This window comes from Hylobates moloch, unplaced genomic scaffold (genome assembly GCF_009828535.3).
Source record: "Hylobates moloch isolate HMO894 unplaced genomic scaffold, HMol_V3 SCAFFOLD_21, whole genome shotgun sequence".
NCBI lineage: Eukaryota > Metazoa > Chordata > Mammalia > Primates > Hylobatidae > Hylobates > Hylobates moloch.
In genome coordinates this window covers 49,372,097-49,444,185 of record NW_026652296.1, presented here as the reverse complement: position 1 = coordinate 49,444,185, position 72,089 = coordinate 49,372,097, and the positions used below count along the sequence as shown (strand labels likewise).

Here is a 72,089-nt window from a genome sequence, read left to right as displayed (position 1 = left end):
AATTTCACTCCCCTTGTCCAGGAAACAGCTCTGAAAAGCCACCCTCAGTTTCTCAAAGCAAAGTAAATCACACCCTCTTCTCTGACAGCTTTGTACTTCCACAGCTCTATGTCAACATGCATCATATTGGATTGTCATGTATCTATTTACGGAGCTCTCTTACCCACAGGTCCATGATTTCTTGCAGATAAGAATTACGTCTTGACAACTTCTCAGTGCTCTTCTGGAGATGTTTGTCGAATCAATAAACATCAATCATCTCTGCTGCATGTGGCACCTCACCTTCAACAGGCTACCCTGGGCATAGTGACTGAGCAGGTCTCAAGACCACCTGAAGGCTATGCTTAGATTAGTTCACCATCATTTCTGTTGGCCAACACAAATCACAAGGCCAGACAAAACTCAGTAGTATCCATCAGCAAGCTACAGGATTTGTGTTGATATTTAGACAACCTTTTGAGGTTCAAATTGGAGTACAAGATTAAATACTACTCACCCTTAAAATTTATACAAAACAGATACACAGTAAATGGTGGCCATTTTACATGTATGACACCTTTATTAGTCAGTTTTTGTGCAATTAAAGAAAACACTCCTAAACTTAGTGATTAGCCCAGCATTCTATGGATTGACAATTTTGGCCGGGCTCAGCAGGGTGGTGGTTCTTCTGGTCTCACCCTGCTCACTCATGCATCTCTAATCAGCTGTGGGTGGGTCGGGGCTGGCTAGTCTGGGGTAGCCCACCTCTGCTCCATGTGGCACCTCACCTTCAACAGGCTAGCCTGGGCATAGTGACTGGACAGGTGTCAAGACCACCTGAAGGCTATGCTTAGACTAGTTCACCATCATTTCTGTTGCAATCTTTTGGCCAACACAAATCACAAGGCCAGACCAAACTCAAGAGGTGGGGAAATAGATTATATCTTTCGATTGGAGGAGATTCAGTCCTGATGATGGTGTGCCAGTTTCAAGCCTTAGCTTCAAGATGTACACACATCTTCTTGCTCGCCCTTGAAACTTTGCTGCCACCGTAACTGAAAGTCTGGGCTAACCTGTGAGGAGATGAGTGACCACATGGAAGAGAGTCCAGTTGTCACAGCTGAGATCATCCCAGACTAGTCTACAGCCTGCCAACCCTTATACATGAAGGAGAATTCAGCAAAGACCAGCAGAGCTGCTGCCCCACCCATGGCTAGCCCCAGACGCATCAGTGAGCTGAGCCAAGAACAGAAGAGTAATAACAAATTCACTGAGTCTGGAGATGGTTTGTTATGTGTCAATAACTAACTGATAGAATGAGTTCATTATCATCCTGCTATAATACTAATCTCTATCTTGACCCAAAGGAATTTTTGAGAGTTTTTTTTTTTTCATTTATTGTTGAAGATGTTTCCTTGAGAGACCTCTCATTGGTACATGTTTTCTTTCTTTTCTTCTTCTTCTTTTTTTTTTTTTTTTTTTTGAGACACGGTCTCACTCTGTTGCCCAGGCTGGAGTGCAGTGGTGTAATCTTGGCTCACTGCAACTTCCGTCTCCCAGGTTCAAGCAATTCTTCTGCCTCAGCCTCCCAAGTAGCTGGGATTATAGGCACCCACCACCACGCCTGGCCAGTTTTTGTGTTTTAGTAGAGGTAGGTTTTTGCCATGTTGGCCAGGCTGGTCTTGAACTCCTGACTTCAAGTGATCTGCCCTCCTCGGCCTCTCAAAGTGCTGGGATTACAGGCGTGAGCCACGGTGCCCAGCCAGTTTCTTTCTTTCTTTCTTCCTCAGTCTTCCAATATCCAGTGGCAAATTTCTTCATTCGTGACTGGGACCATAAATACATATGGCCAATGGCCAGGGTCAGTTATGTTACCTGTCTTCAAGAGAGTGAGTGGATAGAGCACAGCCTCCACAATCAGACAAATCCAGGTTTAATCCTGGTTCCGACACTGAAAGCCAATATATCTCTGGGCAAACTTTTAAATCCTTCTGATTCTTGGTTTCCTTATCTGTAAGATGAAGATAATAATGCCAACCTACGGCCCCCACACAATGCTGTCCTGGTTGTGTACTGTATAATTCCAAATTCCACCAACTATTGTTCTTCAGTGTGTAACCTGCATGGCTGGTCATGGTAGTTTGGGGTTGTGGTAATGGTAGTTAGGTTGTTTGGGTAAATATGAGATGGCGTGTACACAATAGGTACTTAGTAACAGTAGTTCTTACCTCCATCTACAAACTTCCAAACAGAATGTTAAAACCTGCAACAACTGACACTCCAGGCTATAACCCAGGGGTTGGCAAATTATGGCTTATGCATCAAATCTGGCCCAGAGTCTGTTCTTGGAAGTATAGTTTTGTTGGAACACAGCCATACCCATTGTCGCTGGCTGCCACTCCTCCAGTGGCAGGGCTGAGTCATTATAAAGAGCCCATTTAGGTCCACAAAGTCCAAAATATTTATGAATATTTACAGAAAATGTTTGCAGACTCAGTTCTAATGTCCTGTGCCTTAAACTTTTATTGTACGTAAGAATCACCTGGAGAGCTTGTTTAAAATGCAGATTCTAGGGCCTCGCCTAGCAGAGATTCTGAATTAGTACATCTGGGTGAGGCCTGAGATTCTGATTTACAACAAGCACCCAAGTAAAGCTGACATTGCGGGTTTAGGGACCACACTTTAATTAGCGCTGCTTTTAACCATCTGAAGTGACTTAATTACATTAAATCCTTATTTTTTAAATGGCAAGGTATTAATCAATTAAAAACCCATACAAACACACTGCACTCATTTTGTGAAAAAGCTTAAAGTTGTGCTACAGGAATTGACTAAATAATGACTGCAGGTCATTTTAAGTACTAATGTGCCTCATAGATAATTCATGTTTATTCACAGGAGGAAAAAGTTAATCTAGGCCAAGGACAGTAACCACCAGTGAGAAATCAAAACACAAAAACAAAATAAAGACTATATATTAGACTTTAATTATTAGCCTGTGTACGAAATGAAAAATTCATCTCAAGGTTTTCTTAAATTACAAGGTTTTGCTTCTCCTAATTGTGCCATTTGTCTTATTCCCTCTAAAATATCTAATAGTGGTATACTCGGTGACAACCACATACTCCATGGCTCAGAATAATTTATATTTTCCCCACTAATAACAGATTGCAGATGCTCTCTTGACAGTCTTCAAGATTTCAGACTGATTGCTAACCAAGCTACTTACTTAAGACATACTAGGTCAGATCGGTTGCGATCCAATTAATATTTTAAAATCATCCTACAGTGAGCTTCTAGAAATTATTATAATTAAGCTGGTTGTTATGCGCTTGCCCTTCCTTGGTCCCTATTTTAATTTCCTTCGGTGATTTCTTTCTTCTACCTATCTTTCTACTTCAATGCTTGAAATAAAAAGAGCAAATCACTTCCTTCTAAAATTGTATGCATATACCCTCATTTTATCTTGATCTTTTAGATCATCTTCCTTTCATTGGTAGAAAAATTACCTGATTATTATTTTAGGTCTATTTTAAATATGGAGTAAGCCTCCGAGAGCAAGAAACTCTTAAAAGACTATGGGAGAGTTAACAGTTACATCTATGTCTGGTCCAAAGATATAAAGTTAAAAGAAAATGCTAGCTTCTGTGATATGGGACCTGAGAGGGGAGATTGTGGAAGAAAAACCTCACACACTCCATGTGTAGATTCAAAGATTTATGAGCTGTTACAAGTAAACACACACCCATACACTCTAATGGAATTGCCTTTCGATCTCATAATGTGCTCATGAAACAAATCCCTTATGTCAACTGGGGTGTTAGAATGAAGAAAAGAGAAATCTGGCTTACATCCAGGTTCTACCTTTCTCTCTTTTTCTTTTCTTATTTTCTCCCTCCTTTCTCTAAGCTCCCTGTTTTCCTTTCTTCCTTCCTCCCTTTCTTCTTTCTTCCTTCTATGAAAGTTGATCAGACGAAATTGGGTCATTCTTGTCACAGTCAACCAAAGCAGAGTCAAGAAGCCAGTGAGGAAAAGCACTCAGGGCACATAACATTGCTCTAAGACTGTAATTCTGTGTAATCTTGGCTGCTAAAACTGCCTACTGTAACCTAAAACCAGTTTTATCTAATGGCTTCTGAAACAAGGGGCTGCGATACAAAGACTAGTTTTACCCACCAGAGTCACTCACCGATCAGAGCTTCCCAGCTCCCCACAAATTTTACCAGTGCTAATGAACTTTCTGAAAGAGGCGTATGTGGTGATTCTCCTTTTTATAATATAACATTTCCAACCTCCTCTTTGTTCTGCAGACACACCAAAGACCATCAACCAGGTCTGTGTATATGACCTGAATTGCAATTCTTTCTTTCCAAATAAAACATTAAATTTAGAAATTCACTTGTATTAAATGCATATTTTATTTTGCCTTTGATCCTCCCTTCCTTCCTTCCTCCCTTCCTTCCTTCCTTCCTCCCTCCCCCTTCCTCTCTCTTTTTTCCTTCCTTCCTCCCTCCTTCCCTCTCTCCCTCCCTCCCTTTTTCCTTCCTTCCTTCTTTCCTTCCTTATTTTCTTTCTTTTGCTACAGCTAACTCATTGGATTTTTTTGAGGATTAAATCAATTAAATTTAATAAAATGTCATGGTAAAGGCTTGATAAGTATTAATTATTATTATTATTACCTTGGTGATTATAAAACAGAATGCTGTTCATTAATCCCTTTGTCCTTGGCATCTGCTATGGTCTGAATGTTTCTGCCCCCGACAAATTCATATGTTGAAATCCTAATCCCCAAGGTGATGAAATGAGGGGGTGGGGCCTTTGGGGAAGTGATTAGACCACAGGGGAAGAGTCCTCATGATATGATTTATGCCCTTATAAAAGAGGCCCAAGAGAGCTCGTTCGCCCCTCCTGCCAAGTGAGGACACAGCAAGAAGTTGGAACCTGACCATGCTGACACCTTGATCTTGGACTTCCCCAGCTTCCAGGACTGTGAGAAATAAATTTCTGCTATTTATAAGCCACTCCTCCATTTATGGTATTTTGCTATAGCAGCCTAAGGGACTAAGCATTTATCTGACCATTACGTAGAACCCAATTCTTATTGACTATAATCTCTCTGTCCTGGACATCTACATTTATATTCTCTTCATAATGCAAATAGAGTTTGGTTTGATGTATGATCCAGCTTTTTGGAATCATCTCTCAAATAAATATTTGCCTTTGAATCCTCATCCCAAGGTCTGCTTTTGGGAGCTCTCAGACTAAGATATATATTTAATATTGAGAATGTTAAATTGAAGGAAACATGGATAAACCTAAAATTCATAGCAGACCAGACTGCCTAGGAAATAGAAGAGAATCTAGTGGAATGAAACAAACATTACTTAACTCTGAGAAGCAGGGCTTGAAGGCAAGAATGGGCTTGTTCAATAGGTCTCCTTGGGCAGAGAAAGGTGGGGGTGGTGTCCATCTTGATCTTACTCATGGTTCTGAAATGTAAATTAGCCACCAGAGGTCACAGTGAGTGAAAATATCATCAGGACGTTTCTTAGAGTACTCGTGGTACTATTTTCCAGTTTAAAAGAACAAAATAACAACAACAACAAAAAGCAGTGGATGTGAATAGGAAATTCACAAAAGCAAAATGAGATGAATTAATTTATAGAAGTTATGAAAAATACATAAACTTATTATAAATTTAAATGCCTTTAAAAACAAATGCCCAGTTCTCTTACTGGGACTACTGAAAATTACAAAATCAGACTGACCCTCATGCTGAAAACAATTTAAAATGCTAGCTAAAAAAAAGCGGCTGCTTTTTTCTTATTGATCTCACTGTTTAAAGTGGCCCCCAAGATTAGTGTCTAGTGCTTCTAAGCTCAAGAAGGCTCGGCCGGGCGCGGTGGCTCACGCTTGTAATCCCAGCACTTTGGGAGGCCGAAGCAGGCGGATCACGAGGTCAGGAGATCGAGACCACGGTGAAACCCCGTCTCTACTAAAAATACAAAAAATTAGCCGGGCGTGGTGGCGGGCGCCTGTAGTCCCAGCTACTCGGAGAGGCTGAGGCAGGAGAATGGCGTGAACCCGGAAGGCGGAGCTTGCAGTGAGCCGAGATCGCGCCACTGCACTCCAGCCTGGGCGACAGAGCGAGACTCCGTCTCAAAAAAAAAAAAAAAAAAAGAAGGCTTTAATGTGCCTTATAGAGAAAATATGTGTGTAAGATAAGCTTTGTTAACGCATGAGTTATAGTGCCGTTGGCCATTCAATATTAATGAATAAATAAATATATATATATATATTAGCTAAGATGTCTTGAAGCAGGAGCATATGTAAAACACGATTGCATATTGGTTAGTTGATGAAAATATGACCAGAAGCTTGCAGGAACTTAATACAACATTTCCCCTAGGAGCAATGTTTCAGTGTTTCCTAATTGTCTTTGCACCATATTAATGGTGCATAGCTACCTTAAACAGGGAGAATCAACTGTGTAAAGCACAAATCACAATCATAGTAGGAAAATTTAACATGTCTCTGAGAATCAAAAAATCAGTTAAATAAAATTTAATTGAAATAGAGAGAGTCTGAATAATATAGACAATAAACTTGTTTTGGCTTTTGGTGTTCATCTCTGCCAGAAGGAAGTTCTACAGTTATCTCACATAGATGAACTCTCCAGCACCGCAGAGAGCTGGATCCTTACCTCTTTACCATCAATGTCTTTTCTCTAGTCCAACTTAGTCACCCACTCCACTGGTCACATCTTAGATATTGTCATCATCAGAAACTGCACTACTTCTGAAATCTTAATTTTAAACATCTTAATCTCTGTGTACCATCTTTGCTCTACCCCACTCACAAACTCATAACCCCTCACTGCTACAATTCCTTAACTCTTCAGAGACTGCCAAAATATGGACCCCATAGCTTTTTTATTCTCTCCTGTCCAACTCTCTGTCCATGACTTCTCAATAGAATCACTCCCTTGCCAGTATCCCCAGATCTCTTTTCCTCTCCCAGTCTCCCTCTAACAAATGATCTCTCTTCAAAGCTCTAATTGGCCAGCAGCTCGTAGTTGTTTAGGACTCCACCAGAGTGTCAGTTCTTCTAGACAGCCTTTCCAGACAACCCTACACAAATTGAGTGCAGCTTAGTCTCTGCATTTATTCCTTTCTTCTTTCAAAACACTTATAGAGGCTTGTAAATATTTTAGTAGACATGTGCTTTTTCCTCCTGTCTTTCAGACTACAACATAAGTTCCATGAATACAGAAATCCTGTCTTGTTCTCCCTTCATTCCCAGTACCTAATATAAAACCTTGCATACATTAGAAACTCAAAGGAATGGTTATCTAAATTTTTACCCTATAAACAAAATACATTATTTTTAAATGTCTATCAGTGGAATGGCTATGAAGTTTAATCGCATATATAGATATCAATATAACCTTAATTAATTCTATCATGTGGGAATTGTGTGACCTACATGCTTTCACCATACCATAATAAAACTAAAAATACAATAAGGGTAAAATAAGCATAGTTAAATCTAACTAACTGGAAATCCAAAAACCTTGTTTTTAATAATTCTTGGAGAGGAGACAAAAGAGAATATTAAAGAGGACAATTAAAAACATTTTATAAATTGAAGAACATTATGTATCAAAATCAACTGCATAAATCTAAAATTGTCCTCAGAAAAAAATGTATGGTCTAAAATGCTTTCTATTATTAAGCAAGAAAAATTAAAATAAATTAATTAGGTATTCATGAAAAGAAGCTGAGGGTAAAAAGCACTAAAATGAACACAAAGTTAATTAGAGTTGAACTAATCAAGATGAAAACAATATTGGAGATAAAAAGGAAAAAGAGAAAATTATTCGAACAAACTAATTCAGTAGATAATCTGTTGTCAACTGCACAAAAGGAAATAAAACATAAACAGGTATTAGAAATAAAATCTGGCATCTAAACAAAGGGAGGAAAATAAATTTAATTGCAGGAGAGTCTTTTTTTAGCTAACATTTCCTCTTTACTTTTTCTAGACATGTCTTAAGAGCCAAGCGAAGCAGGAAAGTTTCACGACAGTTCACACAATGGTTTTCCTATATAGGCAAAGATGTCAGCTTCAAAACGGCCTCAACAATGCCTGAAAAATCCTGCCAAGTTTCTCTGTCTGGTCCTCAATGACAAGGCTTCTGCATTTTCCCATTGGGCCTTCCCAACTCCCTGCCAACTTCCTCCTATCAATAGCCTGACCTTCAACTTCTCAGAGAAAAGTGCAGCGACATTACCTTTTAATGTGTAAGCCCTTTAAGATCTTATACTCTGGCTGGGCGCGGTGGCTCAGGCTTGTAATCCCAGCACTTTGGGAGGCCGACGCGGGCGGATCACGGGGTCAGGAGATCGAGATCATCCTGGCTAACACGGTGAAACCCCGTCTCTACTAAAAATACAAAAAATTAGCCAGGCGTGGTGGCGGGCGCCTGTAGTCCCAGCTACTCGGGAGGCTGAGGCAGGAGAATGGCATGAACCCGGGAGGCGGAGCTTGCAGTGAGCCAAGATCAAGCCACTGCACTCCAGCCTGGGGTCAGAACAAGATTCCATCTCAAAAAAAAAAAAAGAAAAAAGAAACATAAGCCTTATGAGGGAACAGGGTAAGTTTACCCATCGTATGAGTAATTATGATTGTCAATAGACATACTAAGTATGTGTCTACTTTAGTTATAAATTGTATTAACAAGAGAGTTTTGTATGGTGACAACTAATATGATTAAGTATACAAAATCAATAGCTATCCTATTGCAAAAATCTAATGAGAAAGGAGAGATCACCATTCACGGTATCAGTAGGAAAAATAAACTTCTTTGGTATATGGAGAACTTATATGAAAAATGCTGTAAAATATCACTAACGGGCATAAAATAGACAAGAATAAGTGGAGAAACATATCAATCAATGTTCTTCAAAAGAAAGACTAAATATTGTAATAGAGTATTTTCTCTTCAAATTAATTTAATCCAATGGACTCATTCAAATCAAAACTAATTTCACAGTGAGGAAGGTTAAAATAATGATTTAAAACTTTTTATTAACTAAATTATCCTCAAGTTATCTGAATCAAATTAGGTTTATTGATTCACATCAAAATTAATTGGATTTTATAGAAGTAAAGCAAGTACTAAATTTTTTCTTCAATGTTATTTATTTTGTATTGTACAAATAATACATATTAATTGTAGGAAATATTAAAATACAAATAGGAATGTTTTAAAAAACACAAAATACAACTATCCGGAAATGTAAGACCCAGGAACACCCACTTCCTCTTGATATTGTATTGCATGTTTTTCCAGGCTTTTCTTAGGCTTGCAGTCCTTGACATGCCTGGTTCTGATATGCAAAACTTTCTGTTACCATAGTTCAGTTATAAGTCAGTCCCCCATTAAGATGGTCGAAATTTCAGTTACTGCATTATGTTAACTGTGAGTAATTGCATGAGCTACAAACTTTACTTCTTGCTCTTCTGTCCACCAATCCCTTTGCACATGACATATGCACCTCAAAAATCAGTAACCAAAGACAACACCTCTTTCAAAGTCTGTCGGTAATTAGTCACTGCACATTTGTTATTCAGCTCAGACACAGACAGCAAAGCTTATAGCTCTGTTGCCTCTGTGTCTCCCAGTGATAAACCCATGTAACATTTTATAAAAATGGATAATTGAAAGAGAGAATTGACCAATAAAGTGAAATATCAGCAAAAAACCAAAAACTCATCATGTCAGAAGTGCAATTTGAATAGAATGTAAATGGAATTATAGAAGAAATAGCTAACTCTGGGAATATTGGTACTGTTGCCACTGGATAGGAGCTTAGTGGAGGCAAGCGTATAGACATGAATGAGGAGTGTAGTTGTGACAGGAAGGACGAAGATGTCCCAGAGACTGTGATGCCAGTAAAAATACTTGAATTAAAGAAACTCACAGAGATATTTCATGACATTGAAAGGGCAAAGGATTTCATGTTGGAAGCCCATCCAAACTTAAAGGGAATATGACCATTGGCCAAGGCATAGAAAAGATGCTTGCTTCATGTCATAAGTTATATGACCCGAAGGCAGGCACTATTTAAACTACTCTTCATAATTTTTTTTTTTTTTTTTGAGACTGTGTCTTGCTCTGTCACCCAGGCTGGAGTGCAATGGTGCAATCTCAGCTCACTGCAACCTTCACCTCCCGGGTTCAAGCGATTCTTGTGCCTCAGCCTCCGAGTAGCTGGGATTACAGGCATGCACCACCACGCCTGGCTAATTTTTGTATTTTTAGTAGAGACAGGGTTTTGCCATGTTAACCAGGCTGGTCTTGAACTCCTGCCCTCAAGTGACCTTCCCTTCTCTGCCTCCCAAAGTGCTGGGATTATGGGCATGAGCCACCACACCCGGCCTATAATTTTTATTAATAAATAAAACACTTTAATTCCTAATGCTTCTAATGTGTTATATTAGAGGGTATTAAATAGACATGGTCATTCCCTGTGTAATGACATTTTGGTCAACAATGTACCGCAATGATGGTGGTGCTATAAGATTATAGTGGAACTGAAAAATTCCTGTCACCCAGTGACATCATAGCCATCGTACCATTGCCATGTACTGCAACACACTACATTTTCTATGTTTAGATACACAAATATGTACTATTGGGTTACAACTGCTTACAGTATTCAGTACAGTAGCATGCTATACAGGTTTGTAGCACAGGAGCAATAGTCTATATCATACAGCTTAGGTGTATAGCAGGCTATACCATCTAGGTTTGTGTAAGTACACTCCATTATTTTCAAACAATGATGAAATTGCCTAAGGAGGCATTTCTCAATGTATTCTCATTGTTAAGCCGCACATGACTGTATTAGGTTTACTAGTATTTAATTTCTGTATATAACTTAGTAAGAAACAATTTATGTAGTCATTTTTACAGTGTCACACTACCATACCAAGCAAGGGCTGCCAGTATATAGGATATTCTTTCCTTCTTTCTCTTTCCCTCTCTCTTTCTCTCTTTCTCCTTCTCTCTGCTTCATCTCTTGACCATTTCATAATAGTATAAGTACTTTAACAAAAATGGGGCCATAAGAAAACCATTGTTTTAAATTCTACTTTATTTGTTTCACATATAATACATTATTTTCACATTAACAAATATAAATAAACATCATTTTACATTCAGTAAATGCAGACTATTCCACTGATTGGACTGTGCCAAAACTCATTCAACTATTCTCCCATTAATAAATATTTAAATTATTGCTTTTGTTTACTAGTATGGGCAGAACAGCAAAGAGCTTTCTAGAAGCTTAATTGCTGAATCAGACAGTATATGTATGTTTCTTTTTTGAGTTGGAGTCTGGCTCTGTCGCCCAGGCTGGAGTGCAGTGGCGCAATCTCGGCTCACTGCAAGCTCTGCCTCCTGGCTTCACGCCATTCTCCTGCCTCAGCCTCTCCGAGTAGCTGGGACTACAGGCGCCCGCCACCACGCCCGGCTAATTTTTTTGTATTTTTAGTAGAGACGGGGTTTCACAGTGGCCGGACCTCGTGATCCGCCCACCTCGGCCTCCCAAAGTGCTGGGATTACAAGCGTGAGCCACGGCGCCCAGCCTATGTATGTATTTTTAAATTTGATACATACTGTTGAACATATTACTAAACTGAATTTCCAAAAGTTACCCCAATTTACACTTCCAGGAGTGAAGAAGAACCCAACACTCAGAATCCATATCAACAGTAGTTATTTTTAGTCTTTTTAATCATTGATAATCTGATAAGTAATTTTTTGCATTTTTAAATTAAATTGTTTAACTGAATTAAATTTGTGTGGTGTCATGATACATATGTTGGTTTTCATCCACAGTTCCTGGCTCCTAACTTCTACAGTACTTTTTATACTCTTGAGGCACTTTAGGTCTCAGGAAACAGAATCTCTCACTCTGGCCTTCTCCTGACCTGCCCAAGGCAAGACTCTAATCTTATTGTGAGTCAAAAGACCCTCATTTCAGAGAGTCCTGCCCGTAGTCTAGAGAAGGGAATGCTGCATGGAGAGACCTAGAGGGATCTGAACAGACAGGTCTTTCTAGGTTTAGATCATACTGTTTTTGTCCAATCACATTTTTACACAGTTGCTCATGCTTCCATCATGGACAACTGATGAAGTCTCCGTAAAAGGCCCAAAGGACAGGATTTGAGGAGCTTCTGGATAGCTGAAGATGTGGAGCTTCCTGGAGGGTGTGTACCAATGCATCTCTTCATCTGTATCCTTTGCAGTATCCTTAATAATAAACTGGTAAACGTAAGTTCTGTGGGCCATTCCAGCAAATTAATTGAATCCAAAGAGGGGATTGTGGGAACCCCATCTTGAAGCTGGTCGGTCAGAAGTTTTGGAGGTCCAGACTTGAGACTGGGGGGAAAGGGGATGGTCTTGTGGGACTGAACCCTTAACCTGTAGGATCTGATGCTATCTCTGGGTAGATAGTGTCAGAACTACATTGAAGGACATTCATGTGGTATCCGCTGCTTGGTGTGTGGGAAAAAAAAAACCCACACCTTTGGTCACATAAGTCTTCTGTGTTGATGATTATTGTGATGTGAGAGCAGAGGACAAATTTAGTTTAGGAGAGTTTTTCCACAACACAATGTGTATTGGAGCAAAATAAGAGACCGTGGCAAATATCTGTTTTCCACTGATAAGCATAAAGTTTTAGGTCATATGGTTTAAAGTTATTCATATTCAAAGAGACTGTTCTGCAGTTCTTCAAAGACAGCTTTTATAGAATCTGATGTTATCTCAGCCTTTACAGACTAGAAAATAGGGGCTACCGGAAACAGAATACAAGTTTTAGATTCTATGAATTGTTCTTTTTACTGACCTGCTTGCCATAGAGGTCTAGGCATTCATAGTAATCCACTTGGATGTTGTTGTATGCCAAAAATGCTTCCAACATTGGAATCCCTAGAAAACAAAGCAGGGATTGACACATACTGATTTTGACATTGACTTTCTATCAAGAGTGAAAATGTAACACTAGAAGTGGGCAGAGGTAAGGAAAAAACCCAAGCTAAAATAAGAGTGAGCAATAAATCAAATTTGCTTAAATATCACAGAGTTAATTATCAACTTTATTACAACAAAAACTTCAAAGTTTAGCAATAACTTGATATTTATTCTGTGATAAAATGACACCCTTGCTATTTATGAGGTTTGGGTAGCATAGTAGATTTTTAGTAGTTGAGAAAATTTTAACACTGGGAGTGTTCAAATTTCCAAGTTTTCTTGAATCGTCAAAAGTTCTGATAAGATGACACCTCTCATTCCTACATGACAAATATAGGCAGGAGCTGAAATGTAACTGCTTCCTTTACTAAAGGGCAAATTAATAATGTCTAACTTACCTTCTTTATTCAATTATATTACCTGCCTACCTTAAGAAAATAAATCAATCTCGAACTTCCTTATAAATTTATATTACTAGGAGAAGGAAAAGAAAACTCATTATGGACCCTGATTAACATATCAATTATACTTCAAAGGGATAGCAAATAAGCTTATCATTCTCTGTAGACATTTTATTTCAGGAAATTATTTTTTTCTTCAACATTGTTCTGCTAAGTTCTTTCCAACTACCTGACCAAAGAGATGACCTAAGTTGACATACCCTGAGTTAATGTGCTGTTTCGGGGCTCATACAGGTTTCCACAGATGTTTCCACGGTCCTAATGAAAGTATTTATCCAACTTGATGTCACTGGACTCTGCTTTGCAGCTGAGAAACTTAGTCCTTTTATGTATCAGCCCCACAAATACAAGCTCACTTTTCCCTAAGAAGAGGGTATATGTAATCTGCCTAAAGTCACTCTCAATATTTTGTAGGTAAATGTCAATGTCCTCTGAGAAGGTTATGCTTTTCTGCTCCAGTTGTAAATTATTTGCTTCAGGATTGACTTGGCTCTGAGAAAATTCTTAAAATGTATGTTTTAGATAAGTAAGTAAACTTATAGCCCTTATTCCTTTCTACCCCCAAGTAACCTTCAAATTCTCAAAAGAAGGAAATAAAGAAAGACAGGGTACAAAAACATTTAACCAGCCATCAGGAGGATGATCCTCCTCTAACCTTTACCCTTGATCTTGCTGAGGTAGGACCCTTCATGCCCAGGCATAACACACACTGTTGGAACTGTGCTGAGTTTCCCAAGATTGCATTTACCCCCCAGCTTCTGCACACTCCCTCCTCCTCTTCCTCCTCCTCTTCCTCCTCTTTCTCCTTCTCCTGCAACTGCTTCTCCTTCTCTTCTTCTCCTTCTTATTTTCCTCCTCCTTCTCCTTCCTCTTCCTCTTTTTCTTCTCATCCTTCTCCTTCTCCTCCTTCTTCAACTTCTCCTTCTTCCCCTTGAAATGAGGATCACGTAAGTTTATTCCTGTACCTACTCACAAAAAAATCACCATGAATTCCAAAAAAATACAAAATTGGTGTGTTCTTTTGGTCACTTAGTTATCACAAGTTACAGTTACTATCAGTGTTGTGATTTGCCAAAAGGATGAACATTTCTTGTTAAAGCTCTGCAAATAACAAAGTACAATCTTCTTACACTACCATTCCATTTCCAGAAAAATCAGTCTATGCTAAAACCATGCAAAATGTATGATTTGTGCTGATATGTAAAATGGGGTTAGGTTCTAGGTTAAGGTAAGTGGTTTTTTTGCCTCAATGAATGTCTGGTGGAATATTTGATTGCCATGCTGCTGGGGACTTTTTCACTGTGTGGGGATGAAAACATCTACATATTTGTCTCTAGCCTATTAAATGACACTGTTACCTCCCACTCTTTTGACAACCACTAAAGCCTCTGAAACTTTTTGAGACATGCCCTAGGACTGAGCAGTATTTCTCTGTTGAGAATGATTGCCCCAGACTTTCTCATTAACAATAGCTGGAAAACCCCCTTCATCCCAATTTCAAGGGTTCTACTCTCTCAGTGGATATTACCTCTTTCTAGGCTATTTCCTACTACCTTGGTACTGGCAATTCTTTAATTCCAACAGGACCTACAATTCAGTAAACACACTGCCTCTTCACTCTCACTCAAACTCCTCATGTCCCTCCACAACCAATTTAAAATCCATTTGTTTCTTACACTTTGCACCTGGGAACTCCTTCCAAAGGCTGCCCCTGAGCTCTGCAACCACTTTCCCCATTCATAGCAAGCTAGAAGTGCCTGGGACTATGGCGTGTTCACCATAGGCAGCCCATAGCCAAAGACTGATTGGTCCCAGAGTGTAAAAGCCTCATTCCTTTGCTCCAAGGCTTGACAAGGCCTAAGGTGTAATTTATTCTCCAGAACTCCCCCACTGAATCAAGGCGAAGCAGGGAGTTCACCTGTAATTACACCATTGTGTGGCTTATTCTCCTTCCTTGCTCTGCTTCCTTCACTTCTTTGCTGGTCTCTCCTGGGGAACATCTCTTTGTTAATAATTTGAACATGACTATTCATCCCAAAGCCTGCTTCTGGAGAATCCAACCAAAGATACTGAACAGAATAACACAAAAGCTCACTTCTGAAGGTAGTTGGCAGGACTTCAAGGAATGGTCTTGCACTGCTTTGCAAAGCTGAGACAATGAGCACCTGGAATCTTAACTCATCTCTCCCTGAGTCTATCTGCCCGGAGTTAGTTATGCTACCCTAATCTTTCTTAGGTAAGGAACCCTTGGAAGATAAGCACATCCCTCAAAGCAACCATCACTGAGCAAAGACACTGTGCTGGCCCAGCCGTTTCTGTAAGAAGATTCTAGAAGAACTCTAATTTTGAGTCTTATTTATTTTACAAATATTAGAAAGAATAAAAGATAGTTATCTGGTTTCTCATTAAGGAAATAGAATTCATTATGGCAATGTACAGAGGCAAGAACAATCTAGGGTTAGAATGTTGTTTCTCAGCTCCCTAAAATGAATGCTTGTTAATTAGGTCCAATCTCTCTTTTCTCAATGATCTCGTAGCACATTGTATGTTCCTTAATAAAGTCTCTTGTTTTGATTCTGTGACATACAGCTAATTTTTACTAGTTGTCAGAGGTCTTTATCTTCATCATCTTTATAGATGCTCCACAACAACTAACTTCTTGGTCTGCCCAAAGTAAGCTCTCAGTAAATGTCAGTCTGTTGACTGACTCACATAGTGATTGGCTGAATATCCTTTTCATGCTCCTGTTGTGGGAGGGTATAACTCTCTTATTCATCAAGTCAATCACATTCTCCCATTAGCACTAGTGAGTGTCTGTCATATCCACCCTTCTCTCTCACTTCATCCCTCCTGTCATAGCCCAGGATCAGGGATAGGATATATCTCACCCAAACTCTTGAAATTCCAGCCCTATTGTCCTCCTTGTCACTGATCATTTTCAGCTCCAGTCCAACTTCCTTATTGTGGTCTGACTCTAAAATCAGAGCATGCCACTCATGTCAACCCTTTGGTGCTCCCTACACACCTCTCTAACTTCATTTCCCATCACACCTATGATCCTCATAAATTCCAGCTTTACTGAACAATGTCCAAATATGCCACCTCTCCCAGAGGCATTTCCACAGGCCATTGCCTCGAATTGGAATGTGCATCCTCTCCCTGTGAGCCTGGGAACACCCCCTCCAGTTCCTTTCAGCTCCAAAGTGCCTTCTTTGAAACCTTCCTATTTCTCCAGGAAGGCCCAGAAAAACTCACTTTCATTGGCACATGTCTTCAATGTAGTTCTCCAGATATAGTAATGAAATTTCTGTTTGGAAGTGTTTTTCACCCATAGACTGAATTCCTCCGTGGAGGAGGTTGTCTCCATTCTAATTTGCATTCCTGGAACTTAGTAATGACAGGTTAAGGGAGTTTTGTACAGAGAAGGTACTCAATTCATTCTGGTGGAATGCAGGGAAGAATAAGGGTTGACTAGCCATTTCTTGAGAACTTCATTCATTCATTCATTCTTCATTCATTCATTTGTTCATTTTGATTATTCTTTTATTGGGTGATTCCTAAAAATGGGTAGAGTATTATAATGGAAGCTCCTCAGAGGCCTAATATCATAAAACATGAGGCCACTTGTCAGAGCCAGAAACACTGAAAGCCAAGATCACTCATCTCAGGATTTTGCTTAGAGCCAACCATGTGAATATAATAAAAAGAATAATATAAATAATAATAATAATAACAAGATCTCATATGCATATATCACTTAACAGTTTTGAAGCACTTAAGTGTTTTCAATCTATTTATCACATTTTAAACCATTAGAAAAATTTGGGAGAGGCTTCTGGGTTATAATCACCCCCATAGTATTGACAGCAGAACCGATTACATGACTTGTCTAAGTTTACCTGTGTGATGGAGTGTGAAAATAGCCCAGTTTTTCACCCATTTTTTGTGCCTATGGTTCTGGCTAGATAACTTTGCAATACTCCTACTCGGAACTGTGGCTCCAGCCACATGACTTTCTTTGGTCCATGGAATGTCAGTGAGTCTTGAAGAGACCCTGTACAACTAGGTTTGCTCACGTTTGCCCTCACCATAACCATTGAAAGGACCTGACCAGGCTATCCTGCTCTTAACAGGGAAGAAAGAAAACTACCTACAGCGGAGACCAGCCACATCAGTCATCCCAATCAAGGCTAAGAGTCCAGACATATGAGTGACCCAGGCAAGATTAGAAGAGCTGCCCAGATGACGCTGGACTGAATCACCAGCCCTCAGAGTCATCAGTTAACTGTATCTTATTGTTTTAAGCCACTTAATTTTGAGCTGGTTCTTTATAAAATATTATTGTGACAATCCATCCATTTAATAAAAGCAAAGATAGGACTAGAGAAGATAATGACTAAAATCTTATTTTTATAGTAGTATCTCTTTATAGATACTGGCTGCCCTGTTGGCCATTAGTGGCCTAGGCATTGAAGATGCAACATATCCAATTTAAAGAGTTTCTATTTCCCTCCATTCCCTGGAGCATTATCCATCTTGAGTAGCTCTGTGACTTATCAGTGGGAGAGTACAGAGATACTTATTTACATAATGGACTCCTCATGATTTTCTAACTTCCAAATTATCTTTCTTATTGGAAATATAATTTCTTAATGGCCAATTATCCCTAGCTATCCTACACTGAGAAATATGTACCTAGTCCAGTTGTGAGTGGCAAACTATGGAGATGATGGCATTCACTCATGGGAGGCAAGACAGAAGTTTTATATGTAAGTTTCAGGGGCAGAAATGTGAGATACGAAGAGATGGATAGAGAGTCTGTAGAGGAGGTTTATTCCAAGTTCCCTCTTATAATCAGATATGAAGAGCCCAGAGAGAGAGAAGAAGATCACAAGGCATGAGCTGAAATGAGAGATTTGGATGGGGTTTGGCCAGCTGGATCATGGCAGGGTTTGGGAAGGAGGCAGAGGTAATGCTTTGGAGCCCAAGTAACAACCTTTTTCGTGGAACATAGAATATGGCTCTCATGAAATGAGAACAGAATGGAACACGGCATATGCTTGTCAGTAGCCTTGGACTTTAACAGCAGTTGAAGGACTGGGCAAAATCCCTCTTGGGGGCACAATACTCACTTATAGGGCTAGGCATTCACGATTCTGATGCAAGCATTTGTCACATGCCTTATGGATACCCAGTACTGATGAAATGACCAGAAGAAGATTTCTACAGATTCAGTGGATAACCCAGAATAATTGCATGACTTTAAAGTGGGCGTTAACGCCCTGCATTTATGTAGGTGGGGGCAAGGGGCAGCAAGTTTTGGTGTTAAAATAAATGTTTAACCTACAGGCTGGTGATGTCAAAATATTTGGGTTTCAATTATTAAAATTAAATTGAAACAAAATATCACCACGATGTGCTACTGCATCTAAGAGAATGACTGTGGTGAAAAAGGACAGATAATACCAAGTGTTGACAAGGATAAAATGCAACAGAAACTCTCACAGAATGTTGGTAGAAATGTAAATTTGTACAACCACTGTTGGCCACTGCCCACTAATGCAGAATCTATGCATATTCTTTGACCCAGCACTTCTGCTCCTAGATACAAACTCAATAGAAATATGTACCTATGTTCACCAAAAGATGTACAGAAAAAAAGTTCATGGCACTGCTACTTGCAATAGGCAAAACCTTAAGACAACACAAATGGCCATCAAATGATCAAATGAATAAACAAATTCTGAAATGGTCACACATGAAATAGTATAGAACAATGAGAATCAACAACTTGCAGCCACATTCAATAATCTGAATGAAGCCCACAAACTTAATATTGACCAAGAAGAGAACACAAGAGGACATGCGATATAATTCCATTTATATAAAATTCAAAAACAGGCAAAATGAAACAGTGCTGCCAGAAGTGAAGATAATTGGTTATCTTGAGAGAAATAGGCAGTGGTATCTAAAAGCGGAATGAGGGGTTTTGGAGAGGATGGCTATGCTCTGGTTCTTGATCTGGGTACTGGTTACGTGGGTGTTTTTAGGTTATGAAAATTCATACAGTTGCACGCTTTTGATTTGTACACTATCTGCATGTATATTATATTGGAATGAAACATGAAGTGAAAGTAATATGATGTGATAAAAATGTGGTTGTTTTACGAAGAGTTGACACTCTGTGTCTTCATTGCTGAACTAGTAAATTATGATCTCTGAGTTTTAGCTTTCTCGTTTTAAAAATGGGGATAATGCTATCTGTTCTGTCTATTCATATGGTTGATTTAAAAATCAAGTGAGTTAATGGGCATTATAAAAAAGAAGCTTTGTAAACGGTGTAAATGTATACACATGGAAGTTATCCTTATTGAAACAAAAGCAAAAGAAGATTTTCATTTTAATTTTTAAATGATTTTGCACTGTTAAGGAATACCTCCCTTTGGCAAATGATAGTAATTGTAAGTGTTTTGGATCAAGTTTTAAAAAAGCAGGTTTGTCAATTATATAATAGTCTTTAATGTACCCAGATTGTTGCTTTTGTTTCAGAAAACAGAAAATTACATGATAGCTTGTAAATGGCACATTCAATTTCACACACTGAGAATGCTTGAAAAGTGAAAGGTCCACATATAATGCAGGAACTCAGATTTAATGGCATCAAATGATACATAATTTGATTCATTCAACCACATTTCCAGAAATTAATCACTGAGTGTCAGCGTCTTTACGTCCTTCATGACTCGGTACATCAAAAGAAAACTGCCCTTTTCCGCCATTGCACTACTAATCAGTAATAGTTAGTTCTTTCCATTTAGCATTTCAATCCTACGTTCAGCATCTGGAAACATTTTTAAAGGTTAGACTGCTACTCCCCTATTCAATTTAGTAAAGTTTCAAAACCACAATGGGCTTTCTTTTTGTACCTCCCAATATGCTTAGAATCACCTTTAGAAATCAATGGAAACTTTGCATGTCGGAGTAAAAATTGAAAGTAAAGATTAGGAGAGAAAACTGGAATGCATGACCTGCAGTTTCTTCCTCTTCCACTGATGTTTCTTTCTTTTTTCCCCAGGTGAGTGCAGTGGGGATCTCGGTCATGAGGTTCACCCCCCGGTTCAGCCTTCTCCTGCCTCACCTAAATTTTTGTTTGTATTTTTAGTAGAGATGGGGTTTCACCGTGGTCTCGATCTCCTGACCTCGTGATCCACCCGCCTCGGCCTCCCAAAGTGCTGGGATTTACAAGCGTGAGCCGCCGCGCCCGGCCTGATGTTTCTTTAGATCAGGGTTTCCCAACAGCATCACGATGGAACTTTGAGGATGGCTATGGTTATGTGCATTGTCTTGTGCCTTGTAGAATGTTTAGCAGCATTTCTGGCCTCTAAGCACCTGATGCCAGTAGCACTTCTCCCCCAGCTGTGACAAGCAAAACCAAGTATTTCCATCTATTGCCAAATATCCTCGGGGGGCGGGGAGGCAAGTGTTGGATAGTCTGTAAAACCTCCTCCAATTGAGAACCACTGTTCTAGATGAATATCTGCTAGCACTTTTGTCTTCAGATCTGCTTCCGCACCTCTACACCTTCATGCAATTTCTTCCAGACTTTCTGGAAATCATCTGCATCTAAGGTGCTTTGATCAGAGAGTACACACGTAGCCTGATGGTTTGGCAAACCTGTATTTTTGCCTTGTTCACTGGGCGCCGTGGGTCACTGTCTACTATGTCCACCTTCAGAGCATACCTCTGTTGAAGGTGTTAAAATGTGAGAGGGTCAGAGAGGGCAGTAAAGACAATATAGGAAAGAAAGCAATCTTTGAGGAGAATAAGGTAATAGGTGTGCCTGAGAAAGACCTTCATGAGGCTATGCTGTGTGTCTCTGCGTACCTGGTGCATACTGGTGTAAGAGTCCCTTATACATTCAGGTGCAAGAGGGATGACTTCCAATTACCAGCAAATAAAATTCTTTGCCTTTTCTTTTTCTTTTTCTTTTTTTTTTTCTGGCCACAGAACCATGTTCAGCTCATGAGCAGGGGCTGAATGTAGGTGCTAGGAAACTAGTTTTCTGAGAACAACCCACGGTCTTTCATGGATGGAAACTGGCAGATAATGATTTCAGCTCTCTTGTCCCTTGATGAATGGGAGTTGGTAAATAAGATTCCAGCTCCCTCCACCCTTCATCAGGATCATCGGGATATCCCTGCCGGTTCCCCCAAGCAGGATTGAGCTCCAGCTGGCCACAGTGGCAACATGGTTGCCTCCTCTTGTTTGTTTCACTTCCCTACTTCGCTACAGAGTTTCCTCTGATCATTGCAGAATAAATTACTTTCCCCTGAATCCTGTTTAGGCGGTTGGTTCTGAGGAAAACTAATGCAAGAGGATGTGGTGGGATACGCATTTGTGCTGTTACATTGGGCTCCTGTATGCCCCAAGACCGTGAAGCTCATCTTGAGAGAATCCAAATCCACTGGGCTTCTCCTGGTCCGAGTATTATTTGCTCAGAAAGAATACTTTCTCCAGTTACACACAAGAGAATTTAGTCTTTTCTTCCCTGCTAGGATTTGCGCAATAATACATATTTTCAAAGAGTAAACAACATAACACAACTAGGTGATGTTTTCTTAGTCTATTTTGTCATTTACTCAGATAGGCACAAAATGTTGCATGGTAATTCAAAGCTCTTTTAATCTTATAAGGTTATATTCTAGGAACAAATAATTTACAATGCCTGTTTAAAGGGGAACAGATAATTCTATAGGATTCTGAAACACCACAGACACAAAATAAGTCATCGTAGAGGAGGAAATGTACTTGTTTTAATTTTTAAACATAGTTTAGTCATATTTCCAGTTGATAAAATACAATGCCTTTTACTCTAACGTCCAAGTTTGAGAATCTCTCCACATACAACTCTTTAGCATGTTCACATCAAAATTCAACCAGAAATGATTTTACAGGATGAATTGAGCTGATTGTGAAAGAGTGCAGTGAAAAATGTACATGCGAACTACAAATGTTGAATGGACAATGAGTGGTAGGAAGGGAACATTTATCAATATTGTATGCCTATGAGGACTTACTTATTTAATCTTTTTGAAATTAGGTTGCCTTTAAACATTTTTGGAACTCAAGACAAAGCATAAAGTCTTTTAAACACATTGCATCTGTTTACTGACTGCTTACTTGAGCAAAGATTACATTCATTTTTATTATTTATTCATATAACCAAGTTTAAACAGGGGTTTTAAAAGTATAAAAATGACTGAACCACAAAATATAGTTCCAAACAATAGGATACTAATAAAACTTAAAGGGAAAACATTTAGTTTGAAAAAAAAAAAGATATTCAACACTGCAATAACTAAGATAATGTTTCAGAATGACAGCAACTGTAATGGACAGAATAAAACATGGTGGGGCTGATTGCATAAAGCACTATGCGTAGTAGATTGAATATGCTAATACCGGTATCCATTCCCTTCGGTAGTGTCCTCCCACATTGACTCTGGGCTTGTTCTTGGGAATTGCTTTGGCCAATGAGACAGTAGAAACTTGATGCAATCAGACTTGAACGTGTACTTCCTGCTCCACATGGTCTCTCATGCTCCAGCAGGCTAGCCTGGCTTTGTTCTCAGAGCAGTGGCAGCCTTCCAAGACAGACCACATGGAGCAGAACTGAGTTGTTTCATTTGAGGCTGTCCTAGACCAACTAGCCTCCAGGTACCCACCCCCTAAATGTCAATGCTTGAGAGCCTAGGAGAGATTAATGGAGACTGGCCCAGAAACAAAACTTTCCAGCAGACCCACAAGCATAATGGAAGTAATAAAGATGATTTTAAAGCCACTAAGTCTTGAAGTACTCAGCAATATTAAGTATACCTACTAGGTACAGATAATGAATAATCCCTGGAGTAGAAAATAAGATGGGAAATATTTGTTAAGCATGTGGGTTAGCCTTCATACTTGTCATTCAGGGTATTGGACACAAGAGTTAACACATCAAATAAATATAAGCATGATGAAAAGGTTTCCTGACCCACTGTCAGAGGCACTTTCTCTATTAGGAGATTTGCTAAACAATTATAAAGTTAAAAAGTCTTTGGGACCCACTTGAGCCTCCAAAGTTGATACAAAAATTGTTTTAAAATAAAGATATTTGAGATTCAACAGATACAGAAAGGCAGCTTCCCAGGGCTTCCTTTATCTCAGTAAAAACAAAAATTCTGGGAATGAGGCTGCTATAAATCCCCTCTCTGAGGGAGTTTTATGGCTATGAAGAAAAAAATGGAGAAGGCCATTTGGACTTGCATAAACAAACAGCATCACAAACTTTTATCTCCCATTGGTTTTCCTAGAAGCGCATTGGTTTTTCCCACAGAAGCCTTTTCTCCACACACCATAAAATTATGTATATAAACCCTCATCTTTAGCTATTTATAGAGCCACAACTTTCGTGCATTCCCGCATGCATATGGATAAACTTTGTTTATTTTCCTGCGAATATGTCAGTTTCAGTTTAGTTCACATGTCCCCAAACACTGAACTTGAGGGTGGAGGCAAAGTTTTTCTTCCTCAATGGAACACATACAGAAGTGCCAGTACTCAACAGTTCAAGTGCTGAGACTAAATTCTCACCCGGAGGCTGGGCATGATGTGCCTCAGGCCTCTAATCCTAGCACTTCGGGAGGCTAGTGCTGATCCCTTGAGCTCAGGAGTTTGAGACCAGCTTGGGCAACCCTGGCAAGAGCCATGATGAAACCCTGTCTCTACAAAAAAAATTAAAAAATGAGCTGGGAGTGGTGGTCTGCACCTGTGGTCCCAGCTACCTGGGAGGCTGAGGGCCAGGTGGAGGTTTCAGTAAGCTGAGATCGCACCACTGCACTCCAGCCTGGGTGACAGAGTGAGACTTTGTCTCAAAAAAAAAAAATAAATAAATAAAAAAGAAGAAAAAACCCTTACTTGCAATCATTCATGTTACATTTGAACCCATGGCCATATTAATCAAAGCATTGACATTTTATTAGTGATTATTACTTTTATTAAAATATACCAGTGATGTACATATACCATGTATGCTATTTATGCTACAGCACCAGTATGTTTCAGCATGATTTTTAGATGATGTTGGTTTTAAATAAAGATAATATGAGAATAATTGCCACGGATTTCATACTTGCCAAGGATTTCATACTTGCCACAGATTTCATAATATCAAAGTTCTGATCATGCTTTTCTAAATATGTAAATAAGTGAGACTAGCAATTTTAAACTTTGCTACATATTAGAATCACCTAAAGACCTTTAAAAAGACTCCCAATGCCCCGGTAGCACCCCAGAACAAATATGCTGGAATTATGGAACTGTGATATAGATATCAAAAATGTTTCGCTTGAACCTGGGAGGCGGAGGTTGCAGTGAGCCAAGGTCGTGCCATTGCACTCCAGCCTGGGGAACAAGAGCGAAACTCCGTCTCCAAAAAAAAATTCAAGTTTCTCAGGTAATTCCAATGTGCAGCCAAGTTTGAGAATCAACAACTTAGTCCTAGATCTGTGCTTTCCAATACAATAGCCATGAGTCACATGTGTCTAGTAAGTATTTGAAATATGGTTAGTCTGAATCAAGATGAGCTGTAAGTAGAAAATACACACCAGATTTTGAAGACGTAGTGTAAAAAAATGTAAAATATCTTGTTAATAATTTTTTACACTTGTTACACATTGAAATAATAATATGTTGATATTTGGGTTAAATACATTATTAATTTCATCTGTTTTGTTTTACTTTTTTGTTTCATTTTTTGTTTTCTTTTATTGTGTATGCAAATATTGTGTATAGTTCTATGATCATATATAGATAATTTTGTATCTTTTTTTTTTATTATTTTACTCTAAGTTCTGGGATACATGTGCAGAACGTGCAGGTTTGTAACATAGGTATATATGTGCCATGGTGGTTTGCTGCACCCATCAACCCGTTATCTATCTACATTAGGTATTTCTCCTAATGCTATCCCTCCCCAAGACCCCCGCCCCGACAGGCTCCAGTGTTTGTGGTTCCCCTCCCTGTGTCCATGTGTTCTCATTGTTCAACTCCCACTTATGAGTGAGAACATGCAGTGTTTGGTTTTCTGTTCCTGTGTTAGTTTGCTGAGAATGATGGTTTCCAGCTTCATCTATGTCCCTCAAAGGACATGAACCCATCTTTTCTATGGCAGCATAGTATTCCATGTGGTGTATATGTGCCACATTTTCTTTATGCAGTCTATCATTGATGGGCATTTGGGTTGGTTTCAAGTCTTTGCTATTGTGAATAGTGCTGCAATAAACATACGTGTGCATGTGTCTTTATAGTAGAATTATTTATAATCCTTTGGGTATATACCCAGTAATGGGATTGTGGGGGCAAATGGTATTTCTGGTTCCAGATCCTTGAGGAATTGCCACACTGTCTTCCACAATGATTGAACTAATTTACACTCCACCAACAGTGTAAAAGCATTCCTATTTCTTCACATCCTCTCCAGCATCTGTTGTTTCCTGACTCTTTAATGACTGCCATTCTAACTAGTGTAAGATGGTATCTCATTGTGGTTTTGATTTCTATTTCTTTAATGACCAGAGATGATGAGCTTTTTTTCATACGTTTGTTGGCCACATAAATGTCTCCTTTTGAGAAGTGTCTGTTCATATCCTTTGCCCACTTTTTGATGGGGTTATTTGTTTTCTTCTTGTAAATTTGTTTAAGTTCTTTGTAGATTCTGGATATTAGCCCTTTGTCAGATGGATAGATTGCAAAAATTTTCTCCCAATCTGTAGGTTGCCTATTCACTCTGATGATAGTTTCTTTTGCTGTGTGGAAGTCTTTAGTTTAATTAGATCTCATTTGTCAATTTTGGCTTTTGTTACCATTGCTTTTGGTGTTTTTAGTCATGAAGTCCTTGCCCATGCCTATGTCCTGAATGGTATTGCCTTGGGTTTTTTTCTAGGGTTTTTATGGGTTTAGGTCTTATGTTTAGGTCTTTAATCCATCTTGAGTTAATTTTTGTATAAGGTGTAAGGAAGGGGTCCAGTTTCAGTTTTCTGCATATGGTTAGCCAGTTTTCCCAACAACATTTATTAAATAGGGGATCCTTTCCCCATTGCTTGTTTTTGTCAGGTTTGTCAAAGATCAGATAGTTGTCGATGCGTGGCATTATTTCTGAGGCCTCTGTTCTGTTCCAGTGGCCTATATATCTGTTTGGGTACCCGTACCATGCTGTTTTGGTTACTATAGCCTTGTAGTATAGTTTGAAGTCAGGTAGTGTAATGCCTCCAGTTTTGTTCTTTTTGCTTAGGATTGTCTTTTGGCTATGCGGGCTCTTTTTTGGTTCCATATAAAATTTAAAGTAGTTTTTTTCTAATTCTGTGAAGAAGGTCAGTGGTAGCTTGATGGAGATAGCATTGAATCTATAAATTACTTTGGGCAGTATGGCCATTTTCACAATATTGATTCTTCATCCATGAGCATGGAATGTTTTTCCATTTGTTTGTGTCCTCTCTTACTCCCTTGAGCAGTGGCCTGTAGTTCTCCTTGAAGAGGTCCTTCACATCCCTTGTGAGTTGTATTCCTAGGTATTTTATTCCTTTGTAGCAATTGTAAATGGGAGTGCACTCATGATTTGGCTCTCTATTATTGGTGTATAGGAATGCTTATGATTTTTGCACATTGATTTTGTATCCTGAGACTTTGCTTTTTAAAATGCTACTAGTGGAAAATGTAAAATTACTTATGTAACTCACATTTGCGGCTCACATTTTTTTTTTCCATTAAACAGCACTAATCCAGACTATCCCACTAAACTAGAATATGATGTATGGAAATGCTTATTTTAATATTCATGTGATTTTACAAAAACTCATTTAATGAAGTATGTATTTACATTCTAGAAAACTGGATTTAATGTTCTATAGGAGGTTCATTTTCAAAGAAAAACTGTACAGGCAGGCTGGGTGGCTCATGCCTATAATCCTAGCGCTTTGGGAGGGCAAGGCATGTGGACCACGAAGTCAGGAGGTCGAGACCAGCCTGTCCAACATGGTGAAACCCTGTCTCTACTAAAAATACAAAAATTTAGCCAGGTGTGGTGGCAGGCCCCTGTAATCCCAGCTACTTGGGAGGCAGAGGCAGGAGAATTGCTTGAGCCCGGGAGGTGGGGGATGGAGGTTGCAGTGAGCCGAGACCACACCACTGCACTCCAGCATGGGCAACAGAGTGAGACTGTCTCAAAAAAAAAAAAAAGAAAAGAAAAGAAAAGAAAAACTGTAAGCCAATAGTGGGTTTCTTGTCCTGCTTTTGTTGTTGCTTACGCACAATAATTTATATGCATTTAATTGTCATGATTATACTCAATTTAGTATTTTAAATGTTGCACTTACATAAAGTTAACATACAATTCAAGTTACAGATGTCATTAAAATTTGCAAAAGTCATCTTACTGAAAAGTTGTGTGTCAACCAATCATATTTTGTTGAATAAAATCTTAAAGGAAAAAGGGAGATAGAACCTGTAAAAAATAATCAATATTGTTCCTGCTAGCCATTTTATTAAATTTGGATTTTTTCATGATCAAATATTCTTCCATGGATGCTCCTTGACTTACAATGGAGTAACAGCCCAATAAACCCATCGTAAGTTGAAAACATAATAAGTGGAAAATGCATTTAATATACCTAACCTACCAAACATAGTAGCTTAGCTTAGCCTATCTTAAACGTGTTCGGAACACTTACATTAGCTTAGGGTTGGGCAAAGTCATCTAACACAAATACTATTTTATAATAAAGTATTTAATATATCACATAATTTGTCGAATGTAGTACACTGTAGCGTATCAGTTGTTACCCTTGTGATTAAGTAGCTGACTGGGAGCTGTGGCTGACTTCTCAGCATAGTGAGAGAATATCGAACCAAATATTGCTAGCCTGGAAACAGATCAAAATAAAAAATTCAAATTACAGTTTCTACTGAACTCACACCATCATAAAGTCAAAAAATTGTGAATCTGATCATTAAAAGTTGGGGACCATTTGCAGTAAGAAATCCCTACATTATCATTCTCTTTATTGAGTGGACAACAGTCTACTTGTGACACTGACGTGGTTGAATTTTTTTGAATAGCATCAGTAAAAAGAAAGACCATGAAAGGGAGAATGCTGCATATGAATAATGTATAGCTAATTCTGTTTTCAGTCTAATTTTAAACCGTTTAGAGCTAGCACATTGATTATATTTGCAAGGCACCATGCCAGGTTTATATATATATATTTAAAACTCTGGCCCAGGATATATTTTAACTTATTTCCCATCTCCTAGTAACATCCTATTATTCATCAGATATGGAGACAAAAGTGGCTCCATTTTGGATGCTAATCTCCAGTGTTAATTTCTGATCAGCCACAGTCCCGCGAATACCACCTGATTGCTACTTTATTTACTGTCCCTAGTGTAAGAAACCGTGCCCCTGCTTTTAGAGTAAAGCAACCTTGATGTTATCACAAAAATTATAGGTTGTGACACACATAGCATTCTTTCTTGTTTTGGAGAGTTGCCTTTCATTGTCTTGCTGGAATACGTACACATTTTCCCTATAGTAGATAAGCCTTGGGTCTGGGGAGTAACAGGTGCAGAGATCTACTTGTCTTGTGGCCACCCAAGGCCATTCTTCTGTCTCTAAGTCTCAGAATAAATCCACCAACACCGACAAACTAAATTTGTCTGCCTCCTCTTTGGCTTCTTGGCTCCTTTAGAATTTGGGGGTTGCTTTGCTTATATGACTCTTTCATGGAACATCAGATGATAATTATCCACAGCTTGAGGCCATTTCTTTCAATTTCTAAAACATTTTATTTTGTAGTACAGGGCTTCCTTTAATTCCAGATACATTTATTTCCCAGTCATTGTGGCAAAACTTTAAAATTAATATATTCACAAATTCCCATAATAAAATACCATACTCATTATTTAAAATATACTAAAATGTGTATTTTCCCCAAATCATTTGTTTTTGTCACTCCTGAAGTTTGTTTGTACTTATGCATGGTGGAATATTTCATTCTTAGCCAAAAGAAAAAAGGAGTCACCTTGTGACAACGCTGGTCATGGGACACACATGATCGTCATCTTTGTCCACCTGGTTAATGGTTTCCAACTCAATCATTCATCACCATTTCATAAATCTAAACCCCACCTTTTGTTATTTTCATGTTAGTTTTTATGTATTTTGCTTATAAATCTTAAGTCAGATTACCTGTTATTTTTTGTTTTTGTTTTTCACTCTAAAGTTAAATCTGCCTTAAATGAAACAGCCGAGACAAATAATGAGGAACAAAAGGAGAAACTGTTACATTTGAATGGATTGTGCTTCTCCTGCCTCACCCTCTCACTGTATTCCATGAATGTGAACTCAGAAGCAAAAGAGTCAGGGGAATGAGAATGTTGACTTGATATTTACCAACTTTGCTCAAAACATATTTATAAGATGCTCATGTATTTCATTGGCTTTCACCATAAGAAAATATGAAAAGCTGGGAACCACTATGGAGACAGGATTAGGAAAGTGAGCCCTCAGCATTAACTACCTGAGCAAGGTACAATTGGCCCAACCATTTATGTTCCCCTTAAGGCACTTGTCACATTCTGCCTTAAATTATAGTTATAGTTAGGCATTTTTCTATTCTATTTGATAAATTCTCTGAGGGCAGGATGCTGCCTAGTACATAACAAATGGTAATATTTTAGAATAAATGGAATATTTTAACCACTTTTGCACACTCCCCATAACAATAAGCTCACCCAGAAGCCTATTCAACAAACACATTGATTGAGTGCTCTAGCATGCACCTACTCTGTGCGATCGGGAATTATTTCAAAAATAAGCTCTTTCCAGGTTTCTCCTTCCTAGTGGCAAGCAGAGTGAATTCAACTGGAACTTAAACTTGAGTAAACTGTTCAGATATGAATTCATATCTCTGCTTTGCATGTTTAGTGTTTGAGAGTACAGCTAGAGTCTATCTTTAGTTAATGGCTCTTAAGGAATTTATTTGCAAATAATTGCAATATTTATCACATTTTTAGTGTGTCAGAGCTAGGGACACCAAAATTTTCTTTTACCTCTTAAATCTGCTTTTTACATATTTATTATCCAGTGAACTGAGAAAAGGCTTTCAAAGTGCGAATATCTGTCCTATCTCTTTGTCTGGTTTTTCCTTTCAGTGTTCATTCACAAGTAATAGTAGCTATCATTTACTCAGACTCTGCTATAAACTGGGTACTTTATGCACTTGTGTTTAATTTTTTACAGCCTCACAAATTAAAGATTATAATGCTTGTTTTTCAGATGAGAATTAATTTACATAATCTTCATAACCTTTCAAGGTGTATTAGCCAGAGTTCTCCAGAGAAACAGAACCAACAGGATGGATATATATCTATATATCTATTTTAAATATATGTCAATTAAAAAAATTTCACCAAATTGAGTTTCAAATATCTGATTGGCTTTTATTAGCAATTCATGAGCTGGGCAGCATGCAGTCTACAAAGTAGAAAGAAACTCTGATGAGCTAAACAGAGTGGGTGAGTTTTATGGGCAGAAAAAAGAAAAGAAAAGCAGAAATAAAGAACAAATAGAGGGTTGGTCATTTCAAGGTTACTTTTCTTCTACAGATGTAAGCAAAATCTTGTTGGCCTAATTGGATTTCACTGTTATCTCTCTTCTGATTTCTCACAAGGTCAAATTTTGCAAGTAAATAACGCAAGTTTTGGTTTGGTTATGTGACACTAGTATGAGTGACTCCATTTTGGACCTGCTGTCTGTTTGTTCTTTTTTGTTTGTTTTCTTGTTTTTTTTTTTTTTTTTTTTTTTTTTCAGTTTAAGAGAGAGAAAAAAGAGAAAGAGAGAGAAAGGCATTGGCTTATATGATTGTGGAGGCTTGGCAACTCCAAAATCTGCAGAATAGGTAGGCAGGCTGCAGGCCCAGGGAAAAGGTGCAGGTCAATGGCTGTTTGCTGCCAGAATTCCTTCTTGCTTAGGGGAAGTCAGCATTTTTCTACTAAGGTCTTCAGCTGATTGGATGAAAATCCTACACTTTATTAACAGTAATCAGCTTTACTTAAAGTCTACTGATTTCATTGTTAAAATCATCTAAAAAATACCTTCACTGAAACATCTAGACTAATGTTTGTCCAAATATCTGGATACCATGACCTAGCCAAGGTGACACATAAAACTTACCATTATACAAGGTAAATATTATGATCCCATGTTACAGATGAACACAGTAAGGCTCGCAAATAGTAAGCAATTTGGACAATATAGTGTATTATGAGGTATTTGGACTTTATCAAAGGGATTTTTCTTTTCCGAAGCCCAGGTGTCTTTCACTATGTATGCTGTCTCTCAAATCAATGGTTTTTCAATTGAGCAGAAATATGTTCTCCCAGGGCCAAACTCATGCTAAAAGAAGCATCTACTGGTCCTAACAGTATTGTATAGGTCTGATTTATCCACTGATACACATTTTGCCAAGGATGATGATCTAATCTAATGAAGTAGGCACCTGTCATGATAAACATCTCTCTACCCAGGAGGCAGTGACATAAGTAAGGGAGTCATTCTGTCCTTCATAGTCTCTGGAAACTTTTTGATCCTTTCCATTTCTGATACCAACCCTTGAACTTACGACCCTACTACTTCTTACCTAGAACATATATTACATAATTTCAGATCTCTAGTCTTCACTTTATATTCCTGAATTCTGCATTTAATCAAGCCACCACCGGGCTCCCCTTCTTCCCTTCTTCCGTGCCTCTCAATTATCCATGGAATAAAGCTGAAGTCTTACTAAGCATTAAAGATTATTCCCAAATGAGCTTCAACTACCCTTCCGGCCGCCGTTTTCATCTTTCACTAAGAACAATACACTCAGATTAAACTTGTCCCCGACAGGTGCATGGATTCATATGCTGTTTGATTTTTTTTTTTTTTTTTTGCCACTTATGCCTTCGTGTTCACCTTTTCCTCTTTTTCGCTTTTCAACGAAGTTTTCATGATCAACCCAACCAGCAGCTACTCTCCTTCCTCAGATCACTGAAGAGTGTAATCGTTAGGTATTACGAGATCTCTATTTGTGCACCCTCCTTATCTGTTAGAGAGAGGGCTGGCATCAGTGACTGAAAAGGAGCCCCAAAGACAAATGCAATCGGCCCCCCAATACCGGAGGATGCCCTGTATCCCGCACATCCACTCTGCCAGTGCAAGTGTTCAATAAATGCTTAATACATTCATTGATGAATGACCCAGAGAGAAAAAATGCAGTTTGTGGGACAAGGACGAAGTGGCCTCTCAGAGATGCGGGAGTGCTGGCTCTCCTCCACCCTCCCCGCCTCCTCCAAGCCAGGGTTCCCCCCACCCCTCACTCCTACTTGAGGAAAGGGCAGACATTGCGCATGCCCCGTATCCAAGGCCGCCTCCGGGAGCACCGCCCATGCCACCCCGCTCCCTCCCGGTGATCGGGCACGCGCGCTCGCTCCCGCAGAGCGTGCCCTGCGTGCGGGTGCCCGCCGAGCCCGCCGGGCGCTGGATCTCCGAGTGCCCCGGCCGGGGCCTGAGGAGCGGGCACAGGGCAAGACGGCGGACCGCCGCGTGGCCCGAGGCGAGGAGGAGCGCGGGCGGTGAGTGAGGGCGCCGCGGGCGAGCGGGTCGGCGCCTCCGCGCGTGCGCAGCGCGGGACCGCCCGGGCAGGGGCGCGCGCCCGGGGGCCGGCCGGAGGGGCCGAGCGAAGCGAGGAAAGGCCGGGCCGGGGGCCGCAGGTCGGCCTCGGACCCATGGGTCCAGGGGATCCCATATCCTTCCCCCGGGCTCGACAGGCGCTGGCCGCGCGGGCTGGCTTTCCGAGGGGGGTCCCAGTGGGGCGCGTCGGGCCCGCGCGGGGGTCCTGGTGCCCGGGGCGGAGGGGCAGGGCCGCCTCAGCCGAGGGACCGCGGGGAGGGGCGCACGAGCCCGCCTGACCGTGCGGACGCCCGCGGGGTGCGCGACCCCGGAGGTGGCGGAGGTCCAGGCAGGGGGCGCGGTCGGGAAGCCTCGGCGCCTAGCAGGTGGTGGGGGCCGCGCCTCTCTCCCGGGGAGGCGCGCGGTGGGAAGCGGAGCAAACTTCCCCTAAGTAACTTTCCTGAGGCGCTGCCGGCGGGGCGCGGGGAGCGGGATCCGGGGGGCACTCCGGGGACCGACGCTCCGGGTTTGCGCGGCCTCAGGCGCCGCGGGAACCCAGCGAGTGGCGGCGGGCGATGGCGGGGGCGGCTTCCTCCTGAGGCTGGACTCGTCCTCCGAGTTCTGAGTGGCATTCGTGGCCCGTTTGCTCTTAAAATAGACGTAGAAGTTTGGTGTTCGGGAAGAAGGATGTTTGCTCTCTAGGGAAGAAAAGGCTTCTACCTCCTGGCCTTTTCAAAGAAAGTATTGTTCGGGCCTGCTGGGGATCCCTATTTATCAAGCAACCCATTGTCCTGTGTGTGCCTGGTGAAAGCGAGCTAATTCTATTATTAGTCGTCAAAAGACCAAGGGAGATCACGGTGCTTTTTCTTTTTTAACTATTCCCGCCACCTCGCCAAATCCTGTAATACAGTTTCCCCAAACTTGGCTGCACAGAGGAGTCGCTGGGGAGTTTTAAAACTCTTCAAGCCCAATCGCACACCAGACCAATTAACAGAGTGTATTTTTTAAAGATCCCCAGGTGATCGCGCAGCCGAGTTTGGAAACACTGGTTTAATGTAAGAAAGTCAAGACTTTAGTTTCACATAGTAGTAGCATTCGGTTTGTAATTGGTGAGATGAAACTCAAATTCGTTTTCCTAGACAGGAACTCACAAAGCGGGGTTTGTTTCCCACCAGGGAGGGAGGGAAGCATCTCTAATGGTTCAAAGTTTGTGAACTATAATGTGACTCTAGCACTCAAAACAATTGTTCTAGGTGCTGTTTTGAATTTCTGTTGGGGTTACTAAGCCCGCTTTCACTGACTCCCTGCCCAGCCAAGGGCTTTCCCCTTCTTTTAACCCTACCTCAGTCCCCCACTCAACCCTCCGTCAGATCCCCTGTTTTAACTTTAACCTCAGGGACGATCTTCCTCTCCCATAGGTTACTGGCTTTAAAGGGTTACTGCGGGTTCCCATAGCAACGAGTCCTCCAGGGGAAGTGGGCGGGTCCTCTTACCCTTGGGTTTCTGAATAGGACTCTTCCTTTTCGGAAGAATTTTTGAATCACCCTTTTTCATTTGTTGGCCTCAGCGCAGGTAAGGGTGAGCTTATGCAGTTCCAAGATTTTCTTTCTAAGATACTTACAGATTATTAATGCCGTTATATGGGATGATAACTACTAGCAGCCATGTTCTTTCTTGATTTCTCATTCTTTCCCAATCCTTGCACTGATGACTTGTTTAACAAACTTCCAAAATGAAGTGGAAACAATGTTTTCCTTTTCTTTTTTAGCATGTTTTCTTGGAGATGCACATGCCTAAGAATTGTATGCACTATTTCTCTAAAGCCCTAAGTTACACCTTACATTTAAAAAGTTAAAAAGTGAAATATAACTCCACATCTGTGCGGAGAAACTTTTGATAATTTGTGGCAAAAATGCCATGATTAGCTTTTAAGTTGTTTTGTTCCTAGAAAGCACTCTGCCAACATTCTTTACAAAATGTTAAACTGCTTGTAATACTATACTTTACCAAAGGAAAGGCACAGTCTACACATTCTCCTACTTCCCTGCCCAAACACCCCTGCCCAAACACATGCATCCAAAGATCAATTTGAAAAAAATGTTCATTTTTTTTTTTAATGCTCAAAACAGGTTTGCTATAGACATCTAATTCCATTTTGCCTTGCAAGGAACTGTTAAAACTCTTCTGAATAAAATAGTACAGAAGTAGGTCATTTACATATTTGTTTTTAATTGTGTTTTTTAAAAAATATTTTAAACTTTGCTCCAAAATGCCTTTAGGATTCCAATGATTTTTGAGTTTGTGTTGGGAGTTGAAATGGTTTTCTCTTACTAAAATCTATTTTATGTGCTGTTTAAATTTCTGTTAACTGAGCTATCAAGCAAATCCTGTAAGGTGAATTTTTTCCATTTACTGTGAGAAAGGAATACTGATGGAAACCCCTCTCATGTGATGGACCTTGTAGTTCCAGCAGTGATGCTGGGCTGCTAAAATAATAATCTCTCACCTAATCTTCCCTTCTTTCATCACACATTTAAAAATTACCTTTAAGGCTTTTCAGTTTAGTATGTCTTTCAGCGTAGTTGTCCAGTCTCAAATTCCTTGAAGGTGTGCATTAATATACATTTATCGACATGTCCTTTGTTTATTCAAATTAAGCAAATACAGTTGAGAATTTGTTGTTGCTTTGTTTCTTTTAAAAAATTAAAAAGTATTTCCTGTTGGGAGGCATTTTGGGAATCACTGAAAAAAATTAAGAAAGTAAAAATCACCGTCATATCATCTAGAAAGAAACAACTGGTAATTAGATGATGTGCTTCCATTTTACCCTTTTTGTTTGTCTCGATAGACATACTTTAAACAAAATTGGCTTTTAATTTTATCTGTAGTTTTAAATATTGCACTTTTATTTAATATGAAGTAAATATTAGAGACGTTTCCTTTTTCTGTAAACCCTTTGAAAATAAGATTTTTAATGATGAATACACCCAAGTTTATTGAACTAGTTTTCTGTTGTTTTCCATATTATTTTTATTTTTAGTGGCTTGAGAATACAGTATTAAACCCTTTGGTTGCCAATTCTAGCATGGCCACTTCCTAAGTGACCTTAATTACCTCTTTAATCGCATTTCCTTGGAATAAGGGTCATGGTGCCTGTACCATAGAGTTTTGGTGAGATGGAATGAACTAAGTAGAGGAAGGCCAGCAGGCAGGGTCGACCAAATGATGTAGGCTCAGTAAGTAAGAGTGGACACACAGGTGAGCTGAGAAAAATGCCCTTGTCTGAAAGTTTAAGTATTTCGGACTTACTCAAGTTGGATTTATGGCAGTAGAAATCCTGGGGCAGAGGTCAACTCTTTTATGACTCTTGTGGCTTGTTGCCAAATTGCTTATGCCATAACATTCCCTTACAGAGTGTATGGTCTACTTGTAATGTGTCAGCACTCCAGTGTTCATCATCTTTCCTGATTTTTCTATAAAAATATGATCTTTTAATTTATTTTTTGGTAACTGTTGAAATTGATCATCTGTTTTTTTTCTTTTGTTTTCCTTTTTGGGAGCTCTCTCTTCTGGTACTTTGCCGACTTTTAAGTGGTGATTTAAAAAAGTGAAATACCTGTTTTATCTAAAGAAGATTGCACCTTTATCATATTTTTAGTTTTTTTTTTTTCTTTTCCACGGGCCATTATTTCTTTCACTTTTTGGCGTTTTTCAACCAATAAAATATTTTTATTTCTATATAAACAGGTCTCTACCTTGTCCTTTATGATTTTTTCCTTGTATTTGTTTATGCTTGGAAAGCCCAGAAAGACCCTGCAAATGACCCCAGTGAAAAACTCAGGAGAAGCAGTAAGCAGTCAGAAGTGGACGGGGAGGAAGACTAAGGCGATGAGGAAGACCACTCATTTTACAATAAGGCTTTTAGACTTTAAAACTGTATGCATGTATTAAATTTGATAATCTTTTATCTGAAAGGTGAGATAAATGAAACAACGTTTTGGAAATATGTTAGGTCTTTTTACATTTAATTCTACAATTATACATGGATATGGAGCGCTCCTATACCGCTGCTGCCTCCTCTTCCTTTTCCCTAGTTAGGGAGTTCTACCACCATTTGTTAAATAGTTCCTCCTTTCTTCTTTGCTTTGTGGTCTTTATAGTTTTTTGAGATCTTGACTGACTTTGAGATCTGCTTCAGTTTTAGGTCGTGCTCATCTGTGTGTTGATCCTCTAGTCTTAATCAATGCCACATCTTTTTAATCATAGATTTAGAATACTTAGAAATATCTGGCAGAGCAAGTCACACTATCCTTTTAACATTACAATTCGATGCACTTGTCCTTTCAGATAAAGATTATTGCACAGTTTTAAAAGTCTAGGAGGCTTATTGTAAAATAAATGGTCTTTCATCTGCCTCTTCTTCCCCATCCCTTACTCTCCCTCCCCAGTGGCAGCTACTTTGGATTGTTTGCTGTTTCTCCTGCGTTTTTCACTGGGGCCCTTTGTAGGGTCTTCTTGGGCTGGTCAGAGAGTTGTCTTTCAGTAAAGTTTTGCACTGAGGAAAGAGTGTAGGTTCCAGTGTTCATGGAGGAATCTGGCTGGGGTTTCAGCATTCTCTGTGTAGAGTCACGTTGGAGAAGTTTCACCATGCAGACTTACCTATTTACCTACTTTTCCAAGAACAAATCTCTAGTCTTGCTGGGTTCTAGGGTTGTCCATCTGTTTCCCACTTTCATGGTTTATAGTTTCCATTACAGTTCTTTAAGTCCTCGGGTCTCTATGTCTTCTAGAAAGATCTCTTACTGTCACTTAAGTGGGGTTTAGGGAAAGGGTGTAATTGGATATGTGTGTTAAATTTGCCATCTTAATCTGGAAGGCTCGGAAGATGAATCCTTAGAACTAAAAAAATACCGGATCATGTTGCATTTTGTTTCGTTGGCAAGGACTGCCATCTGTAATCAGTGTTTCTTTTAAGGGTCATGAAAGATTATTCGTGACCTTTTATCTCTCAGCAAAGTTGTTTTCTTCATCTGAGTCCTAATGTTTCCTGTTAGAGTTCTTCTTAGGTATTTGTTTTTGTTACTTTGTGATGGGCTCTTCAAATTGGCTGTTAGTAGTCTAAGACGGTGGTTGATTTTGGTGTATTTATTTTGTAGCTGGCACTTAGGCTAAAAGCTTTGCAGTTTATTTTCGTATGTTCCCAAGTTATATGAGTGGCAGATAATGACACTTTTGTCTACTTTTAAATAGTTATAACTTTTATTTTGGTTCTGTGGCAGTTTGCACTAGATTTAGCATTCTGTAACGTTATAACATGTTTCTGGAACATTATCGAATAGTAATGGTGATAATATACAAACTTTTGTTGTTCTTTATTTTAATAAGGAAAAGAATAGTAGAATATTGGCTTTTTGGTTTATCATAGTTCTTCATCAGGACAAAGAAAATCTACTCTTTCATTTCCAAGTTGCCTAGAGGTAATTTTACGTTTTTAAGACATGGGAATTGAATATTAGCAAGTGATCATTAGCATCTGCAGTTTATCTACTGGTATTTCTAAAGAGTCTACTGATTTGAGTCCCAAATACTAAATTGGATCAAAGTTTTCCTTATGGATGGTTCTTTAGAAAAACAAACTGAATGCATGGGAAGAATGAAGGATAACATATTCATTGCATGAGCATATTGTCTTGGTTGGGGTGGTATAGGAGATGTCACTAGGGATTTTTCACAAGCAAATATTCCAAGTTATATCTGACACTCAAGTCACATCTTTACCCGTTGGCAGTATTTGATGTGATTTGTTATTCCTCCTTTTTTAATATTCTTCCTTCATTTGATACTTGAGGACACCACACACTGTTGTCTTCCCTTCTATACCGCTGGCCCTCTGGTTTCTTTTCAGTTGTTTTTAAATTTGTGCTGGTTTTTCTCTTCTCACCAGCCTATGAATTTAGAATGTGCCAAGGCTCAGTTCTCGCTAGCCTGTTGTCACAAATAGTCACAGGGCTTTAATAAAATACTGTGTAGCTATTTAAGACTCCTAAATGTATATTTCCACCTCAGACATCTCCAACTACTTTTTTGACTTCTTAACGTGAATATGTGAAAAACGCTTCGGCCTAAATATGGCCAGAACAAAATTTCTGATCTTTCTCTGCAAACCTGCTCCATCTGCAGCCTGCCCCAGTTCATTAGGTTGGTGCAAAAGTAATTGTGGTTTTTTGCATTAATGGCAAATTACTTTTGCACCACCAACCTAGTGGGTGTTAGCTCCGTTTTTTTCATGTTACTTAAGCAAAAAAAAAAAAAAAAAGAGAACATGGAATCCTCCTGACTCTTCTCTTTCTCTCCAACTCTATTTCCAGGCTGTCAGCAAATCCTGCTGTTCTATCTTCAAAATGTGTCCAGAATCAGTTTAACTACTTTTCCCATCCGTACTACCAGCATCGTTGTCCAAGTCTCCTGCATTTCTTGCCTGGAGTATTGCCGTGGGCTCCTAACAGATCACTGGTCTCCTTTTCCTTCCCTGGCTTCTCTTTAATTTTCCATCAGCTTAACATCAGAGTGATCTTTTAAAAACATAAGTCAAATTATGCTTAAAACCCTCCAGTGGCTTCCATGTCACTCAGAATAAAGGCCAGTTTTCTTATAATGATTCATAAAACCCTACATGATCTGGGCCGGACATGGTGGTTCACGCCTGTAATCCCAGCACTTTGGTAGGCTGGGGCGGGCAGATCACTGGAGGTCAGCAGTTGAAGACCGGCCCGGCCAACATGGTGAAACCTCATGTCTACTAAAAATACAAAAATTAGCCAGATGTGATGGCATGCACCTGTAATTCCAGCTACTTGGGAGGCTGAGGCAGGAAAATATCTTGAACCTGGAAGGCAGAGGTTGCAGTGAACTGAGATCGTGCCATTGCACTCCAGCCTGGGGGACAGAGTGAGATTCTGTCTAAAAATAAATAAATAAAAATTAAAAAGCCCTGCATGATCTGATTCTTACTAACTGACCTCTTCTCCCACTTGTCTCCCACTCGGCACTTTCCAGTCCAGCCTTCCTTACCTCCTTGCTAATCCTTGAACGTGGCAGGCACATTTCCATTTTAGGTCTTTGCACTGGACTTTTTCCTCTGCCTATAATATTTTATCCTATCCTCCCAGCTCCCAGATATATTCATGGTCAACTCCCTCACCTCTTTCAGGTCTTCACTAAAATAGCATTTTGTCTGCGCGATTACTCTTGTTATAATTGCAATCTGCATCCTGTATGTCTCTTGCAGTGCTCTGCATTTTATTTTTCCATGGCATCTGTTACCTTCTAAGTTACTGTTTATTTGCCTATTTGTGAATTGCCTCTCTTTCCTATCTCTGCTGGACTATAAATTCCTTGAGGGCGAGTATGTTTATTAATGTGTCCCAAGTGCCTAGCACGTTGAAGATGCTCAGTAAATATTTTTTGAATGAATGAATGTGGTCTGCCTTCTCCAATTTTTTTTCAGTGAATTTTCCATAAAGCAACATATGCATAGTGTTTTAGCATTTGTGGATCTAACGTTGACTTATCCCACCAGCAAGGGAGAAGTTCAAGAACATTTATAATTTATAATGTAGATGATAATACAGAGAGTGGTTATGAGAATTAAATAGGGTGCTCTCTGTAAAGTACTAAACTGTACTAATGGATAGGACCAGGTCACTTAACTGACAGAAAAGCCTGGCCAAGTGCCCTGATTCACATCTGAATGATGTGAATTGTATTCTAGAATCTTCTCTCTTTATATTTCAGTTTTTAATCAACAGTAGGCGTGGCATCACCTGGGAGCTTTTCGGAACATACCTGGGTTCCCTGGTAAATATTGGTGATATACTGTTACTATATTTTGTTCTTTAACCAGTCTGCAAATATTTGCCCCTTAATGTGGGCGATAACCATTTGCTCTCCCCTTTTTAATGCCTTCTTGCTGTTTGGGACATCTTTCATGGCCCCTTCTAGTCTTTTTTCCTGTGAGGTTCTTGCTGAAATAACTTCTAAGGTGATTTTGAAATCCTCAGAGCCACTTGGATGCACGTAATTGAATCTTTTACTAAATCCACAAAATCAGAGGATCTCAGTCCTTTACCTTCAGTTTTCCAGACAAGAGAATGTTGTAGTCATCCCTACAGCAATCCTTATAGCAGTCATTTTATTTTATTGATTTAAAATACCTGATTTTTATTTTTTATATGAATTATATTAAATAATTATGCCCCCTCTAGTCCTCACACAGATCTGAGAAGTGGATGAGCACTGTATTTGATCTCTTGGACACTTCCCGTTATTTTCCATGGCTCCTCGTGTCTCAGACCCTTGAAGTATTTGCATTCTTTCCTTTTCTTTTTTTTCTAATTGTATTTTATTTTAACTTCCGGGATACATGTGCAGGACATGAAGATTTGTTACATGGGTAAATGTGTGCCATGGTGGTTTGCTGCACTTATCAAGCAGTCATTTTACAGTTTCGCTTATTGTGTTTCTAGGCTCCTTTTGTGTCCTTCAAATCCAAGAGTATCTCAAAAACGTCAGACTCCCTTTCCTTCTCTTTCTTAATAGAGCAAGAAACATTTGTAGATTTTTACTGTTGCAATTTACTGTGCAAGCAAGTGCTGTGATTTGCAAGAAAAAACAATGATTATTTTAGAGATAGTTTATGCAACTGAAGAATACACAATAAATAAAAACCATGATGTATGTGTCTTTAGAAATGGATAAGCCCAATAGCTGTTACCTATACACAAAAATGTGAAAATTTTCTTCAACTTTACTGTCAAAATAATTCAAGATATACCTAGCTCCTTGTGTATATTTGATCTCTCCTTAATTTTTCTATGATGCTATATAAGAGCATTCCCCATATTAGCTGTAAACATTTTAGCGATGATTACCATACACATTAGAAATAAAATTTCGCAAGTTCCATTGCTTTGAATGCATCTATTCTACCTGATAAATTTCCCTTGCCTTTGCAACTCTGATTAGATCTACTTTTTGTTGTCCTGAAGACTCATTCTTTTGAAAATAGTACTGTTACAAATTCATTTTATATTGAACCCTAAATATTCCGTACTGTTGGCCAAGGCTGAATGGAAAAAATTGACCTACATATCTTTCTGATGATAAATCACATTGCCCTCAGTTTAGGCCATTAATGGACAGCCCAGTTGGAAAACATATGTTGTTTAAAGTTCTACACCTGCTTTGGAGACTCTTGTAAGTATTTGTTGCCTTTGTGAGAGTTTTTGTCTTTTAATGCCACCTAATTTCTTCTACTAATCTGTTTTTTTTGAAAGTGGCGGTCTTGCCTACCCATCACCGGCAAACATACTCTATAGTGAGGGACTAATTTTGGCCCTCTGCTATTATGTTGTACTTTAGGTCTCTGTGGATAGAGAAGGACTTCTAATGTAGACTGCCACCTACTTTCATACCTTTGTTCATGGAGAATGTAGGAAAAAGTCAAATAAAGTCCGTCTACTTTTTTTGTTTGTTTGTTTTGTTTTGTTTTGAATCAGAGTGTGGCTCTGTCGCCCAGGCTGGAGTGCAGTGGCGCCATCTCGGCTCACTGCAAGCTCTGCCTCCTGGGTTCACGCCTTTCTCCCGCCTCAGCCTCCTGAGTAGCTGGGACTACAGGCGCCCGCCACCACGCCCAGCTAATTTTGTTTTTGTATTTTTAGTAGAGACGGGGTTTTACCGTGTTAGCTAGGATGGTCTCGATCTCCTGACCTCGTGATCTGCCTGCCTCAGCCTCCCAAAGTGCTGGGATTACAGGCTTGAGCCACTGCACCTGGCCAAAATCCATCTACAAATTTAATGTGCTGTTGGAGAATGATCTGTATTCCTAGAAAACCTGGAAATTGTTAAAATTCTTAATTGAGGTTATATAAGGTGACTTTTCCCAAAATAAATCTTATTTTCAATAGAAAAAAGTGGTGAGAAGCTACAAAAGTCCCTCCTCCTGCTCAGGATGCAGGTTCAGGCTACAGGGAACTGTTGGTAGCATTCTCTTGCACAGCACCTCCCAACTCCACTACTTAGACACCAGTGTTGGTGGAGGTGCATTCCAGAGTGCTGTGTCTCTTCCTGTGGTTTTTTTGTTCACCATCTTTTGTGGCCTTGGGAGACAGGATGAATAAGTGCTTAAAGCTGGAGCTCATCTGTTGGAGAATGGGCTGTTACTGAAAGTGGTCAACAGTGGAGGGAGCATGCACATGTGCAGTCACTCGTGCAGTCACTTTTGATCCCTATGCAGTTGCAGTCAGTCTCTCATTGGGCTTCCTTACCCTTCCCCGAGATGATTTGAGCACCTACTTAATAAATGCTGTATAATTTATTTATTTAAATTAGTAGATTGTCTAGTTAATACCATTCAATAAGTATTTCTGTGGGATCAGCTCACGTGTACTTGAAATGTTTTGTTACTTTATTAGCTACTTTCTCTTATCAGTGAACTCCCCAAAATGTCAGAATCAGTTCTGAACTCTTAGGTAGCAAATATCTCCTAGCATATACTCAAAGTCATCACCAGGCAGTGATGGATTTGACTAGGTGGGTGTGGGTCAGGGATGTCAATATATAATGGTGTTTGGGTTGGCTTATAGGAAAATGAGATGCTCAAGATAAGGGCAACCTATATTTTGATTTTGCAGTGTTTCTATAGTATTATATAGTTACTGAGTGTGAAGTACTTGTGAGGATCAGGATCCTACTAAAGTGTACAACCTCTTAAAATTTTTTTAAGAGTGAAGATGGGAAAGTGTTTGGATACTAGCTCTAGTAAAAGACTAGTCGCTTGAACAACTTGAGCATAAAGAGGCACTGATGCCCACCCCCGCCGACCTCCCACCCCGCACAGTTGAAAATCCATGTGTAACTTTTGACTCACAAAAACTTAACTAATAGCCTACTGTTGACGAGAAGCTTTATTGAGAACATGAACAGTCAATAAACACATATTTTGTATGTCATATATATTATATACTACATTCTTACAATAAACTAGGGAAAATAATATGTTACAAAAATCATAAGGAAGTGAAAATACATTTATAGAACTGTACTGTATTCATCAATATTGTAAGTTTACATCATCTGTTTACAAGATGAATCATCTCTCTGAAATGGTGAGTAACCACAGCTACAGACCTCAATCTATAGTACATATCAAGCAATTCAGCTTTTTTCTTGTAGTGTCTTTTCTGTGCTTCTTGGAAGCACTTCCAGCATCACTAGTGGCACTTTGTATGGGTCTCACGGTGTTATTCGTGGTTTACTGTATTGCACTAAACAAGATGAGAAATACGCAAGAACCACCAGAGATCACATTTTACTGCCATAAGCAATATATTGGGGAGAGAAAGTGCTCATGCTGAGATGATTAGCATCATATGGCATTTTAGGCAGATACTGGCAACACTTGAGTTCACCACAGGAATAACAGGAGATGGCTATGAAATTGTTACAGTAGGATAGTATGTACTACAGTTAGTTTTATGCCTTTGTGATTTAATACTGCATTTTTACATTTGTTTACATTTCTCTGGACTGGGAATGGCACTGTGTACAGTCAGTATGTGTTTGTGTGCATAAATTTTGGTAACTCTGATGTGTGTATATTTTATGGAGTCAGTATGTGTTTGTGTGCATAAATTTTGGTAACTCTGATAGATGTGTGTATATTTTATGGTAGTAAATGATAAAATAGACTCATAGCTACATGTTTTATCCATTAATGAAATATAAAACACAAAAAGTTTCAATATATCTAGGCTGTGCAGTTCATCTGTTTTTTTTTTTGAATTGTTACACAAATCTCCAACTAATTTTCTAATACAGTTATTGAAAAAAATCTAGATATAAGCGGACCAGAGCAGTTCAAACCCATAGCGTTCAAGGGTTACCCGTATTTTTAAATAAAATGTTATTGCTGGTAGATTAAGTATTTCTTTTGGACTTTTACAAAGTCCTAACCTAAACTTTATTTCCAACAAACTATTTTCTTCTATTTAGTATATAGGAAGATTTTGGTATTGTATGGTATCAAATGCCATACTCTGTAGATACAATATTAAAATGGCACTGTAGGAAGAGTCAGATTCTGCCTGATATGTCTCTCTTTAAATGAAAGGAAAAAGTTAACAGATTATCTTAAACATTGGCAGCCATGCTTGCTTTAGGAGAACACCAAAGATTGCTACCCGCAATTCTCCTAAGGAAATATGATGTAGGAGAAAGCAAATTTTCAGAGAGAGAGAGAGAGAGATTTGTTTTCTTGCTGGTTTATGTGAAGTTTATAGGGATACTCGTCTACCTCAAAGCTCATTGACAATTTTTTTCTTAGTGTCTTCAAAGAGGATGTCAATTAATATGATCTTGCACCCTATATTCTGTGAATTTTCTGAGGTTGGGGTATTGACGAGATGCCAAACAGTGCCATTGAACAGATGGAATATTAGCTCTTTGACTGTTCTTAATTTTTTTTTTTTTTTTTTGAGGCGGAGTTTCGCTCTTGTTGCCCAGGCTGTATGCAGTGGCATGATCTCGGCTCACTGCAACCTCCACCTCCCTGGTTCAAGCGATTCTCCTGCTTCAGCGTCCCAAGTAGCTAGGATTACAGGTGCCTGCCACCACGCCCAGCTAATTTTTTGTATTTTTAGTAGAGACAGCGTTTCGTCATACTGACCAGGCTGGTCTCGAACTCCTGACCTCAGGTGATCTGCCTGCCTTGGCCTCCCAAAATGCTGGGATAAACAAGCCCAGAAAACTTGTTTATAGGGGTCATATCTATTAATATTTACTGTAGTTGAAATTAAAGAAAAAAATTAAGTGTTTATTTAAAAATAATTGTTTCCATTGAAGCATATGAAGAAAATCTGGCCTCATACAGATGTATAGCTGGAAAAGAAAATTTTAATAGCATTTTCAGATGATTGTGGATATTTGATACCTCACCAAAGCTTCATAAATAGTAGTTTCTTAAAGGTTAATTGCTGTGTGGAATCTAAAACCGTATCAGTGAACGTTTTGTACTCTTGTTATACTTTAAATCCGTTGGTCGACCATGGTACTTTGGATCTTTTACCAATGCATAATTTTATATTGTAATTGCATTCTTATTAGAAAAGATTGGTTCACTGAGTTATGCAAATCTTTCAAGTGTTGACACATTTCATTATACAGTATCAAAAATCATGTTCATTTAATATCACTGCTCTTATCAGAACAGTCTTTTGAGTATCGGGAAGCTGTCAGGCTCATGGTGGTGTCATCAAGGTTTCCAAATTCTAATTTTTGCTTGAAGCCTTGAATTTTATTATCAGCAATAAATACTGTCAGTTTTCCTTGCAGTGACAGGCTCACTTCATTCATTTTCGAGAAAATGTCTGCCAAATACCTTAGTCTGAATAAGCATACTTTGCTGCTTCTGTCAAGTAACAATGGCATTTCAAGAAAAAACCTGCTGGTTTGACTTGTAACACAAATAGTTGTACACGTGTTTTTTCTCAAGGAAACCATTCTATTTCAATTTCACCAAAAATGCTTTGTGCATACTTCCCAATTTCATGACATAGAATATTTTAAAAGTGTTTACTCAACAGCTGAAGTTTAATAAAATCAATAATTTTTACTGGTGCATCTCTCAGAGATTCCCCATGAAACAATACATTGATTATAGCAAAGGGGAATGCACAATAGCTATTTTGCATTTACCCAGGCCGTTTTACCGCTATGCCTAAATCCCCCCATCATTCAGGTGTGGGTGAGGAGGACTGGGGAAAAGTAAGGTGACCTTACTGCTCCTTTGGCACTGTTCAGTTTTGCTCAGAGTCACTGGAGTGACCTTCAGATGGCTTAGAAACCAGCAGCATCAGTAGTAAGAAAAGTTACAGAGCCAGACTATGGAGCAATTTTATGTTTTGTAGTTCCTGGAGAAACTCTTGCCTTTTCTGTTAGGAGCAAATGATCTCTTCCATGGTGGCCTTTGTTCTGCATCACCACTAGCAGATGTTGCTGGGAGGTTGCAGAGGGATTTGGTCACTTGTTCTACTTAGATACTTTCTTAACCAGTGCAAGTCAGAACTGCTTAAAAGGCTTCATACTTTTAAGTCTTATACACATTGAACAACAGGCACACATGGAATGAATTTACCTCACCCTGCCTTCTAAGAAATATACTTTTATAGCCAGTGAATTCGTTATTGAAAAATTCGAGCAGATTTATTTATTTATTTATTTATTTATTTTGGCCAACACAAAACTCAAAACTATGACTTTACATTTTCAACACTCTTAATGGTTTTTAAAATCATTGCTGGTGGTAAAGCTTCCATAAACACACTGGCCCAGCAAGATACTTTCCAGTTTGGGCCAAAAATAAGTTATTCCACTACTGATACCATAATTTCCATTTATTATTACTCCATTGTTTTGTTTTGTTTTTTTGAGACGGAGTCTTGTTCTGTAGCCCAGGGTGGAGTGCAATGGTGTAATCTGTGCTCACTGCAACCTCTGCCTCCCAGGCTCAAGCTATTCTCCTGCCTCAGCCTCCCAAGTAGCTGGGATTACAGGCATGTGCCACCACACCTGGCTAATTTTTGTATTTGTAGTAGAGATGGGGTTTCACCACGTTGGCCAGGCTGGTCTTGAACTCCTGATCTCAGGCGATCCACCTGGCTAGGCCTCCCAAAGTGCTAGGATTACAGGTGTGAGCCACCGCACCCGGCCTGTTACTTCAGTGTTGTAAGGGAATATATAGATGGAAGTTGAGAATTCTTTATTTTTTGTAAAAAAGTCAAACACCTGATTACTTGTCCGATTCTTCTTAGTGAAGTGAGACAGAGACTCACGCATGTAAGCAGTATACTTTTCTACTTGTGCTTTTGCTCTGCAGTAATCTGAAATGAGACATCGCCCATCTTAGAATTCTGGTTTATTTGCAGGGGAGGCATGCATTTTCCTACTGCCCTATACACACAAGCCCATTTTATTACTTTGTTTGAAGACTGGGTGTGTATAATGTAGTGGAAATTCATCGATTCAATGTTAAGTACAGATGAAACACATTTCAGGACCACATTAGAAAGTCTTTTTAATTATCCTTTTTTTTTTGGATTATTCATGTGACTGCTTTCCTCTTTTCACGTGAATTGCTGAGAATTTATCATCCTTTCCAGTTCATTAAATCATTAAAATTCTTTACTAGCACTATAAATAAATATGCCAGGCCATGAGATGAGGCCGGTTGATAAAGGCAGCTTTGTCCTGGTAACAGTTCTTGTTCCTGGTTAACCTGCACTTCTCCGTGAATATCTGTATTACATTAAGTTTTAGACTTTTAATGTAGCAAAGCCTTACTCTAAGCATGTAGGGACTTGCTTTAAGTTGAGCTTTGGTGTTTACAGTTGGATTAGCTGTGAGATTAATGTAGTATTATAATACTGCATTTCTGCTTACACATGTTCAGGAGAGCCCCAGGACACATTCAATAGGTATTCAGGTTCTTTGTCACTTTACCTAGTCTAAGCTTGCGTCTCAGTCAGCTAGAAACACTGTAGACCTTAGTTTCAGACCATTTTGGTCTAGAACCAGTTGCACTCCACAAGTGTGATCTAGAGTTCTAATTGGACTTGGAAGTGTTGGGCTTTAACCTCCTCTTGTGTAACCATTGAAAGCCAGGTTCGTGGGCATGGCACTGTTGCAGATATGGAGGTGCAGTCCTCAGAGAAAGCACACTTTAATCAGGCAACATAAGGCAAGATAGAATGTGAGAAAGTACTGCAGTTGGGCGTGATGAGTCTGGAAGCACCAGGAAACTTTCCTTGCTGAGGTATCCTTTGGACTGCATCTTGAAGGATGGGTGGGTAGGCTTTTTATAAGTAGGGTTGTACAGAAGAAAGGGCAGTGAGGATGGCAGGAAGCAATGGACCCATTTGTAGTGTGGGAATAGTCTGGTTTGCAGAGTAGGTGAATGAAGAGGATGAGTCAAAAGATCTAATTGTGAATTGAGCCAGGTCATGGAGATCCAAAATGCAGTGCAAGCCATGCTTCCTCTCACTGGGAAACGTGAGACGGAATTTCTTCCCTTCTTCCGGGGCAGATGCTTGTTTGCACTCCTCTGGCATGTGAGAGAGACCTTCCTCAATTTAGATGATAGCCCCTTAGGGAAGAGCATTATAAAGATTTGACCACATGCCTTTTTGTCTCATTTTCGATGCTGTATTTTAAATTTTACAAGAGGGTGTTACTTCAATCAGTGCTGACATCACCCAGGTCTCCTATACAGAACTCTTAGTAGAAATTATGGCATCTCCGCAGATGACAAGTAAAATCCTTATGCAGAGAGACCTGACTCAGATATAAATTGTGATCACCATTTTCAGAGATTGTCCTTCCTTGGTCTGATTCCAGTCATTATCACCATGGATCTTGTATGGGTTCATGTCTCTGTTAACTATGGTGGAGTGGTTGCTTCTCTTTGTGGTTTTTTTTTTTTTTTTTTAGATAAGGTACTGACAGTTGAGTTGCCACTCTTTGAAGATGTATTTTGACTTTAATGTTTTTAATCTGTTTATTATGGTTAAAGTTCCTATGTATTATAAATGCTGTCCTCCCTATTATGTGATGCAGAGATTGGAGAAACTCAAATTTAAGAACATGTTTTCATGAATAGTTCCCACTTTAAGTGAGACTTATTTTAGCATTATTTCATGAGCAATTAGATTATTTTACTCTAAATCTCTGGGCAGTTCAAGTACTGACCTACTTATATAGTAGCTCTTAATTAAAAAAATAATTATTTTTATTTTAGAGAATATTATTAGAGAATTGAATTTTTTTTTTGAAATACTCTATTTTCTTAGTTCTAATACATGTGATCAAGCTAGGTGTAGAATCTCAATTTTTGTTCTGATTATAATAGCATGAGAGGTCGAAGCAACAAAGAAGTACTTTATCAGCATCGAATTATTATTTCCTGCAGCAAATGATGGTAGTTTGTGAATGTTACTTGGTGGTATATTTAAGGTTATACCAACGTTTAAAGTATACTGTGTCTTTCTATTGTGTACTTCACAACAGTTGATGGGGATTGTGTACTTTTAAGCTAATTAAAAGTAGCATAAAACGGCCAGGTGCAGTGGCTCAAGCTTGTAATTCCAGTACTTTGGGAGGCCTAGGCGGGGGGATCACATGAGGTCAGGAGTTCGAGACCAGCCTGACCAATATGGTGAAACCCCGTCTCTACTAAAAATACAAACTTAGCCAGGCGTGGTGGTGCATGCCTGTAATCTCAGGTATTTGGGAAGTTGAGGCAGGAGAATTGCTTGAACCTGGGAGGTAGAGGTTGCAGTGAGCTGAGATTGTGCCATTGGGTTCCAGCCTGGGCAACAAGAGCGGAAACCCCCTCTCAAAAAAAAAAAAAAAAAAAAAGTAGCATAAAATGTATCTTTTAATTTGGTTCTAGAAGAGCATTTACTTTGAACTTTTGCCAGAAACTGGTTTCTGTAATAATGCTCTGTCACAGCCTTCTAATTCTACTTGAATTTTTTGTTAGGGAATATTATTGTTATTTATTTTAGAAATGTATGTGCCTTTTTTCATTTTTATTTGGTAGTATCTACTGGAGAGAAGGTATGTTAGAAATTGAGTGTGAAGCTACTTTGTAACTTCATGGATGTTTATGTTTTCCCACAGCAAGATTTCTCAGATTTCACTCAGCATAGCAGACCTCTTGATGTTAGATCTTGTACTGTTTGCCCAAAATAACTACATTTCATTCTGGTCGCATACATTGTAAAACAAAGGAAAGCATTTCATTAAGTAGTAATTAATTGAGACCTTGTGGATATGTGCATAGTGATTGTCAAAATGTGAAATTATAACTGGTCTTTTCTATGTGGTTTTGCAAAAAAAAACAAAAAACAAAACAAAACAAACAAACAAACAAAAAAAACCAAATAAAAAGTTTTTTCTGGCCTTGCCTTTCCCAACCTGTCCTGTTCATTTTACAGTGAGCACAATTTAAAATCTAAGATAATTGATGTCATTCAGGTGTTTTGGTGTTGATGGTGGGGAGGCAGTAAATTGAAGGACAGGAGAGCAGTATTTATTTCTAAGCACTAAGTGACTAAAGGTATAGAACTTAGTTGTGGATGTTGGGGAAATTTGGCTGTGACACTTGGAACCTCACTAATAATCAGGACTGACGTAGAATATCTGGTGGTTTGGGAATTGTCTGGATTCTTTCTTCCCATCCCATGTGTTCTTGGAAAAGGTGTTTTTCCCAAATAGAACAAGATGCTCTTTGGTTAACGAGAGAAGCTTTGGACTTTGATGATCTGATTGAGATGTTCTTGGTGACTATCTTTCGAATATCAGAAAAAAAAAAAAAACTATTACTAGCCAAAGTAAAACATATCTTTGGAAACACTTTTCTTTTTCTTTGACCAAAACATATTATTTTCTTCTTCTGTTATTTAAAGCCAACAAATGACCTGAAGAAAGCCACAGCAATGGTTGGGTGAGGTTGTTCCATTCCAGCATTCCCAGTAGGATTAAAGTCCTTTGCTGGAACAGCCCCATTCAGGCCTTTTTGAAACGGACCTCCTGAGCCTTGATTTTACTTTTCTTTGGGTAGACTATTTTCAAGTACCTAGTAGAGAGTCATGTATATATTGGGATCATTGTATTATGATAATGTTTCTCTCTCTTAAGCTAACATTTTAATATGGATTCTGTTTGTTTGAAAGTAAGCAGTATCTTCTAGTGAGTCATTTAGCTCCAGATTTAACCTATGTATCAAGTAGTTGTAAGTTAATAAATTTTGAATTGATTGATAAAATATCTTTAGCAAATATTACCGAGAGAGTTACAGGCTTATACTGATCAGTTTTATGTGCATTTTATGTACAGTTTTATGTAAAATTGTGGGGCATGAGAAAATATTAGAAATGCATTATATTAATGCTGGAACTCTTACCAGTCCTGGCAATGCAAATTCTCATTTTGAGATTTCCATCTAGATATTCTACCATATCAATGGTTGTCATAGTAGCAGTCTCAATTGAGAATTGTGATTATATAGTTTATCAAATAACTACTTGACGAAAGCTCAATTATTCTAATGTAGTTCAGCCAGCATTCTGAGCCATCATCTTGCCTGGTTAAGGAAATAATTAAGCAACCTAAAAAAAAAGATTTCTTTCTTTCTGTTGAATTGTACACATTTTACCGCATTTCACTGACTGTAGGGTGCCATCATGTGTAAGACATGCCATTACTTTATGTACCACTAAGAAAGGAAAAAAAAAAAAGCCTAATAGTTACACTTATGAGATGGCATCAATTAAAAGACACAAACCAGTTTCAGAGATGTTAAAGTGGCGAGGGTGGGGGAGGCACAAGGAATCTACAATCCATAAAATATGGCACTTAGATATATACACATAGAGTTTAAGGAATCTACAATCCATAAAATATGGCACTTACATATATACACATAGAGTTTTAGTTGGGTATTGGTCATAATCACATTAAAATGTAAAGAAAATTATATTAAGTAAATCGCTATTTCTGCCAAATATTTTACAGATTTTTTAAATCCTAGAAACCTGTAATTGGAAAAGATAGGCGATCATGTAGTCAATACACCTGAGGAAATGTACCATAAGATCATCTAGAGCAGAGTTGTCTAACCTTTTGGCTTCCCTGGGCCATGTTGGAAGAATTGTCTTGAGCCACACATAAAATATGCTAACACTAATGATAGCCCATGAGCTAAAAAAATTGCAGAAAAAAAAAAATCTCATAATGTTTTAAGAAAGGCTACAAATTTGTTTGAGGCTGCATTCAAAGCCATCCTAGGCCTCTTTCAGGGCCGCAGGTTGGACAAACTTGATCTAGAGTATGTAAAACTTGGCAATTGATTGCCTTTTTTATTGAAGTATCTTCAACTTTACAAAAGAAATTATAATATTCCTTTAAATAGCCATCTTCAGAGTATCTACTGGTAAACTTTATATACCCCTTTCCAAGATCACTTAATGTATGGAAGAGAATAATTTGGGATTTAGATGAGTTCTTTAGTATTCCAAACAAGGCGCACACTGAGACACAGTGTGTATTTAAGAGCTATAGTCGTCAAATGTCATGGTAAGTGCCATATGGAATTGTAAAAAGAATCATCGTTCTCTGCCTTCTAAGAATTACCACATTCTACCATTGGCATTCCCCCCCCCACCCCCTGCTCACCCCAAATCTAAAGTACAATTCAAGGTTAACTGGAGCTCTATGTGGTGAAAAGGTGACTTAATGAAACTGATCGTGAACCTTATCCTGTGGACAGCACTGAGGTATGCCTTGACTAAATACTTGGCCTTAGTTACCACCCTTGGTGCTGGAATTCAAACTGGGTCATTGTCGAGAGAGGCCAAATTGAGTTGCTAGTGAGATATGGCTGGGTGGCTAGATGGACTACTTGCAGGAGGCTGTCTCAGGAGGTGGTTACAGCAGTGCATTAGCCAACAGGTGGCCTCATGGAGGTTTGAAGTCCACAATGGGCACCCAGCCTGAAGTGTGGGTTCAAGTGCAGGTTTGGAAATAACACTGTGGGATTTGGACATTGGGTGTGGACCCGATCACAGTGCACAGCACAAATCTTGATTATTATTGAACCTTCCCTGCAAAATCAGATTCACAGCAAAATGGGACCTGCTTGGCCCACAGGTGGGGCTAGAGGAAGCCTGCAGATAGGATGAAATGTCAGTAGCTGTGCAGTCTGAAAGAGTACAAGGATGAGGAGCTAGATTAATCTTTGAGATTTTGTGTTTTAGATGATTGCATCACAAACGTATCCTGCTTTGGGCATAATTGCTGCTAATGGTGAGAGCTTTTGTAGAGTGTTTTTGACTAAAGTGATTTCACAAAACATATAATCTTACCTTCACAATAAACCTGAGGGAGACGCTGGGTCTAATTACCCCATTTGGCAGATGTGGAAAATGAGGCTCACAAATACTAACCTTAAGGTCACTTGTTATTGGGTCTTGCTTTTTTTGCTATGCTATCTCCAGCGCTTGACTCCATATTTATTTCCAAATTTAGAAAGCATATATAGTCTGTTTTCCAGCAGCTGCTGCTGACTTTGGGGACTGTCAACGTTTTGTTGCTTATCTTTTTACCTCCCAAATCAAAAGCATAATTTTTGCTCAGTATCAAAGGGACAAATAAGAAAAACAAAACACTATTCCCATATAATTTACCAGATTAAACTACTCTACTCTGTTAGGTTATGTTAATCATTTTTGGAAGTGATAGGTATTTCTTCAGTCTACCTTACCTTGTTTAAACCTCTGTTAACCTCACTGCTGTTGCTTTTTAGGGGCCTTGTAGTAAACCATGTACAAGTCCAGACAAGGAGTCCAGAGTTAGAGCAAGTTAAACAAGAGTTGCCAGCATTATTAGTTGTTGACATAGAAGTTGGTGTTAACCGTGAATAGCTGGTTTCTAACTTTATTTTACCTGGAGAGCCTCTTCTTTTTTTGAGCAGCGTCCTCACTGCGGTTCCTTCCATCTCATTCCACAAGTATCCTTTCAGCATTCTTACCTGTAGTGTGCCCCTACAGGGGTGCAGACTACATATGTTCATGGTTTTCATCTTTGTAAACTTTAAAAGAAAGCTTTTTATTTTAAAGTAGATTAGAAATATAACAATTGAGCATTCTGTAAGTATGTGAGGTAATTACTATGGGGGAATATTAGAGTGAACGAAGCAAACAACATGACAAGCCAGGAGATCTGCCTCGTAGTCCAGGTGTTGCCCCACTTCTTTACTGTGGAATTTTCACAAACCCCTTATACTTCTGACACCCAGTTGCCATACCTGTGAAAAAAGAGTTGCATTAAATGATTTCTGGAGTCCCGTTCAGTTCCAAACCTCATTCAAGTCTGCAAAGTGAATATGTCAGATTGTATTAAATAAAGGTAGGATTGCTGACAAACCTTCCGGTGGTGAAAAGGATGATCTAAGTGAGCTTAAATTCTGTTGATAATTTTGTTATTATTGGGAATTGAATGGAAATAGGTTAACAGTGATTCAGCTTTCTGGCAATTATAAAATCAACTGAAACCCACTATTATTAGCTAACCTTTTAAGTTTGGTTTCTAGTCTTGCTCACCACCGTATGCCCAACACCTAATGCACTGCATAGTCAGTATGTTTTATTTTGGGAATACTTTCATACAAACTTGATGGACTTCTTGGCCTATTTACCTCATTAAGGCAGACAGCTCTAAAATCCAGGAAGTGTAGAAACAAGTGATAAAATGCCGATTGGAAAGAAATTTTAGGAGTAAAATGTGGCAGTAGACATCAGGCTGCTATGCTTTTTTACCCTTCAACCCAGTGGGTGATGTTTCTGGGTTACAGACTCAACAGATGGAGTTTTAACTATTTAATCAAGGAGGAAAAGAAGCCATAATTTGTATTTAATGTAGTAGACTATAGAAATGAAAGAATAAAGTGATACCAAAATTTTGTATATTCAAGTCAATCTTATAGTTTTATAACATTTTAACCCTAACATTTTATTGTATTCTGGGTTGCAATTACTCATGGCAGATGAAAGCCATGGCTTCTCTTTCTAGAAAAATAAATGCACACATACTGCCAATTTCACATACAGTTTGAGGAGTTTCATGAACTTGTCATCATCTAGTGGTCCCTAGTCCGAATTCTTGATAGAAAAGAACCTAGTGTGTTAAACCTTAAATGCCCTTAGAAATAACCTAGACCAGTGTTTCTTAAACTGTGGTCATGAGATCAGTTGAATGGATTATGACCAATATTAAAAAGAAAAGAAGAAAATAGAAAATATCAGAGTGTATATCATAACATGCTAAGAGTAGGTTTTGTTTTTTGAGCCATGTCTTTCCATTTGTATGCCTGTATGTGTGTTTATGTTTAGTACTAAGAATATAAAATGCATTTCTTACTGTGGATTGAGTGCAAAGTTTGAAAAACATTCATTCTGGGTGAATCTCTTCTCTCTTGTAGCTGAGGAAAACTGAGGCCTTTAAAGGCTAAATGATTTGTTCAAATACTCCCCTTTCTCTATTTTAAGTGGCTCAGCCAGGACTGAACTAGATTGATTGCTAATTTTACCATGCGACATTGCTAATTTGTTGAAATGTAATTGTGAAGTAGACCATTTAAAAATACTAAGTGATTGTCTGCTTCATAGTTGACGTTTTTTAATTCCTTATTTTTCCTGCTGAAATCGTCACTGTCATCATCTTTTAAAATAATTGGGGCTGGTGCTTCCTTTCCAGAGAATATCTTGGTCCCTCTCAGTTGGCTGTCTGCACACCTCAGTCCTAGAATTTGACATTTGGGGCCTAATCAGAAGAATTTCAGAACAAGGTGTGAGGGGTTGTTAAATTTTTAATGTCCAAACCAAATTAAATTATTTTGAATTATTTTCAATTGACTTAATAGTTGAATGCAACATATGGCACCAGATGTTGGTACTAGATCATTGGGAAGACATCTAGTAGTCGGTAGTTATCTATGTGAGGTTTTTTTCAACCTTGAATACCATATGAAATGCAGATTCTGATCCAGAGTCTGGCTGAGATTCTGGGTTACTAACAGGCTCCCTGTAGATGCTGCTGCTGATCCTTCAACTACATTTTCAGTAGCAAGAACCTGCATTACCTGCCTTATTACCGTGGTAAGAAAAAGTAGCCGTCAGATAATTTTTCTGTGTTGATTTTAAACAGCCTTGCTCATCAGTCCTTACACACATTGGAGTAATAATGGTAATAATGCCCCTCTTTGTAGCACTGTTGTAGATGATTCAGATTTAGCACTACTTCATTTAACTAGTATTGTCAGAATTTTCTACAAAACTTATTTTTCTAAATAACTTATATCTTCAATTTTAGAAAACATGTTCTACAATATTGCATAATTCTCTTTCTCAAACTGTTACATGCACTTTACTTTTTTTCTTTAACTTAGCGGTGTAAGAGCCATGTTTTTTGGAGACTTCTTGGTGATGGGTATTGAGCCATATGCAAAATGTGTAAAGATCACAAACCGTTCTAAGTTCTTGTATCTGTGTTTTATGTTTTTTCTATTTTGTCTCCATCCAGCTACCAATTAATAGTATGTCTGCCTAAAAGCAGCTGGTTTCCCTTTCCATTCTAATTGATTACTTCTGACCTGAAAAGCCAGATACTAGATTTGTTAGAAATATTTATGAGATTAATCCCAGTCAGAAAGGCCTACCTGGCATGGGGGCTTTCCTGCAAGGAAGTGGTCAGGAAGTTCAGTAGCACTTGAGCGGGAGAGAAATCCTTTAGTGTTAACCCTATTCCGAATAATTAGGTCAATGGGAGCTTACTTGTTTCTTCATGCCTTTCTCTATGTGCATTTTAAACTGGTTGCTAGATCCCTCTCTAACATTGTGTGTTAAAGTGCATATGAAGATGACTTGGAGGTGTCTATATGTATGTGCGTGTTCTGCTATTGAGAACATGATCATCATAATAAATAAGCAGTGCTTCAGGATCCATCTAAAATGGAGACAGGTAACTGTGCTACAGGCCCTGGTTCTCTTACAGAGGCTTTGCAAATGGTTTTAAGAATAACAATAACAACAATAAAGAGGATATTTCTTGGTTCAATTTAGTGTTCTAGGGATTTAAAGACTGATTTCTGGTAACTGCCTTTAGCAGATTATTAATGATAACAATAACAATCATAACTCGTATTTGCTGAGCCCTCACTGTGTCAGGCAGTCATTATTCAGACAAGTGTTACAACAAGGAGGGCTGTGGTCATGAAGGGTGCATTTGCCTGTGGGGTAGCAAATGGCTGCTGTGCTTTGAACAAATGAGAGTGATCCAAATAGATAGGGGTGAGATTAAATATTTTCATTAGTCCCTGTTTACAATAAATAAGCATGTGTAGAACCTATTGCAGGTGTTTTTGTTTTTTTTTTTTTTACTCACCAACGCTAGAAATGGTTTTAGGATTCACACCTATAAAAATCAAATAGTAGCTTATATTCTTCTAATTCAAAGCAGAGAGAACCTGTTTGCATTTTAACTAGGTGGAATCCAAACATTTATCATTTTGAATAGCCTTGTTATTGGTTCTGTGTTAGAAGTTGTGGATTATATTCTTTAAAATTAAGACAAGACTAAATGTAGCCTTAACAGTTAAGTTGAATGTTGAGATCCTGAACATGGCCCCATCTGAAGTATTTTTAGTGAATTACAGCCTTTGAACATTGATCATCAGATCTGTTTTTTATTTAAATCTCGTTTTTACTTCTAGAGTTTATCTTATGCTTCAGTGTACTTAGGTGTACGGGTATAATCTTAATCTAATTAACCGTATTTTGTGACCTGAGACTCCTGTCAAAGACCATTATAGAAGCTAGAAAACATTGGGAGGTAAATCGAACACATGGCCTCAGTTCTCTTCTTTAGCACTAGATTATGACTTGCACTCAGAGGCTAAGAAAAAGAAAAATAACGTCCTTTGCCTTTAAAGTGTAATAAATGTGTTTTGCTATTAATAACTCTTTTCAGTTTATAGACTGGAGGATTTTGTTTTAAGTGTTTGAAACTAAATGCTGCTGGGAAAAAGATTTTAGTAGAAATATAGATCTCTGTCCCTACCCTTTGTTAATTGATCCTGCTTAACTGGGGACATAATGTATATCTACTGAAGAGAAATCTGTGGGCATGAACTCCTCCCTTCCTGTTGTCAAATGTATTTCATATGTTATTTATCTTGTTTAAATATACAGTAGACAAGAAAATGCAGCTGCTGTTCCTTTAATATCAGAACTATGCATGTTACAATAGGTGTCACTGTTTTGCTTGGTCCAATCATGATTGGTGACTTCAGCTATTGGCTCGGAGCACTGACTGTCTGACTCCATCTGCAGGGCTGTAATACCTACTCTCCTCCGATCCATTCACCACACAACTTCAGCCGGCTGAACAGACTCACGCAGCTCCAGCCCATCTTGCTAACCTAATTCAGAAAACAAGTGCTACAGCTCTGTGCCTGTCATCTTTACAGTGTAGCATTTTCAGGTGATCTAGGAAACAGTTATTTTTATGAGCAAATAAGAGAAACAGGAATCATGATGGGGATATATTTAACAGACCCAGTACTGGATAAAACTTAAAGCCAGTTTCTATTCAACATAGTGAAAAGGTCACCTTGCCTGGCTGAGAAAAGCAGCAAAATATCAGCTTTGTCGGTTTCAGTTAACCTCTTAGCTCGGGCTAATCTCTTTTCCTTGATGTTCAAACGAATTTGGGATATCTAACTCTAAAGAGAGACACACTGTACTCATGGTAGATGACAAGGAAAAGAACATGAAATGTCTCACCTTCTTCTTGATGCTTCCAGAGACGGTAAAGAACAGGTCCAAGAAAAGCTCGAAGAAAGCAAATACCAGCAGCAGCAGTAGCAACAGCAGCAAGTTGCCGCCAGTTTGTTATGAAATAATTACCTTGAAGACTAAAAAGAAGAAGATGGCTGCTGATATATTCCCCCGTAAAAAGCCAGCCAACTCCAGCAGCACCAGCGTCCAGCAGTACCACCAGCAGAATCTCAGTAACAACAACCTTATCCCGGCCCCAAACTGGCAGGGTCTTTATCCCACCATTAGAGAGAGGTAAGTGCCGCGCTAGTCTATTTACTTTAAAAGTTTTCCTATGTTGAAGTTTCTGCTTTTGCAAAACCTGTAATGTATTTTAACACAAATCTGTGTTTCCTCTTTTCCCAGAAGCTTTTTATTGGTAATGGAAAATTGCCTTGTATCTTTTCCAAAACAGTACAGCTGTTTTCCTCTTAGATAAAAATGTTTTTGCAAGCTGTAACATTCAAGTGACAGGGTTGTCTATGGGCCATAGAAAATAGGAACCTTTTATTTGTCCTTAGCTTTAGTAAAAGTTTGTATAACTTTTATTTTAAACTTTAGTTACTTCCCATGTGTTTGCAATGATTATGAACAGTTTAGTTAGAACCTTTATTTGTTGTTTTGCCTTGAAGTTACTGAACTGTTGCTTAGCTTGCAAGTCTTTTGTGGGTTTTGTATGTTGGGGAAGGGGCTATTAAAAATGCAGGCTGCTGTGAATTAATGAGTTGCCTCTGTTTATAGAAATGCGGTGATGTTCAATAATGATTTGATGGCAGATGTACATTTTGTGGTTGGGCCACCAGGTGGGACTCAACGGTTGCCAGGACACAAAGTAAGCAACAGCTGCATGACTGGTTTAGTCCTGACGTTTACAAAGAGGGACCCTCTCCATAAGCCTGTAACTTGGTGTGGGCAGCTTGCCGATGTCAGGCAGTGCATGTTTCACTCGATTAGGGAGAGAGCGCACCCCTCTCCAGAGGGCTTTGGCCACGCTTAATTTTTTCTTTGTTTCCTTCTATACTGCTTTATATCTCACACATCCCCTCTTAACTCTCCAGACATGGGAAGTTGTGACAGGTCAGAAAAGTCGTATGTTTACCCTTCTCCTAGAAATCAGTTATGTAAGCTTTATTGTATGTATTTAGTAATGAGGGGACATGTGTGTTAATCTCTTAAAGCTTTGAAATAATTAGCAGCATGGTCTTATGCTTCCATGGCAAGCACCCTGTGTACCTTGGCTTTTTCAAAGCAGTGGGTTTTAGGTACGCTATGTTTACTAAACTTGATTGCCTAGGGTTGTTTTTCTGCATTGATTTGCTGGAAATGCCTTCAATTTAGTGTATGAAATAAGATTTCCCTTTCTACACAGTATGTTTTAGCTGTTGGGAGCTCTGTGTTCCATGCGATGTTTTACGGAGAACTTGCAGAGGACAAAGATGAAATCCGTATACCAGATGTCGAACCTGCTGCTTTTCTCACTATGCTGAAGTAAGCATCATTCGTGTGTTTGGAAAGAGTTTGTTTATGCTGTATTTGTACCCTGCTGGTTTCACAGTTAAATTTAAGTTCTGCATAACAGAAAAGAAGACGGATGAAGAAAGAGGGTGCTGCTTACCTTGTAAATGTTTTCAGAAAAAAACACTTTTATCTTTCCGTGGAAAGCATATGGAATTATGCGCATTTATAATCACACCTTGACGTAGAATTTGGGAGCAAGTGGCATGTATAGTGATGATTTTTAACAGCTTAAAATTAAAGACAAACAACTTTCTGGTATTAGTATTATCTAATAGAAGATGTTCTCTCTGAAAGCATTGTGTGTGAAAAAGTCTTTAAACAAATGTTTTTGCTTCACAATTTCAGAAATTAAGTACCTTATTTAAGTACCACCAGTTGGGAGATTTCTGAGTATTCTAAGAGTTATTGTCTCCTAAGAGCAAATGAAAAACTTACTATCTGTTGAAATAATCGGATCTTTGTGTACACATGCATATACATACTCATATAAAATCAGACACTCTCAAGGGTAAAAAGTATTTGCATTTGATATTAGAGGGGAAATCTTAAAAGGTATGGATAGTCTCATACAGTTTCATATGGATTTATACAGAAAAACTTTCATTGGTAATATAGAAATATGAAACTTTAAGATACGTTATATATTTATAAAAAAGATAGTTTTCTGTCTGGGGGGTCTTCTGCAGGCACCAGTATATGTTAACCACGTTATAGAATCAGCTTCTTTATCATGTATGGTACTAGACAACGTGGTAGTCCACCAAGTGATCAAAATCTAATTATTATTCTAAATAGTATTTATATGATTTTTCCTAAGCTTTATTCTAGCACAGCAAAGTGTATCACTTTAAGGTTATCTGTTGCTCTAGGGATTTCAGTTCATTGGAATACGTAAAATGTTTGTTGAAAAAAGTATTCAGTGGGTCAACAAGTTGGACAATACTCCTACATATAGTTAAAATGTTGCCATACATTGTTTACTGTCTTCTGAAAAATAAGTATTATAGTTAGTTCTAGAACTTAAAAGTATTTAGTTCATTATTCATTCAATTATTATATCATTCCTGATATTTCCTAATTAGGAAACATGAACAAGAATGGCAGGGAATTACTTCTCATCTAAGTCATTCAATTAGTCATTTGACAAGTATCTTTTCCCACAGATGCATTGCCTACAGTATATATTGATACAGCTTTATAAAATTATACGTACAGTCCACAAAATGTGGTAAGATCAGAAATGAGTCAGGTGCCATTTGGTCTAGTGCTGTAGTTGTGAAAGTGGTGGCCTGCCTCATGGAGTATGAGTAGCCAGTATTCCTGGGGTTGTCAGAAAAAGAGAACAGCTGCTCCCTTGACAGTTGCAGGGTAAGAGTTCGAAAGTGCTGACCGTGCTCTAGGATCCTCCCCAGGGTCCTGGCTTGCGGTCAGAGCATCACTGAGCCGCAGGTGTATCATCAAGTGGCCTTGCCATCAGTAGGTGACTTAACCTATCAGAGAAGAGAAAGGTTCCTGTGAGCAAAAAGGCAGGCTTCATTTGTGATCGTGGACATTTTTCTCATTGCCATCCTTGTGTTTTTTTACTTTCTTACAGAAGCTATTGCTAATTTCTTAAGTTACATGTGTTTCACTAAGGTGAAATACAGTAACTAAAAGAAAACTCAGATAAAGTAGCTGTAGACCTCAGGTGGAAGAGAAGCAGATGATGATTACCTTTACATGCCTCTTTGGGAGACTGCCACTGTCTCCCAAAAAGTGTATCCTGTGAAGTGTTTTATCTCCTGAAATAAGGACAGTTCACAGAAGCACAGGAATAATACATATTTAAGCTTTCCTACTTTGTCTTTTAATTAAATATATCTGGAAATAATGTAATCTTGAATTCTGAAGGTGGAAGGAATGTGTGGAGAAGGAAGAGTTTTGAGTTTAAAAAACAAAAACAAATAAAAAGTCTATTGGATTCTATGTAAAGTTAACTGGAAGAGGGCATTGCAGTCCATACTTGATAATCCATTGAACTTGGAACTATTTGGAAAATATTTAATCTCAGGTTTTATTTTGTGTTTAGGAAAACTCCAAAAGCACGAAGATGCAATAATTGCTCTTAAAACATAACGAGACTATTCTTGGTTAAATATAATGTAGTATATGTAATAGAATTTTGCTATTTTTTTATAATGTTGACTATTCAATATGCAGTTCTTTTTCAGTTTCAATAGCTTCTGTTTTGTTGAGATGGCACTGAATGCAGCTTATAAAATAGAGGCTAGAATGGTAGCACAAAGTTAGTATCTTTAATTGTACAAACTTTACTACTGGGTTAAAATATTAATAATTTATTAATATGTTTCAGATGTTCCTTTACTCTCCAAATATGTTTGTAATAACTGTCACATAAGATGATGTTCTCGGAACAAACTTGAAAGTGGTTGTATCTTTTCTTGCTGGATGTACTCATTTTGTGAAAATTCCACTTACATGTTACGTGCTTTTTACAGATATATCTATTGTGATGAAATTGACTTGGCTGCTGACACAGTGCTGGCCACACTTTATGCTGCCAAAAAGTACATCGTCCCTCACCTTGCCAGGGCCTGTGTTAATTTCCTGGAGACCAGCCTGAGTGCCAAAAATGCCTGTGTGCTCCTCTCCCAGAGCTGCCTGTTCGAGGAGCCAGACCTGACCCAGCGTTGCTGGGAGGTGATTGATGCCCAGGCTGAGTTAGCTCTCAAGTCTGAGGGATTCTGCGATATCGACTTCCAGACACTAGAAAGTATTCTCCGTAGGGAAACTCTGAATGCCAAAGAAATTGTGGTTTTTGAGGCAGCTCTCAACTGGGCTGAAGTAGAATGCCGACGACAAGATCTAGCGTTGAGCATTGAAAATAAACGCAAAGTCCTAGGAAAGGCACTTTACTTGATCCGCATACCCACAATGGCCCTTGATGATTTTGCAAATGGTGCTGCACAGTCCGGAGTATTAACTCTCAATGAGACCAACGACATCTTCCTCTGGTATACTGCAGCCAAAAAGCCTGAGCTGCAGTTTGTGAGTAAAGCCCGCAAGGGCCTTGTCCCCCAGCGCTGTCACCGTTTCCAGTCGTGTGCCTATCGAAGCAACCAGTGGCGCTATCGCGGTCGCTGTGACAGCATCCAGTTTGCAGTTGATAAAAGAGTGTTCATTGCTGGCTTTGGGCTGTATGGCTCCAGCTGTGGTTCTGCAGAATACAGTGCCAAGATTGAACTTAAGCGGCAGGGCGTTGTCCTGGGGCAGAACTTGAGCAAGTACTTCTCAGATGGGTCCAGCAATACCTTTCCGGTATGGTTTGAATACCCAGTGCAGATCGAGCCAGACACCTTCTACACAGCCAGTGTGATACTGGATGGCAATGAACTCAGCTACTTTGGACAAGAAGGCATGACAGAAGTTCAGTGTGGCAAAGTGACTGTCCAGTTTCAGTGCTCCTCAGATAGCACCAATGGCACTGGGGTACAGGGAGGGCAGATCCCTGAACTTATATTCTATGCTTGAAAACTCACTTCCTGAAGCAGCGTGAGCTCCAAAGTGCACATCTGGTTCCAGCTTGCTTGATGCTTAGCTCATCTGCAAATATGTGATCAGTGCCGGTAATTTGTAATGAATGAAGCGGTAGACAGGTTCTAATTTCTTTTAGCCTTTTAATTATGTACAGGCAAAAATGCAGCATTCCGCTTTTAACTATATGCTTAAAAGAGCTAACGTTCTTATTAAGGCTTCGTGGTTTTTAGAGTTGCTTCTATGAACCTGGGGAGATTATGTGCTTTCCCAAGCGTTCCACCACCCTCTCAGTTTTGTCCCTCTGAAGATAATTTTGGATCACCTTGAATTTCCTTTTGGACGTTATTTGATGAACAGAAATAAAGTGATAACAAGAGTTATTTTTAAACAGATAAACCTCAGTGTACAATTTTGAAAGAAATTTTGCCTTGTAATGAGTAATAATTTAGAAAGTAGACAGTGGTCATGTTTGGCTCTTGTTTTATTCCTTTTACATTTGTTGCTTCTGGGATTTAAAAAAATTCTAAATTCATAAGATTGTTAGGTATTAAACACTTCAGAGTATCAATGTAAAATTGGAAAATAAGGAATTGGGGGCATTTGTTTAGGCCATGACTTCTACAAGCAGATTTATTTTCTTTTCGTTTAGAAGACAAAAAATTTCAATACAGATACTTCTTTTAGAAGTAAATTTTAAAATTTTATTGTCAGTAGAAAAAAGTTAAATTCCTACTAATTTAAAGTAAGACAGTTTAAAAAGGAAGCCTAAAAAAGACTCATACTACAAATAATTTAATTGATGGCATATAAGAATATGCAGTTTGAAAAAGCCAAACTCTTCTCTCCACTTAGCTTTTGATCCCCACTGTTTGCTTATTTGTGCAAGTCATACTGTGTAGAATTTCTATTTTCTTTTTCCCCATTAAAAGAGGACCAAACAATTCTTTATACAAATGGAGTAGCAACTAGTTTTGTAGCACTACATTTAATGTAATGAGATATCTTTGTTCATTTTTTAAAATTTGAAATATACTTTACCTGATCCACTTTGATTATATACTATATTCTTTGTTAATTTTAATTTTGTCCTGTTCCTAGACTGCTAGAATCTGGCCCCTGGCCATCTTAAAGTGCCAACATATGCCTGCAGGGTTTATAAAAAATGGTCTGGAGTGACACATTTTATTATACCTAATATTCACTGCATCAGCATCACATCTAGCTGTCTTACTTGTCCACAGATAATGTAAACAAAGGAGGGAAAAGCTTATTAAAAAATTATCCTTCGCTGCTGGCTTGTGCTGGTTTAGTGCCTGTGTCCCTGGCAGTGTCCAGTATGTTCACTTCCAGTTGAAGTATCCATATGTCTCTGGGCAGCTTTTCTGCTCAGTGTGATCCTGAGATGGCTTCCCCCCCGCCACCCAGAGTGTGGTCCTTGACCGCCTCCTGCTCCTGCTCTGCAGGCCTGAAACTGGCTTGTCTGGAGCCAGGAGTTAGTCCTGGGGTGTGTGTGTGCCTGCGCACCCATGCGCATGCAAGTGTGTTTGCCAGCTCAGGAACTGTCTCCTCTCTACCTGGCTAGTAAGAGGTGGGACAGTAATGGTCCTCCTGCTGGCCCCAGCAAGGCCCATGAGTGACTGCCCTTACTTATTCACTGTGCCTCTGGGCCACTTCTTCCCCTGTAGATGTGGGCTTGTTGCCTTCAGCTGGCTTCCCTGAGGGAGGAGAACACTGGATTATTGGAAATGTTTTAATCACTCTTGCCATTACCTACATCTATTAGCATAGATGATGAAAAGCTGTTACTGGTGATTATAAATGAGTATTTCCAGGACAACTTTCTAAAATTATAATTATTTCTTACTGGGGACATTACAGGTAGTTTGGCAGAGCATTGGTGTACAAAGGTACATTTTCAATTAAAAAGCATACTTCTACAAAAGATTTGGTTTTTAAATTATGGTTAAACATTTCAGTAACTCATAGCTACCGTGCAAGTTGGTGGACCTTCTAAGAAGGCACTTGTTTGTAAGCCAGAGGAGAAGAAACTTGAATTGCATCCTATCAGATTGTTGAGGTGGGCGTGATAGTCTTCGAGTGCAGTGCGTTCACTCACTAACACTCACTGTCAGTGCCCGTGTTTGCTAGCTGCCTCCATGTGACTAGTGAGCTGCTGGTGAAAGTCGTGTGAAATCCTGTACACTGTGTATAGAATAATGTAATTTTATGTTAATTGTTATTACTTTAAAAAAAATCTACCATCTGATTGGCTGGTGCCGAGAGCTGTGGGTAAAATTTGAAAATTGTATTTAGAATAAGAAATTTTACATTTTAAACCCTATTCTCCTTTATGCATTTTCGATGAAATGGAATGAAGGCTAATGTGCTTGCTTTATCTTCTTTTGTAATCTTGGATTTTGTAGCTTTTTTAAAACTAGAAACCATTGTTCTAACAAAGCAGGCAACTCTATTCTATAAACACAACTTCATTAAGCAGAATACACTGTAGATGCTTTTCCCCAATGTATCTGGCTGGCAGTCTTTGTCGTTGTTCATCCTGGGGATAAAGGGGAACTAGGCTAGCAGTTCTAATGTGACATTCTTTAAGCATATCTTAAAATAGTATTTAAGTAAATGGTCTAATTTCTACATAATTATTGCACTGAACTGTCTTTTTTGTTTATTAAGGTGTTTAAATAAGCTCAGCTAATTCAAGACACTGTAGCCACTTGTGCATCAGTGTGCTTGAATTTAGTAGCTTACAGCATTATTTATGAAGGAAAAATATATAAATATGAAGTACCTCATGTTGAATGTTATTGTACTGTATTTTTAATGTAACAGTGCAGATCTTGTTAGACACCTGAATGTGTATAATCATGTTAAATGCAAATAAAATAAAACTAGTTCATAGATTTGTTTTCCTTAGTGTTTTTGTCACACCCTTGAAATAGTCAGAAATTCATTCTGGCAGTTTTGATGCTCACTACATTTTGCAGAAATGGTTTCGCAGAGGCATTTGTTAGCTAAGTGTTCAGATATCTTTGATCCCTAAAGAAGTAAAAATTTGAGGGAAAAGGATAACAGAACAGTGAATGTGTTAATCACTTGCATTGTTCAAAGCCTGACTGTTAATGAGAGGGAATGAATGGATGCATTTATATTTCTGTTATGGAATTTGTGGTTGGCCGGTGTTCTGAAGCTATAGTTGCTCAAATGTCTGGATCTTCCTGTACTAAGGGGGGTGTTGATACCGAATGACATCTGGCTTCTGATATGACCAGTGCTGCTTTTTCCTTTGTTACAGTAGCTTAAGTCTAGGAATTTAAAAAATGGCTCATAAGAATTTTGTGTGTAGTTTTTATGTGCTCAACTAGTTTTCCATTATATTTCTTTATATCAAGTATTTATATACACACACATCCACATACCCATACATAATTATGCACATACACTTTTTTTTTCCTGCAGTTTCTGATGCTTTTCTCCTGCAGTTTAGTGTGAAACCCTGTATATTTGCTTAACCACTTCGTGTACTCGGGGTTCAGTTTCCATAGCATACCTGCCCAGAGGAGTTTTGGAATTACTCCAAAGAACAAAGGCACTGGAACTCCCCACCCTCATCAGTTTAATCACAGTTACAACCCGAATTGTGAGATCTTTAATCCTGGAATGCCTTAGCCATTATCTCTTCTTTGTTGCCACTTAATCCATATATGTTTATTTTCATTATTCCAAGACAATTGGGAACGATCCTTCTTCATTGTTGGGACTTGGGATCTACATGTCAAGGAAAGTACGCTGTCTTCCCAGTTGACTCTGTAACTTGCCTGTGAAAGTCATGGGCTTACACTTGGAAGAAAACAAGAAGGAGAAAAGCATTTCTGAGGACCTAAACGGTATAAAATGTGGAGGCCAAAACAAGCAAGTTGCCCTGAAAACCTGTGGTTAAGTGTTTATTAGAGCAGGGTTTTGAGTGCCTTTGAGGTGCTTCAGTGAAGATGAACACACTTTGTGGATTCCTCGTTAGTACATTTCAGCGTTTTTATGGAGCCATTTGCATTTATTGACCAACTATTCCCATTGCTCTACGCTTCACTTATCCTCTTCTTTTCAGAATATGTGTTCTAAAAACCTAATACCAGGGAAAATTTCCAAAAATAGTTTCTTCATTTATTTCCATAACCAACATAAACACTGGTGAAAAGTTTCTCAACTAAGAAATTGCCAGGTAGGCGAGAATGAAATACCTGTGAAGAAGAAGTGAAGACTGGCTGACCCTGCTGCCCTTCAAGCAGTGTAAGGCACTGGCAGCTACAGATTGGTCTCCGGAGAATGTTTGAGTACACTTTCCGAACTTGGGCATCTCCCCCTGTTGCCTCTGAAACTTTTTTGAGATGTGAAGGGCAGTAGGGAAGGTGTAATTCCTATTTTTGCCGACCCTAACCATCCTCATGATCATTGTTTACATGCCCATCTACTTCAGCGTCCAGTGGACAGCAGTTTTACTAGCAGATGCTGCTGTTATATGCTCTGCCATCTAAAAAGTCCCTAACCTCAAGACGGGTAGTGAGACAAAACTACCCACTCTTTGTCAAACCTGTACTTTAAATACATCTGTATGTAGGACATAATAAAAGTTATCGATTAGACTACTAACCCTTAAACAATACTCTTAAGATCTCTCTAAGCTGTTGGTAGTAATCAGAGTGGGCATGTGTTCAAAGTTAGATGAGGATGATGTCCTTCTTCACTTCATGTGACAACAGTACGGAAAGTTACTTCAAATTAAGACATTTTTGTTTTTATGACTGGTGGGCAGTTTTATATTTAGTAAACTCTTTTTGATTTCAATGGTTTTAGAGTAAAATTACACCTGAAAGAAATTAAAGATAAGTCATACTAGTGGCCTCTATGTTAGCTTTGACATGGAGTGCTGCAGCAAATCAGTGAGCAGCCTGAAGTATGAAGACTTTTGTGAGAAACTAGGAAAGTCTATAAAATATTTTGATATGTAGCAGCCTTTACTGTGGCTATACAATATGAAGTTTCTTCCCTAAACTGTGTTCAAAAAGTCAAAAGAAAGATAGTGACTAGGGAAGCACAAATAATCTTTAAAAGCTTGAAGCAGAGGGTACATTCTGTTATACTGTAGAATATGTAAAAATGTGCTTTTGAGAGACATTCTAGCTGTCTTAGGGAATTTTCATTTTTGTGCTTGTCTTAAACAGTACTAAACTTTAAATTATTTCAGCACCCCTTATAATTGTGTTGATACAGTGCATTGAACATTAATTGATTCAAAATTAAAGGCTGTCGTAGATCTTCAGTCTTCAAGAAAAAGTCCAAGAACATTTGGAGGCATTAATGGACTGAAGAATATATTGTTTTTTTGCATAATTGAGTTCCCTAGAAGAGACAGAAGGTTTAATGAATCATTCAAGGGATCAACCCACCGTTCATTCATTCACTAATCATTTATTGATCTTCTGCTTCATCCCAGGTGGTCACAGAGATACCGGAGAGTCAGAGACCAGTAAGAGGTGATGTGGCTTGCCTTGGGGTAGAACAGTAAGTTTCCCAGAGGAAATGATGCTTAAGTTGGATTGTAAAGGATGCACTAGAATGATCTTTGTGAAGACTGGTGATGCAAATTGTCATGAGGGCAAAGAGGGGGATGAAGGGAATTCTGGAAGAGGAAATATCAGTGGGGACAGAATGGCAGACAGCTTAATACAGTTCAGTAAAGGGAACCTGTGGAAGAATGAGGCCACCTACTGTGTGCCAGGTTTGGAGTAGGATGATCAGCTGGGCAGAGGCATGAAGTAAGCACTTTGTGTATAAGGCTAAACTATCTGGCTTTTATCTACAAAATAAATCAATGACATAGAGATTTGAGTTACAGAAAACAATAGTTTTGTGTTTTAGAAACAGCCTTGGGAATGGTATACTGGATCAGACTGGAGGAAAGAGGTGCAGTTTGGGTGGAGAGATCCATGCCAATGCCAGTGAAGGCCAGAGGGGCCAGGGATGGAAAGAAGGATGGAGGTCTTAGAAGTGTGGAGGGGAGATCCCCAGGGTGCAGTGGGCTTCTCAATATCCAGTCAGAAAGGGGCTTGCTGAAGTGGGACGCAACCTTTTGTCTTACATTTATCCTATGGAGAGGGAAGGCAAACAGTTTTTTCTCTACCACCCTCTGTAGATAGTTGGTATATAGATATCCACCCTTGATTGTATCTTTATAATCTTTTAGGAAGAAGGTAAAACAAGAATCGACAGGGTAGAGGTTAATAGCTCAAACCCTAGAGCCAGACCACGGCCTGGTTTTGACCATGGCTCTAACCGCAGGTGACATTGGGGCAGTTACTTCACCTCTCTGAGCCTCAGTTCCCTCAAGAATGATGGCAGTAACAATAGTGCCTTCCTCAAAATGGTCATTATGACTATGAAATACATTATTTCTAAAGCACTTACAATAGTACCTGGCAAAGAGGAAGTGCCACGTAAGTGTTCATTAAGTGAAAAAATGTTAAAAGCCACAGATTAAACCCATGCATTTGCCTCATTTGCATTTATGAGAACCAGTTTACTTATAGTTTATACATACTTTTAACAATTTGGATCAATGCAGACAATTAAAAAGTGATTTTGTTGCTTTTTTAAATTGCTGTGGTCAATAGGGAGAATATAAAGCTACAGAGAGCTGGGTTATTGAGGAATTCTCATACTCTAACCATACTTCTTATAAATATTTCAATTTTGTCATGTTAATGAGAGATAGAAATGATTTATTCTGATTAGATGGATTCTAGCACATCAGACAGCTTCTCTGCTAGAGAACTGTGTAGGATTTCTCAGAAAATTACTTTGTAAAAGCTGAACGTGTGTGTGCATAACAAGTTTTTGAGACATTTTCCAAGAGGAGTCTATTTTGCAGGAAAAAAATATTAATATCACCTTTACTAGTTGTGCTAGAGTCAGAATAAGGTCTTTTTGTGGCTTACAGCCTTATGCAATTTTAGATATAGCCCCTTCTACAAATATTTTGAGATTGAAATCAGTTTTAGCATTGACATTATTTGTTATGTGTTGAGGGCAGGTTTGACCTTTATTATAAGTAATGTGAATGTTACAGGGAATATTTGAATGGCTAACTGTTTTTATTCAAGTAAACACAGGTGTGCCCGAAGCACTCACAACTTTATTTGGGTGTCCCCATGGTTGTTGGTACTTCATCTCTGTCTTCCCCACCAATGTCCCCATCTACAGTCTCAGTTCATGAGCCAGCACTTGGACCTCATTTCCCTAGGGCTCTA

General features: G+C 38.8%; 1 protein-coding gene across 6 annotated transcripts; it reads left to right on the top strand.

Annotated features, from left to right (window-relative positions):
• Positions 1 to 33,051: 33,051 nt before the first annotated feature.
• Positions 33,052 to 67,688, top strand: BTBD3 (BTB domain containing 3). Of its 6 annotated transcripts, none has more exons than XM_032141892.2 (5): positions 33,052 to 33,195; positions 59,706 to 59,973; positions 60,460 to 60,550; positions 61,088 to 61,206; positions 63,735 to 67,688. In XM_032141892.2, exons 2-5 carry the CDS (start codon positions 59,831 to 59,833, stop codon positions 64,765 to 64,767), a joined length of 1,386 nt encoding a protein of 461 aa, XP_031997783.2. In that variant the 5' UTR covers positions 33,052 to 33,195; positions 59,706 to 59,830; the 3' UTR covers positions 64,768 to 67,688. The 6 variants fall into 6 exon arrangements, with proteins under 6 accessions (XP_031997783.2, XP_058288872.1, XP_058288871.1 ...); XM_058432889.1 differs by having other exon boundaries at positions 33,106 to 33,195; positions 59,233 to 59,973; XM_058432888.1 differs by lacking the exon at positions 33,052 to 33,195 and adding an exon at positions 56,906 to 57,000 and having other exon boundaries at positions 59,233 to 59,973.
• The last annotated feature ends 4,401 nt before the right edge of the window (positions 67,689 to 72,089 follow it).

What these genes read in the sequence shown, in the direction of transcription:
- BTBD3 (XM_058432889.1), top strand. Translation starts at nt 59,648, where the DNA reads ATGGTAGATGACAAGGAAAAGAACATGAAATGTCTCACCTTCTTCTTG. An exon ending in AACGGTTGCCAGGACACAAA is followed by an intron (nt 60,551 to 61,087) that starts GTAAGCAACAGC and finishes CTTTCTACACAG; the next exon opens with TATGTTTTAGCTGTTGGGAG. An exon ending in GCTTTTCTCACTATGCTGAA is followed by an intron (nt 61,207 to 63,734) that starts GTAAGCATCATT and finishes TGCTTTTTACAG; the next exon opens with ATATATCTATTGTGATGAAA.